The sequence below is a fragment of the Telopea speciosissima genome, chromosome 8, assembly GCF_018873765.1.
Source record: "Telopea speciosissima isolate NSW1024214 ecotype Mountain lineage chromosome 8, Tspe_v1, whole genome shotgun sequence".
In the NCBI taxonomy this organism is placed as follows: Eukaryota; Viridiplantae; Streptophyta; class Magnoliopsida; order Proteales; family Proteaceae; genus Telopea; species Telopea speciosissima.
The window spans coordinates 59,096,618-59,150,308 of NC_057923.1; the positions used below are offsets into that span (position 1 = coordinate 59,096,618).

General features: G+C 38.0%; 3 protein-coding genes and 1 pseudogene across 3 annotated transcripts; 3 read left to right on the forward strand and 1 right to left on the reverse strand.

The window, feature by feature from the left end:
- Positions 1 to 4,561: 4,561 nt before the first annotated feature.
- On the reverse strand, positions 4,562 to 8,222 carry LOC122672496. The gene is made up of 5 exons (XM_043869958.1): positions 7,628 to 8,222; positions 7,142 to 7,507; positions 6,558 to 7,007; positions 5,298 to 6,206; positions 4,562 to 5,082 (listed from the first exon to the last, which is right to left on the reverse strand). Exons 1-5 carry the CDS (start codon positions 8,220 to 8,222, stop codon positions 4,562 to 4,564), a joined length of 2,841 nt encoding a protein of 946 aa, XP_043725893.1.
- A 2,572-nt stretch (positions 8,223 to 10,794) lies between these two features.
- LOC122672497 (disease resistance protein At4g27190-like) lies at positions 10,795 to 16,793 on the forward strand. Its single transcript, XM_043869959.1, has 2 exons — positions 10,795 to 10,824; positions 13,530 to 16,793. Exon 2 carries the CDS (start codon positions 13,548 to 13,550, stop codon positions 16,791 to 16,793), a length of 3,246 nt encoding a protein of 1,081 aa, XP_043725894.1. The 5' UTR covers positions 10,795 to 10,824; positions 13,530 to 13,547.
- A 15,177-nt stretch (positions 16,794 to 31,970) lies between these two features.
- Positions 31,971 to 45,075, forward strand: LOC122672671 (annotated as a pseudogene).
- Positions 41,770 to 45,024, forward strand: LOC122672498 (disease resistance protein At4g27190-like). Its single transcript, XM_043869960.1, has one exon. The coding sequence runs from the start codon at positions 41,797 to 41,799 to the stop codon at positions 45,022 to 45,024; it is 3,228 nt and encodes a 1,075-aa protein (XP_043725895.1). The 5' UTR covers positions 41,770 to 41,796.
- Positions 45,076 to 53,691: the final 8,616 nt, after the last annotated feature.

Here is a 53,691-nt window from a genome sequence, read left to right on the forward strand (position 1 = left end):
TGTAACCACCTCTATCATGTCTTCTTCTGTCCCTGTGATTTCCGTGGTTCCTGGAATGATCTTTGGGGTCTCTATGACTTCTGGAATGATCTCTGTGACGTCGATTCCTTCCCAGAGTTCCATGAACTTCAGAGTGAACTTGAAATCTGTCCTCTATATAAAGAGGGTTGTCTCTAAGTGGCACAGTCTGCCTTTGTTGCATATTCAGTAATCGATCACCAAGTGTCTTCTGATCTGCCGACAGCTTCTGGAGCATCTCCATGATGGCAGCCATGAGATCAAGTTGGGGTGGCAGATTTGTGTCCACCACTGGGTTGCCATGTTCGTCCATGGCTCTGATACCAATTTAATGTAGTCCTAAATAAGATAGGATCCTACTAGGAACCAGGTAAATCAGGAATTTTAACTATGCTGGCCAATTGGGACAGAATAGGTAAACTAGGCAGAATTAGGGTTAGGGTTAGGGTTTTGAGCTAGGGTTTTATTTGGTAATGATGTGCAGGTTTTTAGGAGTCTATTAATGTAAGTTTGGTTTGATTTGGATGAAGTTGAAAATCTAGGGTTTAGGGTTAGGGGCCTTGTAAAAATTGGTGTTTTTAGAATCTAGGGTTTAGAGATGGAATCTAGGGAAAGTGAGCTGGTCGAGTGTTAATGGCAGTATGGGGAGTGAGATGAAAATAAAAAGATCAGATTTTGATGGGTGGTTAGGCCTTGGTTAAAGTAGGGTTTTTTAGAGTTTCACAGAGACAATGTCAGTTAGGGTTTAGGGTGCTAGGATGGGGCAGCAGGCTAGGTCGAGTGGAAGAGGAGATGAGAAGGTGCTGTGGTTGAAGTTTGAATGGATTTGAATGGATGGATAAGGCTGGACAGAATTTAGAACAATTAGGGTTTATGGGGATTGATTGGAAGAGTGTAGGTCTAGGTTAGAAGATGAGAAACAGCAGGGTAGTTGCAGGAAAAATAAATGGCTTACTTGTTTTGCAGGGATCTGAAAACTGCAAGTGGAATCAGCTTGTAGAAGAACCTCCCGATCTGGACAGATGCAAGGAGTCACCGGAGTCTACCAGCCTTTCACCTTGATATGACTCACAAGGCTTCCTTGATATGACCCACAAGGATTACTCTCAAAGAGCAAACAGCAGCAGCAGTCATGGCAGCAGCAATATCAAACGAAATTTTCAAATCTGAATGGTGTGGGGGAGCCTCCCACGTTTTATTATAAATAATAGACCAAGGGCCTCATTCTTAGATCTATTACAACTCTATTCTCTCTTCCAAAATCGTGGAGAGGTATACTTAAATAACTTAAAACAATTAAAAGACATAAAAAGACCTAATTGTCCGTAGTAACTTAAAACAACTTTAAAACACTTGAAACAACAGATTCCCTAAGAACCAATAAGATTAAACAATCCCAGCCAATAGGATTAAGTCCCTAAGGCTGCTAAAAAAAGCTAAGTATAGAACTGAAATAAATTATACTAAGGCTCCTACTAAAATTCTATGATAAGGGGGATTCTTCAGCCCATAGAGGCTTGGATCTGCATCAAGTGGTGGCTGGGAGTCCCAGTCCTTTGGAGGACTATTTTCACACATGTACAATGATCTTGTCAGTGTGAAACATACATGCCCACCATGTGTTGCAGTCTTCTATCTTCTTTTCTTTTTCAGGGATAAGTAACTAGATTTCATTGTAAAAGATGTGAGAGAAATGTTTTACAAAGCAACCAGCAAAAGAACAAAGAAAGAATCAGAAACAACAACTTGAAAACTGAACTAGACGCAGCAAAAAATAAATCCATGTTGGAATAGGGTAGTCTCCCATGTAAATATCATCTCTCTTGCGCCAACCTTTGCAAGTTGATCAGCTGTAGAGTTAGATGATCTTGGACACCAGTTGAACAAGGTGTCCAAGTGATGCAGTAGGAAGTATGGGGACTAGATCTCGTTCAAGCACTCACGGCTCTCGAATCCTCAAAGTAAAGAAAACTCTAATTCCAATGGGGAAAAAGAGCAAACAAAACAATTGCGTTCATAAACTTCAAGATACCTTATTTTATCCAAAATGACCCTTATATAAAGAGGTTGGATTACAAAGGAAAAGGAAACCTAAACAAAATAGGAAATGAACTAATAAAGTAAAAATAAAACAGGAAACTAAGATTTCTATATCGTGCGCAATGCTTCAAAGGCCTAGTACAACCCTTAAACAATGGAATTTGCACTAGCTGACGTTTCTAAAAAAGTATTATGGCTCCCGTAATTCCACCCAAGTCAAAAGTTACAGCTCTTGGAAGTTGTGCTGATAAATTAGCACTTTCGGCCTGATTGGGTGGACTTCTGCTGGTCCAACCGATCCAGAAATTCTGCAGAAATCTTCTCTACATCATCAAGGCTACTATCCTTACTGTTACACATCATATTAGATTCGAAAGTTTCTATGGACCTCTCATCTAAGCACCTGCTGCATCAATCTATTGCCAAGTTTTGAATCTTCCTCCCCACTAATGATTCAGCCAGCAAGCTCTTGGGTAGATCCAACCCCAATAAAAGGGATCTTAGCTCAGTTTTTGTTGTTTGCATGCCTTTCATCACCCCATGCTCATTTTGGCTTGACCATTCAACTTAAATTTCACCATTTAACCCTTACATGATAATTTCGGAAAGAATCCTTCGTTCATGATATTTTTCACTCAAGTTTGCTTTCAAAAAGCATGAAAAGACTTCTACAATGAAGGCTTGTAAATCATACTTGGGATTTGATGTTATATGCCCTATTCAAAGCATGTATAAAACTTAACCAGGATGTTTTATGAGAATATGATCTTTTTTCTTGCCTAGCCCACAAGCTTAAAAGTAGGGCTGTAAATGGATCGGATTCGGCTCGGATAGTGCTATATCCGCATCCGCATCCGATTAGCTATCGGACGGATTCGGATAGTGCTAAACGGATACAGACACGGGTACGGATCGGATATTTTATCCGTTTACATGTAAATATAGCTTTTCGGATAGCTATAGCCTATCCGTATCCGCATCTGTTTGGCTTTCGGACGGATTCGGATTGTGCTAAACGAATACGGACACGGATACGGAAACGGATTTCGGCTATTCATTTACACCCCTACTTAAAAGTCCGGCCATGCCCTGAAATTTTTGGAATTTTTCTACTTTCTTTTACTCCTAGGAGTACTTTCCTCATTTTTATCTTACTTATTCATGTACAAATTTTTATTATATTTTATGGTATGTGGCATATGTTAGAGATGGTTTTTTTCTCGTTTCATTTGATTCTCTAACATTTTTAGGGTTTGTTTTGATGTGTTCGTATCTTCATGTGCATTTGTTTAGGTTTTTGCATTATAGTGGCATGTATAGTAACTATGTTTCATATTCTTATGCATCCATGTTTCATTTTACTTTTCAGTATACTAACCTTTGTTTTATAGCCAAACACATCAGGTATGTGTTCTAAGCTTAGTCTTGTTCTTAATTTATTTATTTTTCTTGTATTTTATTTATTTATTTATTTTGATGTTATGTTCTTTTTATTTATTGTGTTTATTTTGTTTTTGACTAAGCAATAGGAAGACTGGTTTAACCGAGTGAACCAAGATGCCTAATAGCTTTCTTGGACCACAACTTGACTTGTACCCTAGTTTTTTTGTTTGACTTGTTCCCATTGAAATTGTCATGAAGTAATATTTGTTTTCGAGGGTCTTAGATCCTAATCTAGGTGGTGACTCTCTATTCTCTCTCTCTTCCCAAAGAGATATTTGTACGTTTGAAAACAAGGATTTCTCCTGTTATCACAATGACGAGTCCACTAGGGATATTTTTTTGTCATACTTCAAATTGGTGCATTAGATTTGAATTTTTGTTCATTTGGTATATTTTATTTTCGTGTAATGTTTGTTCTGCTAACTATTCATCATTACATTGCATCACCACTTGCACACATCACAACAAAGATCGACCCAAGAAACCACGTGGCGTAGTTACATGCTCGGTGCAAAGGCACATGACTTACCTATCATGAAACTACAACCTTTAGCCTCATTCCTTCGGATGTATCAAAAAGGTTGTGTTGTCGTACCATTTGATCACTTTTTTGAAGACATGGTGAGAGGAATATTAAGGCACACATTGTTAAAGGTGAACCTCATGTCCCAATCCATCATCATGCATCATATAATGATATAGAACTATTATGTCTAGGATACGTCATACTAATAGTAAAATTGTGCAAAACCTATTGGCCAGTTCTTTTTCAGCTCTAGATATTGTTTACCACATCATGGACCGACCCGGTTTGACTATGTGGTCCTCAATATTCAAACCAACTGTAGAACTAGTTCAACTTTGTATCCGCACTCACTAACTCTTACTCTTTTTTTTTAACCCAAATATTACCTGGGACCCGGGCCAGCCCCTGGAATTTTATTAAGAAAACAATAAAAATAGAGAAAATTACAAGGGGGGACATAACCCGCCTTGCCCCAACCCAAAGAGCCTCGCTCTCTCACACACCAAAGGAAGAAACCCTGCCCGACAAAATTAATTACATTCTAAAAACTGGTAAACCAGTTTTATCCTCCCTAACAATCCGCCGTAAATCCTGCGGGATACTTTGAGTATCGTGGAAAGAAGAATCGACCAAAGAGTCACAAGCGAAATTCGTCAAGAAATCCGCAGCATGATTGCTATCACGATAAGCGAAGTGAATGCAAACACCAAGAGAGTCACAAAGAGTGAGGACCTCCTGGAACCAAAACCAACAGCTCCACAGATTGCATTTCCTTTGTGTGACGAAGCGCACAATCGAAGCCGTATCCGGGCTGACAAAAAAACCATGTAAACCCAAACTAGCGTAAAGCTGCAACCCATCTAGAAGGGCTCTCATTTCAGCCACTGAGTTAGAACAGATACCACAAAAATTAGAGAAAGCAGCAATCAAGGAGCCTTCGCAATCACGAATAATACCCCCACCACCACTTACTCCTGGATTTCCCCTACTCGCACCATCAACATTTAATTTCAGCATATTAAAGGGGGACACCAATATATAGGCACAGGGCGTTTCTGCTTAGGAACCGGGGGTCTTAAATTGAAAACCCTCAAAATCAGATCATCCTTTAGAGATAAATTCCTTTTCGAAAATTCTTTAGGTAAAGGAATTTCGTGAATCCATGCAATAACCTTCTTAATGATTGTAGAGTCTATCCTTATTCCTTCGTTATGCCTGCGATTGTTTCTCTCTCTCCATAGTTCCCAAATGATAAAAGAGGGAATGATACCTTTTATGAAATTGCAAATTCCACTAGAAGTCGCTTGAGCATGCCAAAATAGGAGTCGACTCCTAATGTCCTGAGTAGGGATCAAAACTATGTCAAACAAGCCATTAAAGAAATTCCACACTTTGGTAGCCATGCCTCCATGAATAAAGATGTAATTAGTAGTTTCCCTCCAAGGCTCTTTGCAGCAAACACATTTAGAAGCCAACGGAACGCCCAAACTCATTAGTGTATTATCACTTGGGACATTCCCATTGAGAATTTGCCAGGAAAAGAACCCAATCTTTGTTGGAACCGAAGCATTCCAAAGCCACTTAAAGTAAGAGATTGTAGGATGCTGGATACGAACCACATTCCAAGTTGATTTAACCGAAAAAATTCCATCGGAGGCAGGAGTCCAGACAATCTTATCCAACCTGGAAGAGAAAAAAGTATTGCTATTCCTGATTTGATCACGAATATCCAGGTTATCGATAAGATTCAGGGATTCTTGATCCCACAACCCATCTTTTGAGAGCACATCTCTTACAGGGGCATTCAATGGAACATTGATAGCTCCATCCACAAAGTCCAGTAAAGGCCTAACCCCTAGCCAGTTATCCAGCCAGAACAAAACCTCACCTTGCTCCACCAACCACCTTGAGTTAGAAAGCATAAAATCTTTGTGTTCAAGGGCCTTACGCCAGGATATCGAATCCATTGTATTGGAGTTAGCAAAAGTAATATGGTTTCCCTTCAAAAAATTTGCCTTAAAGAAAGAACTCCATAGAGAATTTTCTGAGAGAGTACGCCAAATACCCTTGATTCTCATGGAGAGACTAAGGTCTCCGAGGGTTCTTAAGGCCAAGCCCCCCTCCTTAATCGGTCTACAGGCTTTCGTCCAATTCTCCCAATGATGTCGATTACCAAATTCTGAGGAACCCCATAAAAGTTCAAGCATATAGAGGAAAATCTTTTTGACACCGAAATGAGAATTTTCAAGCAAGATAAAATATGAATGGGCATCGAAGCTAAAACATGCTTGATGAGGGTAAGCCTTCCCCCAACCGAAAGAAGCCTTCCTTTCTACCCTGCCACCTTATTTTTTATCTTGGCCAGCAAATCATGAAAGAAAGAAATTTTCAATCTGCCGTTGTATAAAGGGGTGCCCAAATAAGTGATGGGAAGGGATTTCCTAGAGAAACCAGTAATGGAGCCAATCAACCTGTTGCGGGCTTCTAAAGCCGTAGAATTGCTAACAAAACAGCTCTTTTGCTGATTTACCAGCTGCCCTGAAAATTCCTCGTACTTGTTGCTTGAGGGATGATTTGAGCCCCTTAGTAAAGATAATTATGTCATCTGCAAAGAGGCTATGAGATATACCAGGACAATCCCTAGAAAGCTGATAAAATTTAGCATGGCCTTCAGCAAATAAGCTTCTTAAACCCCTCAGGACTTCTTCCGCTAAAATAAAGAGCGTCGGAGAAAGCGGGTCACCCTGATGGAGACCCCTTGAAGATTTAAAAAAACCAAAAGGGCTCGCATCCATAACCACGGAGAACCAATAATTGACCATGGTTTTTTGGATAAGAGTAATCCAATCCTTGCTGAAACCAAATTTGGCTAAGACCTCTACCAAAAAACTCCACTCCATGCGATCATAAGCTTTTGCCATATCAAGCTTAAGCAAAACATTGCCTCCCCTTGTTTTCCTCTTAAGATCTTGAACCACATCTTGTATCAAAGCAATGTTATCATGAATACTTCAACCTTGGACAAACACCCCTTGCTCCTCCAAAATTAACAAAGGAAGAAGAGGGGCAAGCCTAGAGGATATGATTTTTGCAATGATTTATAGGAAAAATTACAAAGGCTAATTGGGCGACAATCAGACGTCACATCCAGGTTCTCCATTTTTGGAATGAGGATCAGATGGGAAGAAGTAAAGCTCCTATGAAGAATGCCCCCTTTAAAAAAATCCTCCATTGCAGCCCAGACATCCGCTTTCACAATCTCCCAAGAAGAAGTGAAAAAATGACCTGTAAACCCATCCAGCCCTGGAGCACTATCCTTTGAAAGAGAGAAAACCGCTTCTTCAACCTCCTTCAGAGATGGAGATGCAATTAAACGGGTGTTATCTTCCTCGGTAATAACCGAAGGAATCACATCAAGCAGCTCCGCATGTCGAGAACAACTTCCCGAAGAGAAAAGATTTGCAAAACAATTCACAGCCTCTACATGTACCCCCTCACTGCCCACAACTCAATCACCTTCACAATTTTTTATTTTTTCCATACTATTTCTTTTTCCTTTTACATTAACCATAGTATGGAAGAATTTCGTATTTCTTTCACCTTCCAAAAGCCACTTCACCTGGGATTTCTCTTTCCAGAAAATTTCTTCTTGTAAAAGGACCTTTTGAAGACGATCTCGGGCATCATATAATTGAAGGAGAGAGTCATTACAACGATTAAGATCATGAGCAACTTCTGCCTGGGAGACGTCATCCGCACAATTCTTTACATTTTGATGGATGTTACCAAAAATCTCCTTGTTCCAAACCTTTAGTTTATCCCGCAAAAACTTTAGTTTCAAAAAAAGAATCTGCAAAGGAGAACCTTCATACACAGTAGACCAGCAGTCCTTCACGAAATGATTAAATCCTGGGTGAGAAAGCCACATTTGCTGGAATTTAAACGAAGAAGGCCTTTTGATGCTAGAAACCTCAACCTCTAACCTTAACGGCGCATGATCGGAACATGTTCGGCTAAGTTGATGGACTCTGCTTATTTGAAAGTAAGACGACCATACTGAATTATACAAGACCCTGTCCAGTCTGGCTTTAACCATGCATCGACCCGACTGACCATTGGTCCAAGTGAAAGTGCTTCCTTCAAAACCACCGTCAATAAGGCCAGCACCATTCACAAAATCGCCAAAATCCTCCATGGAGCGAGAGCAGGGCAGCCTCTCCCCAATTTTCTCAGAGTGATCTAACACCGTGTTAAAATCACCACAAACCGCCCATGCCTGACTAATTGATTGAGAGAAAACACACAATTTCTCCCAAAGGCTTCTTCTTTCCTGGACAGTGCAAGAGGCATGCACAAAAGTAATAAAGAAAGAACTTGACGACCCATTAGCCACACAAGCTACAGTAACAAACTGAGGATGAGCATCCACCACATTCACCTATAAACCTTCCTTCCAAAAAAACTCAAATACGATCCCCGTTCTCAGTGCCATTAGACATGCACTGGGACATCCCAAGTCTTTTCATGATAGCCGGAGCCTTGGAAAAGGAGGTTTTAGGTTCGGCGATTACAAATAAATCCACTAACTCTTACTTGAAGTGTATGTTGTATGATATTGTCTGTTGCATCATATGCATACATATTCCATGTCTGAAATGCGAAATTCTGGGGTACTGAACCACCTAGGTTATAAGGGATAATGATGAAAGTTGGCCCTAACAAATGTTTCATTTAATAGGCACCATTCCACCAAGGCAGAAGAAGATTGGTTGCTTCCCTCTTGGGTTAGGTCTGAGAGCAGATTGACCCACAGTACTTGCTCCCCCCAAGCTAATACGTATCCAAAACTGGAAATGAGTGACCACGAGAATCCAGAATCGGTCATGGAATAGATGCAAGCCTAGATAAAAAACTTCACCAACTTAGTCAGTAGGCTACGTCAAAACCAGAATAAGCCTAACTGCAATGAGACACTGTGAGCATATCCACATGTGCAACTTGCGTAGATGTCTACATGAGAATCCAAACATGGTCCCTGGTGATGACACTAGGGTTTTATTGCTCTTTCTTGCCATAATTTGTTAAGTATCATGCATCTTTTTGAAAATTTGAGGGGCTCTTACTTCATCTTTTACTGGTTAACATACTAGGTGTATTTTGCCTATTTTCTCAATTTGCCCAAAAGGGTAGGAAATGTCACCCAAACTATAAGTTGAGCCTCCCACATCGTTCAAGGACATCTGATCAACATTGTTGTGCACGTTTCCAAGGTGATAAAATTATGTGTCTACAATCATATTTATCATTCTCAAATTTTCTTTATTAGCATCTTCTAGAAGCAAGTGTTTTTTGGGTTTCACCGGTTCTTCCCATAATTAAGTGTATACATGCATTCTTAAAACTTAGGGGTCATGGCTTCTTCCTCCATTTCTTATGGTTTTTTGTTTGTATGTATTTCGTATTCACTACTTTTTATTTATTATTGTCAAATTTTTCTCATTTGATTGTTCAGAGGAAGGATAATGTCTTAGGAGCAAGTCTTTTTTTTTTGGTTTTATTGCTCCTTCTCATAATCAGGTAACTATCATGCATCTATTCTTAAAGGTTAGGGAGACCTAGCTTCTTCTTGTTGTTCTTCTATTTTTTTTTTTTTCAATCTTAATTTCATTTTTACTGCTTCCTATTTATCATTCTTAATTTTTCATTATTAGATTATTGAGAGGAAGGACAACATCTCAGAAACAAGTGTATTTTGGGAATTGTTGCTTATTTTCCCCATAATTAGGTAAGTATCATGCACATATTCTTAAAGCTTAGGGGCTTTGGCTTCCTCCAATTTTTTTTTCCTTCTTCTCTATTTCATGTTCATTTATCATTCTTAATTTTTCTCTATTAGAGTATTGAGAAGAAGCACAACATCTGAGGAGGAAATCTTTTTCGGTTTTATTTCTCCTTCTTCCCATAATCAGGTCAGTATCATGCATCTATTCTTTAAGCTACTTAAGGGCTTTGGCTTCTTTCATTTGTTCTTCTAGTTTTTATTTCTAATCCCTATTTCATATTCACTGCTTCATATTTATCATTCTCAAATTTTCTTTATTAAAGTGTTGAGAGGAAGGACATCATCTCAGGAGCAAGTCTATTTTTCTGCTTTATTGCCCCTCATAATCAAGTAAGAATCATGCACGCATTCTTAAAGTTTAGGGGCCCTGATTTCTTCTTGTTGTCTTCCTAATTTTTCCTTTTATGCTCTATTTCATGTTCACTGCTTCATTTATCAGTCTCAATTTTTTTTTATTAGAGTGTTGAGACGAAGGACGATATCTCAGAAATAAGTGTGTTTTGGGTTTTATAGCTCCTTCTTCCCCATAATCAAGTAAGTATCATATATCTATTCTTATGGCTTATGTGTCCTAAATTCTTTCTCTTGATCTTATGGTTTTCTCTTTTAAGCTCTATTTCACATTCATTGCTTCATCATATTTAACATTATCAATTTTCTTTAATTAGAATGTTGAGAGGAAGGAAGACATCTTAGAAGCAAGTGTTTTTGGACTTAATTGCTCCTGCTTCCCTTAACAGGTAAGTGTCATGTATCAATTCTATAAACATAGGGGTTCTGGCTTCTTCCCATGCAATGTTGTTCTTTTTTTTTTTCTTTCTTTTATTCTCTCTTTCATGTTTAATGTTTCGAATTTATCATTCTCAAATTTTCTTTATTACAGTGTTGAGGGGGAAGATAGCATCTCAGAAGCAAGTGTTTTTTGGGTTTCGTTGCACCTCCTTCCTCTAATCAAGTAAGTACCATGCGTCTATTTCTTAAAGCTTAGCGGCCTTGGCTTCTTCCTCTTATTCTTTTGGGAGTAAATAGCTTTCATGGTAAAAAAAAGTAAAAGAGAAATTTTTAACATAGCAGCTAGCTAAGAAAAATGAAAGAAGTGGAAGCGGCAAATTGAAAACGTACTATAAAATAATTCAATTTTATAGAAAGAAGTGGAAACGGCCCTTACTTCCCATATATGGGGAACCATCCTGAGGTTATGCTCGCCGTCCAGGATACCTGGGAGGAGTGTGGAGTTGGAAGCTCAGTGGGTAGGGACCTCATTCCAGGGAGATCTAATAGGTTGCATTGCCAAGCTAGCATTCTGTTGCACTATTGCTCACATTTGGAATGAAAAGAATTTTCGTATATTTCAGAACAAGACTCGCACCAGTTCAATCATCTTCAGGGACATTCGCTTTAATGTGGAGGAACGGTGTCATGCTATTGTTCCCAAGGATCCCAAATCCAATAGGAATCAATACCTTGTGGAGAGTTGGGGAATTCACCCCATTTGGTCTTCTGGTAGTTCATTGGTTTTGGTGGGGCTTTGGGCCATGGGCTTTTTCTGAAGCTGTCTAGTTCATTGTTTCTCATTGTAGCTTCATTGGTTTCCTTTGATTCAGGGGCCCCCTTGCTCTCATAGTCTTTGATTTGCTGGGTGGCTACCTTATAGTTGTTTGTATAGTTGTTCTTTTCCTCACAATAAATTTGATATTACCTATAAAAAAAATAAAATTGAAAACTATAAAATCAGCAAAAATCAAATTATGTTGGAAATGGGATGGTATCCGATGTGAGAATCATTACTCTAGCTTCTACATTTACAAGTTCGTCAGCTCAGCTGTGTTGTTAAATGATCTTGGACACCAGTAGAACATGGTGTTCAATGCTGCCATCCTCACTCTCACACATTGTATTAGATTCAAAATTCTCTATTGTCTTCTCATCTTGACCTCCATCCATCTAATGCCAACTTTAGAATTTTCCTCCACCAATAGTGCTTCAGTCATAAAGCTCTTGTGCAAATCCAGCCCTCATTAAAAGGTTTCGTAGCTCAGCTCCTGCATGCAGAGTGCATTTTTTCATCCCACCATCTGCTCACTTTTAGTTCTGTTCCATATAAATACATAATAGCCTTGAACTACAACATGGAAAAGAAAGACTATTCTGGTAGAGGGCTCATTTTGGGTTTCGCATCTTTCAAGTGATGATTTTCAGAAGAATCCTTTGTTCATGCTTGGAAAGCATGAAAAACCTTGTATATGATCTTCTCCTTAGTTAGGGGCTCTAAAAAATTTTATGTTGCATGGGTGTTGGTGTTTATCAGCCGAATATAGCATCGCCACTCGCCAGCTCTACTTGGCAATCTATATTCGGTTCTCTTGGTGAATCTTCCATTTTTGGAGTTTCCTTTGGTGGTACGTTTGATACGTGCAAAATAATCTGAAAGAAAACATAAAATAAAAGAGAAATTATAGGGAGAGGAAGAGAGAGAAATTTGGGAGGCTGCCAATCCTCTTCTCACGATAACTCTCAAGAGATAATTTAGGGGATAATAATCTGATCACTTTTTCATTCACAATCACTATTAAATAGGGTTGTATAGCTGTTACATAACTTACCACTCATGACTCCCTCCATATCTAAATAACTAACCCACTAACATTGATAGTTATCCTAACTAACTCACGCACAACAAAACATAATAATTAATATATATAAATAACCGTATAATTAGGTATGTAACAACTCCTTTCCCCTTGAAATTGTCCTTGTCCTCAAGGACGATAAGGGAAAAATAAAATTAAAATAATCCACTAGGATCCCAAATCTTGATAGAGCAATTTCCGAAGATGATCATACATAACTTGTGGTTTTGGATGGAGAGTCTCTTCTTCATCTTGCACGATTGGAAGGTCACATTGTTTTTGTCTCCATATAGACCCGGGACGGTCGATTTCCTCCGCCGTACCTGGCTCTGATGCCATTTGATATGTGCAAAATAATCTGAAAGAGAAAATAAAATAAAAGAGAAATTATAGGGAGAGGAAGAGAGATAAATTTGGGGCTTTACAGACGAATCCGCCGAACGTCCTGGCACAATTGGGAGGCTGTCAATCCTCTTCTCAAGCTAACTCTTAAGAGATAATTTAGGGGATAATAATCTGATCACTTTTTCATTCACAATCACTATTAAATCGGGTTGTATAGCTGTTACATAACTTACCACTCATGACTCCTTCCATATCTAAATAACTAACCAACTAACATTGGTAGTTATCCTAACTAACTCACGCATAACACAACATAATAATTAATATATATATATATATATATATATATAAATAACTGTATAATTAGGTATTTAACAGCGTCACAATGGCGGCAACTCAATCTTCAGCTTTGGTTTCCTTATATTTTATGTACAGTGTATAGCAAGTCACCTTATATTCTATGTGCTTTGTATAGCAAGTTAGGTGTTGAGAATCCAATCTAAGGTTCTCAACCTTTGGTGTATTTATACACCTTGTAACCACATGTAACCGTCAAGAATATCAATAATATTTTTACAGAATTCCGTCACAAAGTCCATTAGTGTTGTTCACAGCTTCACAATCCCTTCCCCTTTCATCTTTTTAATTGTTAAATTCACTAGAATTGGTGTTGAAATCGTGGCAGGTGTCCCAAAATTCATTAATGGCTTCAATTGGACAAATACTAGCAGCCATCGGACAACCAATAGCAGCCATTGGACAATGTTTATGGGTCCCGCTCAGACGTCAAATCAGCTACATCAAAAATCTTGAAAAAAATTTTGAGAAGCTGGAAGGAAAAGCGAAAGATCTCTATAGCAAAAGGGAGGATGTAAACAGAGAGGTAAACAGAGATACCATATCAACAATGCCAACAGATGGATGTCAAGATTGGCTTGAGAAGGTGGGAGAGATGGAAAATAAAATCAATACCATAGAAGCAGAGTTCCAAGAAAGTAAGCGTTGCATTGGTGGATTGTGCCCCGACATTTGGTGGCGAAAGAAACTGGGTAAAAAAATTGTGAAAATGATAGATGATGAGATTGTTGATCTCTTCAAGGACCACTCAATGTTTTCAGGAAGATATGTGGTTGAGGTACCTCCACAGTCAGTTGAGCCAATTCCTGCACTAGCTATGGAAGGCAATACATCAATTAATCGTACTATCCAGAAGATATTAAGATGCATAAGGGATGATGATAAGCATAAAATTGGCATATGGGGTATGGGTGGAGTTGGGAAGACAACTACAATGAAGGTCCTAAACAATTCTCCCGAAATAACAGGTATGTTCCAAATGGTTATTTGGGTAACTGTGTCCAAAGATGGAGGAGGAGATATAAGAAAGGTACAAAAGGATATTCTAAAGCGTCTGTCATTGCAGTTTGATGATGATGAGTCTGTTGAAAGAACCGCAAGAAGAATTTTTCAAAGATTGAGAAATATGAAGTATTTGCTGCTTCTAGATGACTTGTGGGAAAGAATGGATTTGGAAATTATAGGAATCCCCAACCCAAGCAGAGAAAATGGATGCAAAATGATAATAACTACTCGGTCCATGGTTGTCTGTAACAAAATGGAGATTGATGAAGCAATTAAAGTTGAAGTCTTATCTGAAGAAGAGGCCTGGAACTTGTTTCGGAAAAAGGTTGGCAATGTCGTGGATTTATCAGAGGATATAGGAGAAATAGCTACACAGGTCGTTCGAAAATGTCAAGGTTTGCCACTTGCCATTATTGTCATAGGAGGGTCCTTGAGAAATAAGAATGACCCAAGGGAATGGAGAAATGCATGGAAGGAATTGAGCTCGAATAAGTATGAAATTATTGATGATATGGAAGAATCTGTGTTTAAGATATTGAAGTTCAGTTACGATCGAATAAAAAGCAGCAATATCAAGAAGTGTTTTCTATACTGTGCTTTATATCCAGAGGACAATGAGATTCTAGAAAAAGAACTTGTCCAACGTTGGTTGGCAGAGGGTTTTATTGATGATGATGGTCGTTTTTTTCTAAGGTTGGATGAGGCATATGATAAAGGGCATGCTATATTAAATTACCTAAAAGATGTTTCACTGTTGGAAGGAGTACTAGTAGACATAGTTGATGATCATTTTGGGAAGAAGCTAGCAGCAGTCAAGATGCATGATGTGATTAGAGATTTGGCATTAATAATCACATCATCATCATCATTAATGTCTGCCAAATTATTAATGGTACCTGCTGCAGTAGAGGAGGAGGATGGTAATCATGATCAGTTCTTGGTTCGAACCAATATGGGAGGAGGAATACAGGACGAGCTCTCAATCTCAAATGAGGAAAATTTGGGACAGTTCCAAAGGATCTCATTGATGGGTAATAATAAATGTCGCATTATTAATCTACCTGAGAACCCCAGATCCCTCTCGCTTGTGACGTTATTTTTGCAGCATAATAGAAGAAGCTTGACTAGAATTCCAGAATCATTCTTCGAGCATATGCACAAGCTTCGAGTTTTGGACCTATCAGACACTGATATCAGGGAGTTACCATCTTCTGTTTCCAATTTAGTAAGCCTTCGAGGATTATTTCTTCTCGATTGTCTCTCTTTGGTTACTCTGCCATCCCAAATAGGGAATCTTAAAAAACTTCAAGTGCTTCATTTAGGAGGCAGGTATGGCATGTTTGAGTACTTGCCTATTGAAATTCAGCAGCTTACACTCTTTAGAAGTCTGCGAGTGTCATTTTATAGCATACCAAGTGGGAATCGACTGATGGTTCCTAATGGGATTATATCAAGGCTCTCTCTGCTTGAAAACTTGAGCATATGTGTAGCGGATCCATCTCCAAAGTTTGGAGAAAGCATTGCTGAAGAGGTGGGTACCTTAAAGCAACTAACTCAACTTGAGTTTAAGTTTACAACATTGGAAAGTTTTGAGCATTTTCTACGTGAAAGTTATCCATGGAAAAATCAAAGCTTGAAGTCATTTCAGTTAACTGTGCATTGCAGAACTGAGTCTGGATACAGTTTGTTTGATTATGAAGGAGAAGAAGAAGAAGCATCATCTAATAACCGATATTTACAAGTGGTAGGAGGTAATTACACACCCACTGCAATTGCAGAGGTACTCCATCGGGCCAATGGTTTCCATTTAGGAACAAATCACACTTGTCAAGGGCTGTTGGATTTTGGCTTGAAGAACTTAACTCAGCTGAAACGATGTTATGTTGATCGATGCAAGATAATGGAGATCATCATCAAAATCAATGGAAATCATAATGATTTAACTACTACTACTTCAACAACAACAACAACAACAACACCATGTGCAGTTTTACCAAACTTGGAATACTTGGATATTAGAGATATGCCAACTACAAGAGCCATTTGGGAAGGGCCAATGCCACCAGGAAGCTTCAGCCGTTTAGCAACTTTGAATATCATTTCTTGTCCAAACCTGAGAGAGGTTTTCACAAGGGGCATACTACAACAACTTTCAAACCTTGAACAACTTTATGTCTGTGACTGTGATACCGTCCAAGTAATAATAGTGAATGAAGAAGTAGAGGAAGCAGAAGAAGAAAAAGGTCATGACAATGATGATGATGTTGCTCTTTTCCCAAAATTGAAGACTCTCTATCTTAGTGACCTACCCAGACTAGAAAGGATTTGGAAAACAGTTTCTTTTCATCCCATGGCACCATCCTTAGAAACGATAACAGTTATTCAATGTCCAAATCTGAAGAGTCTGCACCCTTTGAGTTTGGGTTTGATTCAGCAGCAGCAAAATGGATCATTAATTTCTACTACTCTGATAAGGAAGATTGAGGGCTCAACCCGATGGTGGGAATCATTGGAATGGGATCATGATGAGATCAAACAACTACTCCCCCAACCTTTTTTTGTGCACCTACCGTTGCTGGAAGGTTGAACTGTTGAGAAGTGCACGATCAGCTTCGTCAGTAGGAAGCACAGGAGAGTGAGTGTTGGGGGTTGTTGGGGGGAGGGAGGAAAGAGGTTGTGAGAGAGATTTTTTCACACTGGAATCTCAAGGAAACTTTTCTCCTTCATTTATTCTAATTTTATTCATCCAAGGCAAATGTTATTTGAAAATTTTTTTGGGGGGGTGTTTGTAATTAACTCTTTTTCCTTTATGGTATTCATCTCTTGCAAACGCTTATGTACACTGATCAAAAGATACATGTCTTGGGGAATGATGTAAAGGCCATTTGATTTCAATTAAATTACAAGTATCCCTGATGTGCTGGCATTGGTTGTTTATTATTGTTAGTGAATTTTTATATCAAAGTTGAAGAAATTTAATTAGAGAAATTGCATGAGGTCATCAGATTCGGATCACATGTAGAAATGTTGAATCAGTTTCCAATCGGATCCAAATAGAACCTAACTTTTCTTCCATTTTGTTTTGATCAAAGAAGGTTGGGAAACGCCTCCACCAAGCGATTTGTTAAAAGAATCTAAAGAAATCTTTCCTGCTGAAGGTGGCTGTACCCACCAGACTTTTAGACACACGGACCAAAGAAGTCCCTTTGACTAATACATGGGTTTCCCCATTCAAAGTAGAGGAACAATACGGAAATAGACACTAGCAAAGCTGTGGCGGGAGCTGCACATGTGCAGCACCGCTAAATGACAGCAAAATCAGGGGTAAGGTAGTCATTTTACAGATGGATCCCACCTGGGCCCCACATGTGAAATGACCACCTCCCCCTGTATTTGGAATGGTTTTGGCATGGCTGCACAAGAGCCGAGTCCCAAAGTCATTACACAGACACAAAATGTCATCAACTAGACCATTAATCTCCTAATCGGGAGCCGACACCGACCTATTTAAACAAGCAACAAGATCTAAAACAAGAAGCTTAACTGTCCTAATATACATGTATAATTAAGTTCCAGTCGACCTATTCTTTTACCATTTATACTAGAACACAGAATGTTCTGTACTTCCTACTGAACTCTTAATGTATAGCCAATTTAAGCACCATGTGACATCATAGGTCCTTTTGGTCTACTACCCAAATAAGCCTTGTACGTACTGACCTTAACTAAATTCTACTCCCTCCCTCCCTCCCTCGCTCCCATAAATGTTACTATATTATTTCCCTCTATTTCTTACATACCATTAAACTAATAGTAATTTTTTTTTTTGGGGTTGAAAAACTAATAGTGATAATGTCGTTGGGAAACAAGGTTTGAATTAGTGGGTAATTAATGCATTAATAGCAACCTTATGAAAATGTGGATTTTTAAATCACGTACCAATCCATTTAGATACACGTCAACCCTGATTGAACAACAGCAACAGCATAAAAAATAAAAATTAAAAAAAAAAAAAAAAAAAAAAAAAAAACAGAAATCAAGTGAAGGTAAAACTAGATGCCTTTTGGTTGGTTTTATTGGGAAACAGGCTATCAAAGTGTTAACTGTGCTTTCAACTTTCACCCCTTAATTAGGTCTGGTTTTCGAAATTATGAATTTGAAACAACTATAGATTATTGAACATTTAACTATGAATAGACTTTTATATATATCATCATCAACTCCCATTCCTATTATACAAGGTCAAAACTGCCCTCCCAATGCCAGTCCGACAGTTCAGATGTCTATGGTGAAGGAATTCCTCATTCACCATGGATGGAAGAAAACTCGATCCAATAAGTACTATGTCAATTCGTAGATTTAAGTATGAGTATTGAATAATATATTAATGTTTTTTTCTTTTTTTCTGGTAACAAATAATATATTAATGCTTAACAACAGATAAAAGGTGGAGGGGTCAAATAATTCAACCCTAACCTCTTGCCTGTAAATAGTCTTATTTTTGTTGTAAAAGTCCATTTTGTCCCTCTGGTCTGGGGCGGGAAGTACAAGGGGAAAAACAAAAAAAGCCAACTTGGTCGGGGAATCCGAATTCAAAACTGGCCCAGCACCATTTATATGTAGAACTAAGGTTCATTTTGGATCCTGAGAGTCCAAAATATATAATTAGGAATTCATTAGTATTTGCATTACATCTGTTTTAATGATTTAGTAGTTTAGACTTTAGATGGCAACTTAAGAAATTCACATCTAAGAAACTAAATCCACCAACTCAATAGAAATTGAACTTCTCAGCTTTAGGTGGAGGCCTTAATTCTTGTTGTTCACAAGGATTGAGTAGCAAAAAAAATGGAGGTTAGGACTTAGGATTCATGATTATTTGAATTCTTTAATAACCAAATGGGTAAATTACATGTCACCCCCTGATTTTTTAAAATAACTCAAATCACCTCCTCTACAGTTACGGTGTTAGTCTATTGTTAGTTATTGGTGTGAAAAAGACTATTTTACCCTTGCACTAAAACGTTAGAATTAAATTTATAGTACTACCCTTCCTTCATCTTCAACATTGGTCAAGGGTAGTTTAGGGATTTAAATTTATTTAACTGACTGACATCATCACTTAACAGCATAAAACTAACGGTAGAGACTAATTTGTCATATTGGGGTCTAAACTAGGGGATGATTTGAGTTTTTTCAAAAATCAGGGGGTGACGTGTAATTTACCCTAACCAAATTGAGGCCGAACCATGCAATTTTCAATTGTTTGGATCCTCGCTCTCTTAATTAGTCATAATTCCAAACGGTTTTCATCAAAATATATGATAACAAACTTGGCACTTATTTTTGTATATTATTTAAGTAAATATATATTTTTAAACACAAACATATACATTCATATAAAAAAAACACAAACATATACAAATTCGATCAACCGAGTCTTGTGAGGCCGTGATCAGTAACAGGGGAATTGGACCATCAAGTATAACCCCATGAAAGTAACAGGGATTACTGATACAAAATGCCTTGTTACCTAGCTTGCTAGGTTTTAAATAGTAAATTTTTCTAGGTATTGTACAAAAAACAGTGAAACCATTTTTATTATTAGGGGTTTCTGTGATTAGTTGAAATCCATTCATGTTTTACAACTGTTAGTGCACGATCCGAGCTGAGCTGGCCTGCAAAACAAAGTATCGGTCAACCCTTGCCGGTCTGAGCCGGCTGATCGAGCTCCGATGCTTAAATTAGGTCGTGCACCCACAGATAATTCAAGGATTTGAAAAAAAAAAGAGACACTTAAACCTATGGCATACCTGGCTATTTATAGGTTTCAAATCACAAATCATCATAGGTTTTTGTTGATAGCAGATCTTTATCTTGATCTAGTAAATGCTGAGGTGGTTACGGGAAGAGTCCTTGTAAGGAAAGAGTCTGATTTAGGTAGGAGATCTTGTGTCGGGGTCTTATATGAAAGTGGGTTCTTCTCATGGTAAGAGTCCTTAATTGAGTAGGATACGATTCCGTCGATTGATAACAGTTAATTCCTGGTGACTCAGCATATCCCATGATCTTTGGGATGAGGTGACGTGGCCCTACGACTTGCTCGGATTACGGTTGTTGTTTCGATTTAGGATTCTATTGGGAGATCCGATTCTTCGCACTGGGTTGACCTTACATCAGACCGACCCCTGGTTTGAGGTCGACTCTGTGCGAGGGCCAAGTGTGAAGCCTCGGTCCGAGTGTATTTTGGTAATTATGCCCTAGCAAGGGCATTTTAGTAATTAGGCTGGGTTAGGTTCTTAAGAACAAACAGTGGGGGTAAAAGGGTCTTATCAAATTAGGTTAGGGCAAAAAGGTCTTTTCATATTATGAACAAATAGGTTAGGGCAATTAGGTCTTTTCAAATTTATAAACATATAAGTAAGGGTAAAATGGTCAAGTTTTTAACACTTAACGGCTAAACTTAACAGTTTGGACTTATCTGGAATTAGGGGGGTAAAGTAGGGGTGGTACGTGGAATTTGCAGGGGTGGACGTTGACTTTTCAGAACCTTAGGGGGTACGAGGAATATTGGGTGCATTATAGGGGGGTACGTGTACTTTACCCTTTTTTTAATTTCTTTTTTTCTTTCTTCTCAAGCTCGGCACTGTTGGATGTCACATCTCTCAAGTATCGAGCTCCCAAACCCGAACTGCGGTGCACCACAAGATCGGTGCATTATAGAGGATTTTTTTTTCCGATACAAAATGACAATTGCCCGACCAAGCCTGATTGTTTAGGATCTGTTGATTGGTTTATTTATATCGATTTTAATGATAGTATTTTAATTAATAATTTTTTAATATTTTTATTCTCCCTCTTAGTCTTAGCAAGTGGTGTTTTTTCTATTATAAATTTGTATCGATTTTAATCATAATAATTGAAGAGAGAAAGAAGTCTACTTGGTTGCGTGGGTAGTGTATATTCCATGTAATCAATCTCTTAATCTTTGGATTGGAATCATGTAATGATGACCATTGGTTTCACTTAGGTAATAAAAATTACTTCCTATAATTAAATAAGATGTTTATTATTTAATTTTTACTGATGTTGCAGTTACTGGTTTACTCATTTAAGGTTTTCAAAAAAAAAAAATTCTTAACATTTAAGTCAAAATTCTTTGGCTTACGTTTCTTGCTTCTTTTAAGGAATTTTTTGCAAGATTCTCTCCCATGTCTCTCTCTCTCTCTCTCATACCCATCCGCCTGGTTCTTTTGATTGAATATATCTTCTGTCTACTCGTGCACATATGCTTTTGCAGGATAGATTTCGTTGCTCTCTCATTTTTTTTGTGGGATATATTCATAACGGTATTGATGGAGACCAACACTGATTCCGGTTGATCCATATTGGTGGACCGGTATGGAAAATGGTAAAAATTGCTTTAAAAAATCTAGTTTTTTGAAAAAAAGAAAAACAGGGGGTAAATCTAACCGATCTGGATTGATATCTGATCAGTATCGGCTGAGACCGATACCAATTCCTGGCCAATCCCATATCGCCATATCGGTGGATCAATACAAAAATGGGTTAAAAAAAAAAAACTCAAATTTTTTTTTTTTTTTGTAGAAAATAAGGGTAAACCTAACCAAATAGACCGGCACAAATCGGTATATACTAAGAGCAATACCGATTTCTGGCCTATCCCGTGTTGGTGGATCGGTACAAAGAAGGGTAAAAATGCAAATGTTTTTTTGACAGAAAACATGGGTAAACCTAACCGATCTGGACCGGTCCGAATCGATATCGAATGAGACCGATACTGATTTGTATCAGTCTCGATCTCGGTCTCAACTGCTACCGATTCCTAGCTGATCCTGTATCGATGGATCGGTACAAACAAGGGTAAAAATGTAAAAAAAAATCCAGTTTTTTTTTTTAAAAGAAAATAGGGGTAAACCTAATAGATCCATATTGATACAGATCGATATCTATTGAGACCGATATCAATTCCTAGCCGATCCTGTATCGGTGGATTGGTACGGACAAAGGTAAAAATGTGAAAAAAAATCGAATTTTTGAACAAAAAAAGGGCAAACGTAACGGATTCAGATCCACCAACATGGGATCTGTCAGGTATCGATATTGGTCTCAGTAGATACCGATCCATGTCGGTCTGTTCAGTTAGGTTTACCCCTGTTTTCTTCAAAAAAATAGTTTTATTAATATATATTTATATTTTTACCCCTTTTTGTATCGATCTACCGGTACGGGATCAACTAGGAGAGACCGATACTAATTAGATACCAATCCGGATCAATTAGTTTTACCCTTGTTTTTTTTTTAAATATTTTTTTTATCAATCTCCGATCCACTAATATAGATCAATCGGAATCAATGTTGATCTCCATCGATACCATTACGAATTAATCCGCAAAAAATATGAAAGAGACCAAATCTATCTCACAAAAGCATATCTGCAGAGCAGATAGAAGATGTATAAAATTTCAATCAAAAGAGACAGGCGGATAGGCAAAAGAGAGAGAGAGAGAGAGATGGGAGAGATTCTTGAAAAAAAAATCCTCAAAAGAAACAAGAAATGTAAAACTTTGAGAAAGAAAGAGAGAGATGGGGGAGAATCTTGCAAAAAACACTCCTCAAAAAAAACAAGAAACGTAAGACTTTGGCTTAAATGTGTAGAATTTTTTTGGAAAACCTTAAATGCTACAAACCCGAAACCTGCAACATCAATAAGACAAGTCTGTTTTATAATATTCATATAATTGATAGTAGTTTAAGCCTAACTCCATTTATAACCCGTTTAAATATTGTTAAGTTCAATAAAGACAACTCCGTTTGATCTCGATAATGAACCGATCGAATATTATCGTGTTCCGTGCCTGTCTCAGGAAGGCCCCATTAACATAACCGGTCAATAATGATATAATTAAGATACTCCTATTCTGTCTCTATTTCATGGGACGAGTCAACGGTTTTCGTTACATTGACCAAAATCCGAATCCATCTCCACTTCCCCTCCCACTCTTAACGCATTAAATTAAATTTTTTTTTTTTTTTGAACAATGAGACAAAAGCAGCAGCCATGGCCCACCATGGAAAGGAATCCTCATCATCGGAAATGATAATCGTTTATTAATTTGTTCAATTTTAATTTTTTTTTTAAAAAAATTATTTATTAAATGATTCATTAACGATTGATTTTTAATCTATTAAAGATATCCGTAAAAGGATTGCTCGATGGTTATACAAATTAATCGATGATTTAGAGCAAGAGGTGGATTTGGAAGAGGAAGATTCGTTCAAGGAAAATCAAACGTTTAATCATTTTTACTAAGAATGATGTGAATACCAACGATACATTATTATGATGGACTACACTATTAAAGTTAAGAATTTTTTGAAAGATGATCAATAAACCTTCTTTTTTTTTTATTTTATTTTAGCAAAATAGATATTTTAAATCAAAATAACTAAATTGTTTGAAACTAATTAAGATCTATATTTTAATAGAATATTTCTAAAATTTCCTGAATCATTATTGTACACATATTAAACTGACGAAAAGACTAATTATTCTTGACATTCTATACAACTATATGCACTTATAGTGTTTTGTAGTTGATTCATACCATTAAATTTTATTTAATCTATTTTTATTTCTTAAATTGTAATTAGAGACTCAGAGACCAAATGTCGTGGCTCAAGCCCAACAAAAATGGGGTCATTATCAATTGGCCCAAACTTGGTAGCCTAAAATTGACAATGACTCACGTTCCAAGGCTTTTGGACTTCGAGCTGCCAGGTGTGTCAACATATTCACCCCCAAACTGTAGCATTGCACAGTTTTAGGGAATTGAAGAGGATTAAAATCCATAACACATGCATTTTGGATTAGAAATTGAAAATAAATGGTCAATGAGTTAAAAGCAACGGCCATATGGCCGCCCATCAGAAACATAAATATATGTCATATCTTTATAAAAACCTGCCACCCATCTACATGAAGTTTCGTACGTTCTAAAGTTTTTTTAATTTTTAAAATTTTTTATAGGTAAGATATTGATTTGGGATCATTGCTAGTGGCCTGTGTTTTGGGATATATTAATTGCTCTTTCTTCTTGTTATCAGGTTAATTATTTCATGCATCCATTATTACAAAACTTGGAGCCTCTTCTTGGTCTTCTTCTATGTTTTTTCTTAAAATCTCTATTCCATGTTCTCTGCTTCAGATTTATCATTCTCAAAATTTCTTTATTAGTGTGTTGAAAGAAGAACAGAATCTCAAGAGCAAGTGTTTTTGAGTGGGTTTTATTGCTCATTTCCATAGTAATCAGGTAAATGTAAATTATTCATCTATCCTTCCTTAAAGTCCAGCATCTTTCTTTTTGTTCTTTTGATTTCTTTGAATTAATTTCATTTTCATTGCTTCATTTTCACGTGTGTTAGGTGTTGGGAGAAGAAAGCCCACCTTTGGAACAAGTAGTTAACCCAAACCATTCCTTGGAAATTCAATCGCGAAAATTGTCAAATCATCCATGGACATGGCATAACTAGATGTGCAATTAATACCTATTTTTTTTGGTAAATTAATCCCCATAGTCAAAGAAAAAACCTTTACCTTGTTATCATTATATTTTAAAGGTTATGAGTTGAGATAGCTAATCACAGTTTGAAACAATGATCTAATTCACATATAAACAGAAACCAGCTAGCCCATATCACTTGTAGATCGTTTCACATAAGATATGTTCATGAAAGTCATTTTAGTTTATGATATAGTTGGAAAATCGGGTTCTGATTGAGGCGAGTCGTCCGAGTCGAGTCAAAATTTTGGAAAACCTGGTCAAGAGTCGTGTAGACTAGGTCATGATAAAAAATGACAAGACTGGGTCATAAATCGTCCGAGTCAAATAAGACTCTGTATTTTTACCTAAATCATGACAAATTCGACGAGTTTAGTCATTTTTTAAAGCCGATTCACTTAGAAACTGAGTTGAGTAAAATACTAAATCTATATTTTAAAATAGTAATAAACCCTCAACTATTTGACTCCCTTCTCTTGTTCGATGGTATAAACTCAAAGCATTGATATATGATTCTTTATTTACATATTTTTTCTGTATTTTTTTATTTTTTATTTTTACTAATTTATACAGATTTATTGTATTAAAAATTCAAAAACGTGACTCGCCTTGCCCGGTTTTGCAAAGACCGAGTCACTAGATTTTTCTGAAAGATGAACCGAGTGAGAAAACCTGGTTTTCCAACTATTACTTTATTATCATTATCTCTTTTTTTTTTTTTTTTTTTGTGGGTAAGAATAATTAATAGCTATATCAGAAAGAAGAAATAAAGAAGAATCAATCCAGAGCAGAGTAGAGAAGGGCATTCGAAGTCCTAAAGCCTTTGGGACGTGAATCATCAGACACTTTGATGGCAAATTATTGAGGGGCCCAAAACTACCTAAGTAAGTTTGATACCTCAGGTGAAGTTACTTTTGTGAATTTTTGTTTTATTTATTTATTTATTTATTTATTTTTTTTTGTAGAAGTTACTTTGTGAATTGAATTCTCTATTTGGGTGTAATTGGAGGGATCTGCTCTCCTCTAGCCGTGGCGGTAGCTAGAGGATCCAACCCAGCAAAAGGGGGTTGGTCATGGCCGCCTATGAAATGACCCAATTACTCTTGTTTTTGTTAGGCTGAATCCTCCCACTCCTGCCACGGCTGGAGGAGAGCCAAACATTAATTGCAGTTTGTATGTTTCCCTTTTTGGCCTATTGACCCTTTTGTCTAGTAAAAGCTCTTGTCAAGGGCCAAGGCTAATGGGTGTTTTGTTCTCTTTTCTCCTTTGTCTTTGGTTTGGGCGGTATCCAAAGGAGGTTTTGGAATCGACCGGATCCGTTGTCATGGAGGATCTTGATTCGAATCGGTTCACAAGCTTAAATGCCCAGCCCATGCCCTGAAATTATAGGGGGGACTCCGGCCAAACTTGCAACTCCAGAAGAGATGACATCTCTTTACACAAAAAAAAAAAAGAAAAAAAGAAAAAAAAGGAAAAGAAAAGAAAAAAAAAAGACATCTCTTTATAAAACGTCATTATCCTATCCGTCTATATGAAGTTTCATTCTGTAATTGAGAAGAAGAGGAGCATCTTAGAAGCCAGTGTTTTTGGGCTTTATTATAGGGTTGTCAAAAAAACATGGCCATCTTGGCCCAGCCCTAACCCGTCATGAGCCCAGACAGGGCTAGGCCGGGCCTGAGGATAAGGAAGGGTCGGGCTGGGTTTCACAATTGCTAGGCCTTGGCAAGGCTGGGCTGGGCCTGGGTTGAGACCTCGGCCTTTGCAGGGTCAACCCGACCCTGTATTAATGGATTATAAACTATATAATATATACTATATAAATATAATACATTAATATATTATATACATTATATAATACATCAAAAAGTGGGCTGTGATATATACTATATATTCTACCCAAAAAAAAGAAGATATATACTATATAATTATTACATTAATATATTATATACATTATATAATACATCAAAAAGTGGGCTGGAGCTTTGTTAAGTGGGCTGTGATGCCATGATGGGTTTTGTTAATTTCACTATTGAATGGGCCATCAGGGCCAATCAGGGTTGGGCCGGGCTTGGGAAAATCCTGCCAGGATTGGGCTGGGTTAAGGGTATACTTGGCCTGGCGACGGGCTGGGCTTGGGCTTAGGTTAAGGCTTCTAGGGTTGGGCTAGGGTTAAGGCCAAGCTCGGCCCAAAATGGTCCATTGACACCCTTACTTTATTGCTCTTTCTTCCGATTTATTAGGTGTACAACTTAAACCTTCTTCCTAAAAGTCGGTTAACCTTTTGGGATTGGTGTGTGGTTTGTGTGATTACACTTTCATCGAGAAAAAAAATAAAAAAACTTAGACTTTTTCGTTTTCTTCTGGTTTCTAATCTTTATTTCATATTCGCTACTTGATATGTATTATTTTCACCTTTTTTTTTTTTTGTTAGAGTGTTGAGAGGAAGGACAACATCACAAAAGAAAGTGTATTTTTTTAATTACTCCTTCCCACGTACAAGCTTTAAGTGTATTCTTACAGCTTAGGGCCTCTAGTTTCTTATTGGTGTCTTTTTAATTTCTTTCGACAATTTTATTTGCACATCTTTATATTTATTATTCTCAATATTTCATTATTAGAGATTTTTGGATTGCAATTAATGTTTGTGTCGTGCCAAGAAAACCCATTATGGACAACACAGTTGTGGTATGTGGAACGTGGCATGTTGGATGGGGTTTTTTCTCTTTTTTTTTTTTGTTTTGGACAGATGAACCACGGATTTTTATCCCCTCAATTTCCTCGATTCCATCTAATAGGAGGACAGAAATGACCACCTTATCCCTTGCCTGAACACACTGCCCGGGATGGGATCCACATCCCTCTATTAAAGGGAATTGAGAAAATTGACGGGCAGACAAATTGAGGTGATATTTTTCCAATGAACCACAGTCCCCGCATCCTTTGTAAAAGTTTCGATCCAACTAGAGTTGGTTAAGTGAGAAAATAAAGCGTTAAAAAAAAAAAATCCAAAACTACTATGAGGATGCAAGAGGTTCCTCTCCTACATACATGTGTAGTGTATTATCAAATTGAGATATTTTCGTTGCCCACATGTATTGATTTCCTATGTGTATTGTATAAAATAACAATAATAATTAGCCTAGCAAATGTAGGTGCCACGGATTTTAGTGATCCTCCCCGTGGACCTCTTTATCTGCTTCATTTCTTGGACAAGTCCATTTTCCCAAGTTCCTCTAATAGAGGGGGGTTAGAACCACCCTACCCTTGCCTGAACACACTGCTCGAGTGAAGTCCACCCCCTCTTTTAGATGAACTTGAAGAAATGGAGCGGGTAGAAAATGAAGCAGATAAAAATACGCTTCCCCGCACCTTCATCTCTAGATGTGGAGTAAAAGGAATACCGTTGGATCTTCTTCTCTGTAGACAAGGAAGAAGTAAGTTGCTTACTAATGCAACAATTTTTTTTTTTTTTTGGTAAAGGCTTACTAATGCAATTCGATCCTTATAAAAAATGGATTATTGGAGGGATCTGATCCTTAAGGTTAAAAAATAACAGCAAGGTTAAAATAATACAGTTTTTCTTTTTTTTGGTAAAAAAATATAATACAGTTCGATCCTTATATCGCCCGATCATTGAAATGATACTCTTTTGTATCAGGGTTTAGGGTAAAGCATAAATGAACAAATAAATGAATAAATGAAATAATGGAAATAAGAAATAAAGAAAACACCTTATACTTGACTCTAGTATGGGTCAAGGAGCTGTTCCTAACTAGCTCAATTGTATGGTTTACACTTCTGCAAAGCGTCCCACAATGTCTAGGAATTGCCTACACTCTTATGAGTATTCCAAACTCTCTCGAGTCTTCCAGGGTATTCTGGGGTTTGTCATGGTCACTGTGAGTATGTTAGGGTTTCCAAAGTAATTTGGGATTTTCTAGTTTTTCGATTTTCTAGGTTTCTCAGGGGTTTGGCAAAGCTTCAGCATATAATTCTACGTTAGAAAATAAGGGGTAAGGCCTTCTATTTATAGATTCTCTGTCTCTGTCTCTCTTATCTTTTCCCTAGAATGTAGGAAAGACATTGCTTTCTATCTAAGGAGGCTTCCTTTTAAAAAAAAAATAATAATAATAATAGTAATTCTTCATACATAAATATCGGTTTAAATGAAATTCAAGGTCTTTTATAGATTAGGTCGAAAATAGGAGTGTAGTGATTCAGAGAATAATGATTCAGAAAATTTTACAAATATTTTATTAAGATATAGATCTTAATTAGCTTCAAATGATTCAGTTATTTTGATTAAAAATATCTATTTTGCTATAGAAAAAAAGGTTTGCAACCTTCTTTAGACTTATTGATCATCTTCCAAAAAACTCTTAAAACTTAAATAGTGTAGTCCATCTTAGTGATGTATAACTAGTGCGGCAAGAAAACATTTTTAAAATAAAAGAAAAAGTTTTCTTATTCTTATTTTTTTTATTATATTCTATTTTTTTCATATTATTATTGTGTGTTATTGTTGTGTTGTGTTTTTTAATTCGATAGATTTCGGAGAAGTTATTTTTTTGGTAAGAAGAAAGGCTATTCATTCATGTGCACTCAACGACAATCAAAGGAAAACAAGATACATAAACCAGATAGAGGACATGATAAACGCAAAGTATGGAAATTGACCCGGTCTCACATTCCATTGACTAGGTCATCCAAACTAGGGGTTGGTTCACAACCACTTCCCGAGATAAAAGGTTGTAGACACAACCAAAATGAAAGCGCATGCACATACGTGCCAATAGAGAGGGCTCCATACGTGCCGAACAGTCCAACGCCACACTGCCCATGCGTGCTGACACGCTGCCACAGTCTACTTTCAAATAGACTTGTTGGGTTGGCAAAAGTATGTTGGATTGACGAGTGGAGCTTTGATTGACGGCAAGAAGACCACCAGAAACATTGCCACAGCTTACTTTCGAACAGATTTGCAATGATCTGTTGGATCGACGAGTGGAGCTTCGTCTGGTGACAGGAGAGGGTTGTTGAGGATTGAACGGCGACTGGAGCAACGAAGCCGACGATAACCGTGGTACCACTAACACCATAGACGGTAACACGTGCAAACATATAAACAAAGAAAACAGAAAAACCTTCCTTGTTTTGCCGACTATTGCTAAAGATGGGAATCAAACTTGATAAATTTGAGTCTAATCTCAGATTTAAAATTTGCCAAAATGGGTACGATACTAAGTAATAACACTTCTGGCTTGTTTGGACCGAGTCAGGCCGGTTGGCATGGTCAAACCTAGGGTCAAAATTGCGCTTTTGTTGAATTATGTCATCCTTGCGCAAGTTCATTATCATTATTTTTTAAGGGAATTGTTCTCTGCTTGGGAGCATAGGTTGTGCCCAAACACATGAGGTGGTCATTTCGGGCATTCAGGGGAGTGGGGCGGTCATTTCACCCACCCCCATGTGTCTGGGCGTAGGAGCAGAGAACATTTGACCTACCTTTCCCGTAGCTCCCCTAAGGTTTATTTTAAGGGAGATTTACGAAACACCCCTTGAAAATGGGCCGATACTCAGATCACCCCCTCATATTTGAAAATACTTAGATCACCCCTTCTACACTAACAGTGTTAGTCGGCTATTAGTTATTGGTGTAAAAGGACTATTTTACCCTTGTACTAAATCATTAGAATTAAATTTACAATACTACCCTTTCCTATTGTTCTCATCTTGTGTTTCTTCGAACCCTAGCCGAAGCCCGACGATGATACCCCTGCCCCATTGCTCAACGCCATCTCCGTCTCCATTTACGGTGGCAGCCACCGGATGGCCAGGGGGTGATTGCAGGTCCAAACCCTCGCCCTTCACGGCTTCACCCCTACCCTAACTGCTGCGTCTGCCGCCCCTTCTTCTTCTCGGCTGTAGATTTTTGTTTGTTTTTGGGTAGATGGACGGGAAGAGAAGAAACTAATAAGACGTCAAATAAGGCAGCAAATTGTTGTAAGAAATATCATCGTTGGCCATTACTAGAAACGAATTAAAGATTCAAAAGCTAAGTTTAACCCTTCAACTTGGAATTCATCGATATCTACACAGTCTTCATCACATCAAACAGAAGTCATGAAAAAAAGGAGAAAAACAAAAAGGAATAAAAATGTTGCAATTTTGATACCTGCAGAAGTATAAGATTTCTCACCCTCTCTGATTTTTCTCACTCTCTCTCCTTGATTTTTCTCTTCTGAAATCCCTCCCCCGAAATCTCTCTTTTTGTTTGGGGTTCTCGGTTAGAGGAATCGAACCCCTGAAGCTAACTTTTAGAAACTCTTCGACGTGTACTGTTCCGATTGCAAGAAAAACACAGAGGTGGTGTTCGACCACTCTGCCGGCGACTCTCTCTAGCCCTAAATCGAATTCGAGTTCGTCTTTTCAAAATTTGAGATTATTAATCTGGAAAGTAAATGAATTTTAATCTGGAAAGTAATTGCGGTTTAACGGCGGCCAACGACTCTCCATTCTACCTGCAACTTGAACCAGTCAAAGTTGCAGGTTTCGATTCTTACAATAGTGATCTTCTTTGAAGCTGAAACCTAAAGGGTAAATATGCCCACAGATGGAGAACGTATACCCAGAAAATGAGGCGGAAAGAAGAGGAGATGAGAGAGAAGGCCTTGAACTCATACACTATTTGGAACATGAATTGCAGAGGTGGGGATTGAATCAGGGTAGTTCAAACCCTAACTCCATTCGGTTTAGCAATTTGGGGAAGAAGGAGAGGGATAAGGGTAAAATAATAATTATACTCTTCTCAAGGGTAGTTTAGGGTTTTCAAAAAATTTAACTCGCTGATTTCATCAATTAACTAATGGTAGAGTCTAATTTGAGTATAGGGCTCTAATGCAGGGGTGATCTAAGTATTTTCAAATATAACGGGATGATCTGAGTATCGGCCCATTTTCAAAGGGTGTTTCATAAATTTCCCTTATTTTAATTACACTTTCATCCGTGAGGTTCGGAAAATTTCACGTAATTGGTGACCGAAAACGTTAAAATTATGTTTTAGTTGACCAAATTACCCTCATCTCCCCCGAAATCGTTTAAGGTTTGAAGGAAAAAAAAAAACAGAACGAATGGATCTTACCATTAAAGCCACCAAAATCCGCTTCATTTGGATAAGCCTTCTTCAAAGAGTTCAAAGAAGAAGCCAATGATCGCTAACAGAAGAAAGCAAATCGAACAACAACGCCATGGAATCTTACCCATTACAATGCATCAAATGCTTCCTATCTCTCTCTCCACCCTTCGCCCGAACAAAACCCATCTCCCAATTCCTTCCGATCATCCGTACCAGATCCTTTCAAACCCAAATTCCTTCCTCCCGTCCGCCGGCGACAAGGTACTCAGCAGCTCTAAAGAACTCGAGAGGCTTTGGGGCGGCGTCACCGAAGAAGAGCAAGACAAAGCAGCCAAAGAGAGTCGACGAAGACGATGAAGATGTCGATGTCGAAGAAGAACCTGACGATGACAGGATACCTGAGATAGTTACGAACCGGTTGACGAGCAGGATGGGATTCTGAGTTGGGATTCCATTCTCCTGTGGGTTGTTGTTCTTCCCATTCTTCTATTACCTGAAGGTAGTGATGAAAATTGATGTACCCACATGGATTCCTTTCGGAGTATCGTTCATCTTCTTTGGATTGGCTCTGTTGGGGTTAGGATCGTGTCGTCGAGTTGGGATCCGATGAGGGAAGGTTCTTTCTTGGGATGGAATGAAGCTCGGAGGAATTGGCCTGTGTTCTGGCAATCTCTGAGGGGAAGATTAGGAAAGAAGTAAAGAGAGTTTTTTGTTTGACGAGGGATTTCCATATCCTCCTTGTGTATGGATCTGAAAGAACAGAGTGTATTTCTGTATTGATGCAAATGGGAAGTAGTGGTCTATGAACAAATTATAAATGTGGAACTGCGTATTGCGGAATCTGATTCAAGTAGGAACCATTCAAGTAGCCAAGTTACTCAACGAGTTCTGTCTTCGACTTCATCGGGTTGCAGTTCTTCTGTGATGGAATGGACCAGTACAGAGGAGAGCGAGTTGCAGAGCCTTTCTAGGTTTTCATTGCTGGTTTATGCTTGTAAGAACTGAAGGGCCTGGTTGCAACTGATTCTTTGTTTTCATGGAAGGTTCTCTTCTGGGACTGGTAATACTTCGATTTTTAGATTCATTACTACTAATCCATTTATTCATGAACATAACTGAATAAATTGTTCTTTCACTGAAGTGGATTTTGATGGGTTTAATGGGAAGATCCATTTGATTTTTTTTTTCAAACCCTAAACGATTTGGGGATGATGAGGGCAATTTGGTCAACTAAATACAATTTTAAGGTTTTCAGTCACCAATTAACGGTCTGGGTGTTTTTGTTACTTAGTTTAGAAAGCAGGGGTGGTACGTGAAATTTTCCCTTTTTTATTTTGCTTTATTTTTTACCTTGGATACTTCAAAAGTCCTAACTTCTTAATCATAACTGCTCAAATTGAGTGATTCTAATTTTTTTGAAAGAAGACAACAGCTTGCTCAGTTGGTTGGTGCCTTGTCGGTATAGTGCAGGCTCTCAAGAGGTCAAAAAAAATTTGTGTTGTAAAGATTATTTTGAGTTCTATCCAATGGTATGAAAATAGAAACCATTTTAGCCAAAAATAAATTAGAAATTCATTTTAAACAAATTTTTAATACAATGAGTATGATGATGAAATATACCTAATCACAAAGTTTGGAGTGATTTCATAGCAGCTTGAACATTCTTTGATACGGTCAATATCACCAGTGGTATTTGATCTTTTCTACCAATTTTTTAATGGACCGAGTTTCCCTCCACCCACGGTGAATGAGATTCCTCCACCCACGGTGAATGGGATCTCATTCACCGAGGGGCGGGAGAGGTTGGGAATGGGTATCGGGAGGGTATTTTGGAACTTACTAAACCCTAAGAGGGGTTTGTGAACCCTAGGATGGTGGGGGAACCGTCCTTTATGGGTGGAGGAAAACTTTGTCCTTTTTTAAATCTTTCCAAAAGGGTAGAAAACGTAATCCAAACTATAAGTTGAGTCTCACATGTCGTTCAAGGATCCAATCATCATTGTTGTACACACTTCCTAGTTGACAAATTCAGGGTGTCTACAATCATATTTGTCATCCTCAAATTTTCTTTATTAACAACTCAAAAGCAACTGTTTTTTTTGGGTTTCATTGGTCCTTCCCATAATCAAGTATCATACATCTATTCTTAAAATTTAGGGGCTGTGACTTCTTCATCCATTTCTCATGGTTTTTTCTGTCTCTATTTCTTTTTCACTGTTTCTATTCTTAAAGGTTAGGGGGACCTAGATTCTTCTTCTTGTTCAAGTTATTTTTTTTATTTTTTAAATCTCTGTTTCATGTTTCCCACTGCTTCATATTTATCATTCTCAAATTTTCTTTATTAGATTGTTGAGAGGAAGGACAACATCGCAGAAGCAAGTGTTTTTTGGGATTTACTACTTCTTCCCATAATTAGGTAAGTATCATGTATATATTCTTAAAAATCTTAGGGGCCTTGGATTCTTCTCATTGTTCTTATGATTGTTTTTTTCCCCTCTTTTCATCTCTATTTCATGTTCATTGCTTCATATATATCATTTTCAATTTTTCTTCATTGAAGTGTTGAGAGGAAGGCCAACATCTCAGTGGCAGGTGTTCTTTGGGATTGATTTCTCCTTCTTTCCATAATCAAGTAAGTATCATGCATCTATTCTTAAAGCTACTTAAGTACCTTGGTTTATTCCTCTTTTTCTTCTGGTTTTTCCTTTTAATCTCTATTTCATGTTCACTACTTCATATTCATCATTCTCAAATATTCTTTATTAGATTGTTGAGAGAAAGGACACCATCTTAGGAGCAAGTCTTTATTTTGCATGTGTGTATGTGTTTTAGTACTCTTTCCCATAATCAAGTATGTATCATGCTTATATTCTTGAGGCTTAGGGGCCCTGGTTTCGTCTTGTTGTTTTCTTGGTTTTTTCTTTTAAGCTCTATTTCATGTCCACTGCTTCATATTTATCATTCTCAAATTTTTTGTTAGAGTGCTGAGAGGAAGGACAACATCTTAGAAGCAATTTTTGGATTTTAGAGCTCCTTCTTCCCATAACCAAGTAAGTATCATGCATCTATTCTTACAGCTTTGAGGCCCTAACTTCATGTTCAATGCATCATATCTATCATAATCAAATTTTTTTTTTAATTAGAGTATTGATATGAAGGACAACGTCTTAGAAGCAATTGTATTTTGAACTTAATTAGTTGCTCCTTCCCCTAAATTTAAGTGTCGTTCATCAATTCTTAAAGCTTAAAGGTTCTGGTTTCTAACTTTTTCCCCCTTTTATTCTCTCTTTCGTGTTTACTATTTTATATTTATGGATCTCAAATTTTCTTTATTAGAGTGGGAAGAAAGACTACATCTCAGAATAAGCAAGTGTTTCTTGGGTTTCGTTGTTCCTTTTTCCTCTAATCAGGTACGAATCATGCATCTATTTCTTAAAGCTTACCTGCATTGGCTTCTTCATTGTCTTGTTCAAGGGATAAGTAACTAGCTTTCATTGTAAATGATGTAGAACAGAACGAAGTGGGCTCGATATCGTTCAAGAAGGATGAAATAACAAACTAAAATAGGGAGAACAACTGCAAAATTTTTTATTCTTCAATGCCTTCATGTTATTGCTTTCTACTCCTATTTATCAACTTTAATCAATCCAACATACTTGAAAACAAATGCTTAAAATAAGAAAATAAAATAAACTCGAACCAATCCAACATTCTTGGAAATAAATGCTTAAAATAAGAAAATAAAATAAACACCTAGACACGTTACTATTAGTAGAGGCTAAATATTCAGTTTGACATGGTTTCTAACTATAACCACACGGTTTCTAATAGTAACCAGATTCTATGTTGACCACGATTTCCATCACCATCCTATCTTCTGCATCATTCCATCCCACCAGATGAAGACTCGTCCTCGAGGCAGCATCTAGACACAGTGGATCTATTGCAGCATGGTAGTCATACAAATCGGCGACATTGAACGTTCGGGAGATCGTTCAATCCTTCTAAAGATCCATGACGTAGGCATTGTCATTGATCTTGTGCACTATCCAAAAGAGTCCGTATTTCTTTGGCTTCAATTTATGATACGTACCAGTGGGAATCCTCTCCTTGCGCAAGAAAATCATCACCATAACCCCAACCGCAAATACCTTGGCACGTCAAGGTTTGTCGGCAGCTTCCTTATCCCGGGCACTAGACTCCTCTAGGCGATGCTTGACTGCAGACTTGATTGATTTCACTTATTCAGCCATATTTTCAACAGCCGCGCTTGTGGTTGGCAGTTTTGGAAGTGAAAGTAGGTCCAATGCGTTGGAAAGATTGATACACGATCGAAAAGGGTGATTGACCAATCAAATGGTGTACAACACTGTTGTAGGCAAACTCTGCTTGTGCCAATGCATTATCCTATTGCTTGTGTTTGTCTTCATAGATATTGTGAATGATATTCGCCAAAGTGCGGTTGACGACCTCCGTTTGCCCATCTGTTTGCGGATGAGCTGTGCTAGTATATTCAGACTAGTTCAAACCGTTTTCACCAGTAATCCAAAAGTGAGCAAGGAATTTTGAATCTCGATCAAGATGTAATGGATTTGGGTACTCCATGGAGACGCACAATCTCTTGGAAAAACAGTTTAGCCACAAGCGATGCGTCCGATGTTTCCCCACAAGGCACAAAATAAGCCATCTTCGAGAATCTGTCCACAACTACAAGAACAATATCTTGATCCCTTTGTGTATGGGTAAGTCCGAGTACGAAATCCATCGACAAGTCCTGCCAAATAGTTTTGGGTACGGGAAGTGGCATGTAGAGCCCTGTATTATGAGTCAGCCCCTTCGCTACACGGCAAATTGCACATTTGCAAACCATGTTTCTAATGTCATGCTTCAGCTGGGGCCAATAATAATGTCCCTCCATACTAGCAATGGACTTATCGCGTCCCAAGTGAACTCCGTGGAATGCATAAACAATTTCTCTTGAACAAATAGCCATCATGAATATGGAAATTTTTTATCGGCTGCCGCAATATACATATTTCCCAAGTGTCACTGAAATCTTCATCATCTGCGTACATTCTTTGAGACAATAAAAAAATCCACAACTTAATGATGCAGGCCCAACCCCATCAAATCCTTAAAGCCCAGGACCAAGTCAATACCAAGAACCAACCATGGCCGGTCCTCCAACCTGCTCCAAATATCTAGCCTAAACAAACCTAGGCAGCTACTATGTGGGTGGATTTCTTCAATGTTTTCACTTCCCCATTCCTTGCACCTTCTCCCATGTTTTCCTTGTGTGGAGCATTTTTTTTTCGTTGGAGATTGCATCAAAGTCCTGGAGATTGCATCTAGGCATTGAGATTTGTAACAAGAAGCCTATTTTTTGTTGTCTCTTTTGTTGCTTTATTACTTCTTGTTGTCATTAGTCCACCACATACTTTGGAGACTATATTTGGGATTAATTGTAACCACTATAATTACTTTATGGGGGATATTAGAGTCATTTTTTTATCATGTCAAAGGCATATGAAAGGGCTGGGCAATTTCACTTGTAACCTCATTAAGTATCAATTTTAATCCAAGTTGCTACAAGCACTTTCTCATAGAACCAAGTTGAGTTCTTCCTATGAAATCAAGCTGTGTTTCAATCTTCACTCTAGAAGAATTGAAGAATCTCCGGTGACCTGGAAGTGTTGCCACCATCAACCTTGAAGAGTTGGCAAGTCTACCTCCACCAAAGGACCAAAAAGAATACTTTCTTGGAGTTTTTATCATCCGCGTCTATCTTCTATCATTCCCTCTTAATTTTTATATTTTTTATATCCATATCAGCCATTCCAACCCAAATTCGAGTTCACATCATCCCTTTTTCATTTTTATATTGCACACCAAGTTTGGGAAATTCATTCTTTATTTTTTCAGATTCGAACTTGTGCAGGAACATTCTCTTGACGACCCATTTTGACCCTCTTCTGTGTGGAATTGAAGAAAATCCAATTTCTCAAAAGTTATAGCCCCGTATCTTAGCTTCAAAACCCAATTTAAATCACTTCAATCTGATATTTGAGTAGAGAGATATCTCCAATTTACTGACTGACTTTCATTCTATTAGTAATATATGTTACTTCTAGAAAGTACGAGTACTCTCCCGTTTCGAGTTTAAGCAATCCCATAAGGGTGATTGCATCATTTGCTATCAAAGCTTTGGGGGAGAGGATGGAAAAGATTTCAGCCAATAGTTTCACCCCATTCATTGATTGGAACACACCCTCAGTGTTCGATGAATATCTAGATGATGAACCTGCATCACATGGTGCTTCCAAATTGCTTGAACCAGCTCTTACGGTATATTCAATTCCAATTTCTTTTGGAAGTTTTTATATTGCTTTTGCAGGATACAAAGTTAAGAAGGATTTCTGTTCTTTTGATGCTCCATTTCTCGCCAAAGATGGCATGACTACAATGCTTGTTAGCATCAAAGGACAGGTTGCCATTAGCAACATGGATGAGGACATGAGGGTGCTACACCATAGCATTAGTTCCATTTCGATTACTCTTCCTGTCTTTTAAAGAAATTTTACAAATGACAAAATCCTTATGTTTCTATTCGATCCTAGTGGACGACGAGTTTTATTGATCGGAAGAAGAGTTCGAGGACGAACTCCTTTTCAAAATGGGAGTATGATGCAGGCTCATCCCGCATTATAAAATAATTGAAGCCCAAACAAGGCCAAACAAGGCTGGCCTTTAGCTAAGACCAACTCAACTTCATGACCACCTGACCAAAAGAGAACTAACCCAAGATTAATGAGAGCCTTGCTAGTGGAGACTCTCTACAATGCCTTTTGAGCTACCCTAGTGGATTGATGATGTGGAAAGCTTCTTAGTGGATGATGATGTGGCAGCCCTTCTCTCAAAGATTCCATTGGTCTAAGCTCCTTTAACTACCTCTCTTGGTCAACTCAATTCTCCTCCTAGATACTAGACTCAATGCATTGATGCAAGAACCAACACGGTACCTTGAAACAAGAATCAAGATATTGTTCTTATTGCTTAGAGAAACAAACAAGAAAGTGAAGAAGAAGCTTTAGAGTTTTCCTAAATCAAGATATAATCTCAACCATTGGAATCTCATTTGAAATCGATGGCTGAGATATTGTAGGAATTTTTAAGGTTTTCTTTATTTGCCTATAAAAGGCCTACTTATGTTCCATGCAAAATAATAATGTATTTTGATTTTGAATGAAATGCAAGTTGCATCTTCTTAAACCAAGATTAAGTTTAACCTTTGAAAATCTAGAAGAGTTTTCCATCGACCAAGCTAAGTTGATTTTTTTTCCATTGAAAATGTTGAAGAGTTGTAGCTTTTCTCTATGCCTCGGCATCCTAAAAGAGTTTCCCACACAACCTTGAAGAGTCGTGAAAATTCCCCCGTCTTACTACCGATTTTTGTGGCTATACTTGTTGGCATTTCTTACATCATGAGAGTGTGTAATTTACCTCTCTTGGTCTCACGCATTCACTGCCTTTCCTCTTATTTATCAACTCTAACCAATCCAACATACTTGGAAACAAATGCTTAAAATAAGAAAACAAAATAAACTCCTAGATACGTTACTAATAGTAGAGGCTAAATATTCAGCTTGACATGTTTCAAACTATAACCACATGGTTTCTAATAATATCCAGATTCTATGCTGATCACGATTCCCATTACCATCCTACGCTCCACATCATAAAAGATGTAAAAAAGAAATTATAACAACGCATCTAGCTAAGAACAAAAAAGAATCAGAAATAGAAAATCGAAAACTATACAAACAACTTTAAAAAAAATAAAATTTATATTGGGATGGGGATAGTGTCCCATGTGAGGATCATTACTCTAGCACCTACCTTTGCAAGTCCATCACTTGTGGAGTCAAACGATCTTGTACACCAGTAGAACATGGTGTTCAATGTTGCTATCCTTGTTCTCACACAGTCACACATCATATTAGTGATGCAGATTTATCACCAAACTGGGTTTCTTTTATTAGGAATAAGTCTAGGGTTGGGTTCTATATGTGTTGGGCCTTTGATCCCAAGGGTTTTCTATGTGATAGGCCACTTTAATGGGCTTGAAATAGGGGTATATAGGTTGCATACGGGATTAGCCCAATATTTAGTCTTATTTTTATGTTTTTAATTGAACCGGTTTAAAATTGGTTGCATCCAATTGGTTCAATTGGATCAATTTAAGTTATTTAGCTAAGTGCCTTTTAATTTAAGTTATTAGGGGTAGATAGGTCAATTTACTGTTTTAAGTTATTAGTTTTAGTTTTAATTCCTTCCCTTCCACGATTTATCAAGGAAGAGGTTAAATTGTACTAGGTTTTGGCTATTAGCCTATTATTATAAATAAAGCTAAATCGTGGGAGGCTCCCCCACAAGTTTTAAAGTTTAAAAAAAAGAATTCGTTGGCTGCCATTGCTGCTGCTCCTTGCTCCCTTGTGAGTGTGTGCATCCTTGTGGATCTCAAGGTGGAAAGGGACTGGTGGAATTTGGTTGACTCCTTACGCAGTGATGGCTGGGAGGATCTTCTTCAGCCGGAAGGTGGGTTTATCCTTCTACCACATAGCTGCTGCCTCCATTGAAGAACTCCTTCAACAAGTAAGTTACTTATTTAATTACAGTCATTCCCTTCTTCTCCTAGCCCTCTACAGTCCATCCCCATCATTCGCCTTTTATTTTATTGGATCCTTTAAACCCTAACCAGCAACTTCCCCCCAGTCGATCCTTTTATTTTTAACTTGAATTCCCATAAACCCTAGTTAGTCTTAATTCTGTCCAGACCTGTTCCCTCATCAGAATCCTCTTATTTTTTTACCACAACTTCTCCTTAATACCACCTACACTCGACCTAGCCTGCTGCCCCATCCTAGCACCATAAACCCTAACTGACATTGTCTCTGTGAAACCCAAAAACACCCTAAATCCTGTAAAACCCAATTCAGCCATCAGAAAACCTTCATATTACAGTCGAACATCCCCCTCCCTGTTTAGAAAACTCGAACTCAGCCCCAGCCCTTAGATCCCACTCAAAACCCTAAATTTGACCTAAATTTTAAAACTCAAAACCCGAAACCCTAACCCTAGAATTTTAGAATTTTAATTTTTTGTTTAAACCTATTTAAAACCTATACCATTAGCTTCCTTAAGACCTGCCCGTCATATTCATATATCACATTCACTCATTCCCCTTACCTAACCCTAGTTTTGAGTCAGATCAGCCCATTTTGCCCCAATCGGCTGACTAATTTCAGAACCATTGCTCCCCTGGCCTCTAGTAGGACTGCCTCCTATTCTAGAGCTACATTAATTAGACTCTGAAAGTCTCCATTGTCCTCTCATCTCAGCCTCCATCCATCTAATGCCAACTTTTGAATCTTCCTCCCCCAATAGTGCTTCAGCCATAAAGACTTTGGGCACATCCAGCATTAATAAAAGGGTTCTTAACTCAGCTCCTGTGGAGTGCATTCACCATCTGATCACTTTTTGTTCTGTTCCATATAAATACATAATAGCCTTGAACTACAATGACATGGAAAAGAAAGACTCTTCTGGTAGAGAGCTCAATTTTTGGACTTTCTCATTCAACTTTTATGTGTACAAAATTGCACCATTTAGGGCTTAAGTGATTATTTTCAGAAAGGAATCTATGTTCATGCTTTTCTAAGACATAATTCAGCATGTGTGAAACTTATGCAGAATGTGGCATGCTCATATGGTCGTTTCCCTAGTTAGGGGTACCCAAATTTTTTTTGTTGCATGTGTGTTGGTGTTGTTCACAGCTTCAAAATTGTTAATTTACTAGAATTGCTTTTGAAATCATGGCAGGTGAAAATTCTTTAATGGCTCTCGTTGGAGTAATAGTAGCTGCCATTGAGCAACCAATAATAGCCATTGGGCAATGTTTATGGGTCCCACTCGGACGTCAATTCAGCTACGTAAAAAATCTTGAAAAAAATTTTGGGAAGCTGAAAGAGAAAGAGATAGATCTCTACAACAAAAGAGAGGATGTAAACAGAGAGATTAACAGAGATATCATATCAAAAATGCCGACAGCTGACTGTCAAGCTTGGCTTCAGAAGGTGGGAGAAATTTTGGAAAATAAAGTCAAAGCCATAGAACCAGAGTTTCAAGAAAATAAGCGTTGCATTGGTACACTTTGCCCCAACATTTGGTGGAAAAAGAGACTGGGTAAGAAAATTGTGAAAATGATTGATGACATTGTTAATCTCATGGACGACTACTCAAAGTTTTCAGGAAGATATGTGGTTGAGGCACCTCCACAGTCAGTTGAGCCAATTCCTGCACTAGCTATGGAAGGCAATAATAGTACATCAATTGATCGTACTGTCCAGAAGATATTAAGATGCATAAGGGATGATGATAATCATAAAATTGGCATATGGGGTATGGGTGGAGTTGGGAAGACAACTTCAATGAAGGTCCTAAACAATTCACCCGAAATAACAGGTATGTTCCAAATGGTTATTTGGGTAACTGTGTCCAAAGATGGAGGGGGAGATATAACAAGAAAGGTACGAAAGGATATTCTAAAGCGTCTGTCATTGCAGTTTGACGATGATGAGTCTGTTGAAAGAACCGCCAGTAGAATTTTTCAAGGATTGAGAAATACCAAGTATTTGCTGCTTCTAGATGACTTATGGCAACGAATGGAATTGGATATTATAGGAATCCCCAACCCAAGCAAAGAAAATGCGTGCAAATTGATAATAACAACTCGGTCAAAGGATGTCTGTAATAGAATGGAGATTGATAAGGCAATTAAAGTTGAAGTCTTATCTAAAGAAGAGGCATGGAACTTGTTTCGTGAAAAGGTTGGCGGCAACATTGTGGATTCATCATCAGAGGATATAAGAGAAATAGCTACAAAGGTCGTTCGAGAATGTCGAGGTTTACCACTTGCCATTATTGTAATTGGAGGGTCGTTGAGAAATAAGAATGACCCAAGTGAATGGAGAAATGCGTTGAAGGAGTTGAGGTCGAATAAGTACGAAATGATTGATGATGTGGAAGAATCTGTGTTTAAGAAATTGAAGTTCAGTTACGACCAATTAAAAAGCAACAATATCAAGAAGTGTTTTCTATACTGTGCTTTATACCCAGAGGACTATCAGATTGAAGTAACAGAACTTGTAGAACATTGGTGGTCAGAGGGTTTCATTGATGATGATGGTGGTGATTTTTTAAGGTTGGATGAGGCATATGATAAAGGGCATGCTATATTAAATTACCTAAAAGATGTTTCATTGTTGGAAGGAGTATTTGATCCTTTTGGGAGGCTGGAAGTCAAGATGCAAGATGTGATTAGAGATTTGGCATTAATAATCACATCATCAGCGTCATCATCATCATTAATGTCTGCTAAATTATTAATGGTACCTGCTGCAGAGGAGGAGGAGGATGGTAATCATCAGTTCTTGGTTCGAACCAATATGGGAGGAGGAATACAAGAGGAGCTCTCAATCACAAATGAGGAAAATTGGGGACAGTTCCAAAGGATCTCATTGATGTGTAATAATAAATGTCACATTAATCTACCTGAGAACCCCACATCTCTCTCACTTGTGACATTATTTTTGCAGCATAATAGAAGCTTGACTAGAATTCCAGAATTATTCTTCGAGCATATGCACAATCTTCGAGTTTTGGATCTATCAGACACTGATATCAGGGAGTTCCCATCTTCTGTTTCCAATTTAGTAAGCCTTCGAGGATTATTTCTTCTCAATTGTTCCTCTTTGGTTACTTTGCCATCCCAAATAGGGAATCTTAAAAAACTTCAAGTGCTTCATTTAGGAGGCAGTTATGGCAAGTTTGAGTACTTACCTATTGAAATTCAGCAGCTTACACTCCTTAGAAGTCTGCAAGTGTCATTTTATCGAATACCAGGTGGGAATCGACTGATGGTTCCAAATGGGATTATATCAAGGCTCTCTCTACTTGAAAACTTGAGCATCCATGTACATCATCATTCTCCCAAGTTTGGAGAAAGTATTGGGGAAGAGGTGGGTAGCTTAAAGCAACTAACTCAACTACTGAAGTTTCATTTTACATCATTGGAAAGTTTTGAGCATTTTCTACGTGGAAGTTGTCCATGGAAAAATCAAACCCTCAAGTCATTTCGATTCATTGTGCACTTTGAAAAGGAGGCTCGATTCTACGACACTACTATACCTGTTTTTAAAGAAGTATCAAATATGCGAAATTTACATCTGTTAGGAGGTAATTACACACCCAGCAGCAGCACTGTATTTGAAGAGGTACTCCATCAGGTCAATGGTTTCCATTTACTAGGCCATCAGACTTGTCAAGGGCTATTGGATTTTGGGTTGGACAACTTAAATCACCTGAAACTATGCGTTGTTAGCGGATGCGAGATGATGGAAAACTTCATCAATGGAAATGATTTAACTACTACTTCAACAACAACCACACCTTGTGCAGTTTTACCAAACTTGGAATACTTGCAAGTTGAAGAAATGCCAACTATGAGGGCCATTTGGGAAGGACCAATGCCACCAGGAAGCTTCAGCCGTTTAGCAACTTTGCAAATCAGTTATTGTGCAAACCTGAGAGAGATTTTCACAAGGGGCATATTCCAACAACTTCCAAATCTTGAAGTACTTGATGTCAGTTACTGTGATACCGTCCAAGTAATAGTAGTGAACGAAGAAGAGGAAGCAGAAGAAGAAGATCATGATGATGATGATGATGTTGCTCTTTTCCCAAAATTGAAAAATCTCACTCTTGAGAGACTACCCAGACTAGAAAGGATTTGGAAAACAGTTTCTTTTCATCCCATGGCGCCATCCTTTGAAACGATAACAGTTATCAAATGTCCAAATCTGAAGAGTCTGCACCCTTTGAGTTTGGGGATGATTCAGCAGCAAAATGGATCATTATCTACATCCAGCAGTACTACTCTAATAAGGAGGATTGAGGGATCAACCCAATGGTGGGAAGCATTGGAATGGGAACATGATGAGATCAAACAACTACTCCAACCTCTTTTCAATAGGTTGTACTAATGAGAAGCGCACGATCAGCTTAGTCAGTAGGGACCAGAGGAGAGAGAGTGTCAGTGGTTGTTGGGGGAGGGCCGGAGGAAAGAGGCTGTGAGAAAGAGTTTCCCACTCAGCTGGCATCACAGGGAAACTTTTCCCTTCATTTCTTCTAATTTTATTCAAATGTTACTTGAAAGATTTGTTTTTTTTTTTGGGGTAGTGTAGTAATTAACACATTTTTCCTTGATGGTATTCATCTTTTGCAAACGTTTGTTGTACACACTCACAAGATACATATGTCTAGAAGTCTACTTGGTGTGCTAGCTAGCATTGGTTTGGTTGTTTATTATTATTAGGGAAATTTGCAAGAGGTCATCAGATTCATATCACCCGGATCCAAACAGAGCCAATATTTTCTTCAATTGCTCCTTTATCTAAGAGCTTCTCCTAATTTACATGAATAATTAAATTCGAGTTATCCTATTGCTTTATCATTTATACGAGAACACAGAATGTTCTGTACTTCCACTGAACTTCTAGGCTGTGTTTGGTATGCATTCTTGGAACGCATTCTAGGTTGATTGCATATTCTTAGACGGTAAAAACAACTATTTTTATCATTCGAGAATGTGAAATCAACTTAGAATGCATTCCAAATGCTGCCCTTCCCATGCCAATCCGACGACGGTTCCAATGTCTATGGTGAGGGGATTCCTCATTCACCATGGATGGAAGAAAACTCGATCGAATAAATACTATGCCAATTGATAGATTAAGTATGAATATTGAATGGTTAATGCTTAACACTGATAAAAGGTGGAGAGCTCAACCCTCACCTCTGTCCTGGAAATAGTCTAAGTTTTTTTAATAAAAGTCCATTTTGTCCCTCTGGTCTGGGGCGGGAAGTACAAGGGAAAAAAAAACCAACTTGGGCTGGGCATTCGCATTCCAACCTGGCCCAGCACCATTTTCAGCCAGATGGGGTTGGGCTTTGGAAACCCCTAGGCCTTTACCACTGCCATTGGTCCCCTTTGATTGGATTAGGAAGGGATATTTTTTATCATGTACAATAGGTGTTGACAGTTTATCCAATCACAAGATCAAATCACCAACACTGAAGGGATTCTTTCTTTTTTGCGTTGAAGGAAACCTTTGTCAAGAATCAGTATAAGCTAAAACATTTGGTGATATCCAAAGCATGGTTTGAGGTATCAGATAGCCCGATGCAGCTGATACTGTACGGTTTTAAAGGTGAGCAATGCCAATACTTGGCCAATATTGTATCAGTGGAACGGTACGGATAAAGGATAAAATAGTCAAGAAATCACATTTTTAAAGAAACCCAGAGGTAAACTTGTCTGATATGGCCGATCCATGCCGATACTGTATAGGCATCGTATCGATTTTGAAGATGATCAATACCCGATCTGATACTATGCACTAAAACCATGATCCAAAGAGCGAGGTGGAGTTGTCAGATATATATAAGTTCTTTTTTTAATCATAAAGAGGTCTCATATAAGGAGGAGGATAAGAAGAACAAATTCCCTTATCATAGCAGGAGCTTGAGCCGCGATCAACTCCCTTTTCTATAGCTTTGGTTGTGTGTGAGCTTAGCTTTCCTTGGTGAGTAATGTTTTTGAGTTTGAGGGAAAAGTCTGAGTGCTTGTGTGTCTTGAATGGATTGAATCAGTGTTAGTGTTGACTTCAGGAGGTCTTAACAGGTGAACCGGAAGCTGAAACTGTTGAAAAAAAGATTTTTAATTAAAGTCCATAAGATTTTTAATTAGAGTCCATTGACTCACCTTCCTCTCATTGCCACCTCGGAATTAGCCATCTTTGACTCCATCCTTCTTGGAGAGGCTCTGTCAATCAGATCCGGTCTTCTTTGCATTGGTGATTGTATTGACAAAATTGAAGTGGAAATCGATAATTTAGATTACTCAAATTTGCTATCAAATCCTCTAAAATCAGCACCTTTGGCAGTCGCCTCTATTGTTTTTTTTGTTTTTTTTTTTTTTGAAAAAGAAGAATTTTAATAGTAAGATAACAAATACAAAGAATTTACATTATGAAGAACTTCTTCCTATTGACACCATCCCATATGAGTGCGGAAAGATTCTCTGAGAGACTACTATCTATATTCAAATGGATCTCTTATTGTTGCTGATATTAGATTTTAGTGTCAAGTAGGGATGTAAACGGGTATTTGAAAATCTGAATTCGATTCGCATCCGTATTCATTTAGGGGTATTCGTATCCGTTAGGGGTATCCAAATTTTTATTTAAATTATCCGAAAAAAAAATTATCCCATCCAAATAGATATCCAGCGGGTTTTTGAAGATTCAACAGGTTCTAAAAAAAGAGGAAATGTGAATTATGAGAGTAAAACATGGATTGAGATTGAATCATATCCATTGGGGGAAGGAAGGTATGGGTTACACAAGTCAGGAATGTAAACAAATAGTCAAAAATCCGAATTCAATTTCCATCCATATTCGTTTAGAGATACCTGCATCCAAGTAGAGAATATCCGGATCCGATCACTTTTGATCTGCATCCCATCTGTTTACATCCCTAGTGTCCAGTTTGGAAGAATCAAATATCTAGAGATTTTTTTTTTTGGGTGGATCCATCGTTCATGAAATATGTAATTTGGATTTCTTGGTTTTTACACGTCATTTTTTTTATGATATTTACACGTCATTTTGAATAAAGATCCTTTACACCCAAATAAAAAAAAAAAATTCTGATATGAATAATGATAAAAACGTGGGGCCTTGTGGATTACACCACTCTATTGCCTCACATTATGAAATGATATTACAAATATACCAAAAGAAGTGTTTTCCGATGATGATCAGATTTAATATATGAGGGGGACATTATAGGAATTTCAGAACGGCTAAATGCAACGCGGAAACGATCTTGACCTATCGAAAGCTAGCAGGAAATGAGGACCACCGATCACTGCTCTGAGTCACGTGTTCCTTTGTTTCTTTTCTTCGTACCCTGCACTGGCAGTCCTGCTGATCATAAAAGCATCGGAGTAGCTGTGAGGAGGAGGAAGACCCACGCGGTTAGCGGCTGACACATTTCTACTCACCATGTCCATGTTGGTTGCATTGAAAGGACAAGACCCCACACGACCCAAAACCGTATTGGATTCTTTTTCTCTTTTCTTCTCATTTTTTTAAGAAGTAAAATCGGTGTTGGAATCGGTCTTTAACGATTTCGATCCCATTCCGATTCAAATTGAGTATAAATTACTTAATTCTGAACAAATGATCCAAAAGGGGTTCCTTATTTGCCTGAAACTACACTTGGACAGTGTAGCCGTGTAGGGAAGGAATCGTTTCCCATTAGTTAAATAAATAAAATAATTCAAAAAAAAAAAAAAAAAAAAAAAAAACCTACAACTTTTTCTCCCACCCCTCTCTCTCACATGGTTTTAAGAATAAGTATTTGATCGGGTGTATTGGCCTATTTGTACCGATATTAGGCATGCCCAATTCCAATTCTGATACAAATTGGTGATCTTGGGACAATTAGACATATTTGAGGGCAAAATCATCCAATTCAGCCAATGTTGGTATTGGTCTAGCATAACATTATTGGAATTACATTTTTTTTTTAGGACATATCCCTAAGAGTGAAATGCCCTTGCATTTTTGAAAAAAAAAACAAAAAACCTGAAAACAAAAATGGACAAATGGATCAAAAAGTGCTCCAATGGTTCACCATGAAAAGGAATCCACATCTTTGTAGGAAAATTTCTCACTCCTTTCTAACATTAACCATAGAAATGTAGAAGAAATGGTCTCAATAAAATATTACTATGAAATTAAGGGTGTCAATTGTACATAAAAAATGTTTATCGAATCCAAAAACATACTTCCATTTTGGGGGATTTTAAAAAAACAAAAAAATAAAAGGGTCAATATAAGTCAGAACTCAAAAGCAGTCAGGCCAGGTAGGCCCATCATAAAAAAGCAATTCACATCTTCTTTCACATTTATTTCTCACATGTTGTTACCACTGGAATCCTGCTTGATGACGTGGAGATCTGCAAAAGGTAGAAGGGCAATGAAGAGACCCGGAGTGGACTCCGAGGGAAGATTTTTCGATGCCAAAGTCAATTCGGCAGAACAGTAAGTAGAGGAAGTACGAAAGAGCTACAGTCAGTAATGGTGAGATGCCTTACCTGGATCCATTCGCTTACTGTTTATAGGAGGGGAGTCCTCCAAGGCGGTTGTACTTCCGTAGTTTACTGTCACTGGGAGTCTCCTGAGGTTGCGTCGGAGTGGGACTGTTCCTCCTCCTTTGTGAGCAATCTTCAACAGATAGGGGTTATCTGTCGGTTACTTGGATAGGGATTAGAGTCCCTTTACCTTATACGGCAAGATAGTGACATCATCGTCGTTATCTGCTTTGTCATTAATGGCGTCGTTATCCACGTGTCTTTATGTCATTGGTCGGGATCCGTTTGCCCCTATCACATGTCATCTCTCATTTACAAAACATCACCTGCAAACCATCTTCTACTTGGAGTTTCTTTCTACAATTGAAGAAAGAGGAGGACAAACATCTCAGCAGAAGCCATTGGTTTTGGACTTTATTGCTCTTTCTTACGGTTATCAGGTTAAGTATTTCATGCAACCATTCTTACAACTTGGGGTTTTTTCTTCTTGTTCGATCTTCTGTTTTTTTTTGTTTTTTTGTTTTTTTTAATAATCTCTGTTCCATATTTATTGCTTTATATTTATCATTCTCAATTTTTCTTTATTAGAGTGGAGTGTCAAAGGAAGGACAACATCTCAGAAGCAAGTGTTTTTATTTTTTATTTTTTGGAGGGTTTTATTGCTCCTTTCCTTAGCCAGGTAAATCATCCATATATCCTTAAAGCTTAGAGCCTCTAGCTTCTTTTTCTTGTGCTTCTAATTTTTCAAACTATTTTTTTTTTTTATTATTCATAATATTTCAGTATTAGAGATTTCTGAATTACAAGTAATGTAAGTGTTGGGAGAAAACCTTTACCTTTAGATAGCTAAGATATCTTATTTATCATTATATTTTGGAGGTTTATGCGTTGAGATAGCTAATCACAGTTTGAAACAATGATCTAATTCACATATGGACCAGGGTTTTAAGAATCAGGAATCGATCGTGATCAATCTCAATTTCCATCAATCCGATACGTTGGATTCACACCCAAAACCCCTAGAAATTTCCTGGTTTTTTTTTATGTGAAGATCGATTCTAAGGTTCTTGAGCACCTATTCAAACCGATTCTGATTCGAGTCAAATCCAAATCATCCAATGACCGATTTCATTCCCGATTCTGTGTTTTAAAACCTTGATATGGAAGTCATTCTACTTAACTTTCATTTTTCCACCTAAGAAAAATTGTGTTAGGTGGGAGTGGGAGAGGAAGACGAAAGAAAAATCAATTCAGAGCAGAGGAGAGATCAGAACAATGCAAGCTGAAAAGTCCAAAAGCCTTGGGACGTTGAGTCATCAGACACGTGATGACGAATTATTGAGGGCCCCAAACTACAAAAGTAAATTTTTTTTTCGGTAAACAAAAGTAAAGTTTGATAAATTACACTTCCCTCTTTTGAGTCTAGTGATTGGGGTTATGGGGTCCGGTCACTTTCCTTGTATAAGGCCTTTTGACCCTTTGGTCTGGTAAAAGAGTTCACAGGTGTTTTGTTGTATCCGATTCCTCTACTTCCGCCTGCTCCTACTGTCTTGTGCTCCCAACACACAAGCAAGGTGGAATGTACCGCTTTACCCTTGCCTGAGTGTCTTGTCCGAGCGAGGGTAAGGCCGTACTTTCCGCCTTGCTTGTGTGTGTGGGCGCACGACAGTACCAGGGAGGCGGAAGGAGAGGAGTCGGATCCTGTTTTGTTCTCTGTCCTCCTTTGTCATTGGATTGGGCGGTTGCACCACTAACTAAGGTCTACTGTCATGAATTGATCGATCCTGAGTCCCGACCATGGTTCGTAATCTCGGATTGGATAAACAGATCCGATACACTTATACGGACAAGGGTATAAAGTGAAAACATAAAACAGGGGCAAATGCATCATATTTGGCCTGATTTTGGGGCGATACACCGAGTCCGGATCCTCTCCAATGACATTTAACCACCAGAGTCGATCTCCCATCATCCATGGGGTGTGGGGACCACCTCTGGGATGTGGGGACCACACCCCATGGATGGTGGGAGATCGACTCTAGTGGTTAAATGTCATTGGAGAGGATCTGACCAATCCAACCCCGATATTGAGATTACAAATCATAATCCTAACATAATCAATATTCATCCAAAGAGGTTTTGGAATCGCCCGATCGGTCATGGCAGATTTTGATTTCCTAATTTTAAAATAGGAGAAAGAATGTCACTTGATTGTGTATTGTGGCCTGTCCCGCACCCAGACACGGCCAGGTACAAAATGACCAGCACACCCCCATGTTTGCACCCGACTGTGTCGAAAAGAAAGCCCTGTTTATGATATTTTTCACTCATATTTTGGCTTTTGAAAAGCATGATAATAAATATAAATTTAAAGTTGTAAATAATTCTTGGGATTTTATGTTATAAGTATACGCCCTATTCAACGCATATGTAAAACTCAACCAGAAGGTAGCACGAGCATATGATTTTTTTTGTTTTTTTTGGACTAGCCCACAAGCTTAAAAGCCCAGTCTATGCTTTGAAATTTTCAAGTGGAAAATTTCAGCACAGCAACCTAGGTTATTGATAGACCGTTCCACATGATCTAGGTTCATGGAAGTCATTCTAGTTTATAGTTTTGATGAACATGCAAGGCAGGTACCAATTACAAAAGGGACTAGTTTTGGTTCACCTAGGGCAACTCAACCTTTATTCGCCAAGCTAGTTTGGAAACCACAAAACATGGATTAGTTGCCATTGTAGGTGCACGGATTTTAGGTTCAACCTTGCACCTTCCTCTCTCGCTATGGAGTGAGGGATCGTTGAGTCTTCTTCCTCAGCTCGTAGAGGACGATGAAATGAGTCATCACATAGATCCGGATCTAGAACCTAGAAATTTCTCTCATTTTCAAAAAAGAGGTTGACTTCAAAATGGCAATGGTCTGATTAAAGATTTGGGTGTCTCAAGTTATGGAGACGGTAAGGGTTTAGGCATGCGATCCGCCCGGTAAAACTAGTCTTTCCTATGATAATAAGCATTCAATAGAAGATGGTATAAAATAACAATTATAGAAAAGGGAGAAACTCACCGGCCTGAAACCAACACGCTACACATCAAAATAGACATTAAGGAATATATAACAAGATATAGGGGAATAAAACCCTAAACTAAGCATGACTATTCAATAAAGAAATATAGATACACGATATTTGCACAAAAAAGGGGTAGCATTACAGTATAAAAAATGGATTTATCTAAATGAACACGAAGGAGTCGATAAATGACGCCAATATCTACAAAACGGCAAAACATGTAACATAGACAACAAATTGCTTGTATTGAGTGGTAGAGGTAAATAAATAACCACAACTATAGATATGGGAAAAAGAACTCTGCCCTCCACACTCCCATAAGTCAATCTCTCTCTTCCCCATATGAAAAGACACATCTTTCCCTTTGCTTAGAGGAGTAGAGAGATAGACACATGGTACTGCTGACATAGGCTACACTCTCGGATAGAAAACTATTTTCCAATAAATATAAAAGATAAAGAACGCTAATCGGTCGTGCCCAAAACGTGGCGACCATGCCCAAACACAAAATGCACATTGCATGCCTGAAAATTATCGTCTTACCGTCATGTAAAAGTTGAATTTCCAAGCACCCAAAGCACTTTTTTTTTGTCTTGGCATGATCGCCACGCCTTACACATGACCTGGAAGCGTTCTATTACCCTAATATAAATATTCTGAAAATGACCAAAAAATGTACAAATAATACCATCTGAAAAGGATCAAATGTATAGAATGCCAACAAATGGGAATCGGTGAATACTTCTGGTAATAACCAAAAAGTACAATAAGTGACAAAAAGCAGTAGCAGTTGGGATATTAGAACTGGCAGTGGGAGCAGTTTATAAACAAACATGGAAACCGGTAGCAACCGGCTTACTAGCTATGGATACTAGAATTGGCTGTTAGGGAAGTTTAAATGGAAAGTAGTAGCAACCGTTTTACTAGCTCTGGACACCAAAAATGGCGTAAATGGTCCTTTGCAGTGCCGCCATGACACCTCCTTTGCGGTGTCCAGAGATGCATTTGCAATGCTGCAGGCCTGCAGCAACATCCTTTCCTATGCCTCATTGGACTTTGAGGCATCATAGGGGGCGACATGTGGCAGCCTCTTGTTGGTAATTTTGTAATTTCATATATTTTATGTGAAAAAGCTTTGAAAAATCTTATCCCCCTATTCAATGGTCCAAGGTTTTATAAGCTCCTAGGGGAGGGTACACTAGGACCTTTCTCTCTATGTCATTCCTCCTCACATGGAATGCCCTGCTGCCCTCCCATGTACAAAACTGTTTCCTTGCACCTCATTGGGGCATTCCTCTATACTGCTTGCTTAGACAACCCTCTCCCCGAAACATATAAGAGTCACATGTATTTATAAAACGTTATCATGCAACCCATCCACTTGAAGTTTCATTCTGCAGTTGAGAGAAAAGACATC

What these genes read in the sequence shown, in the direction of transcription:
- LOC122672497 (XM_043869959.1), top strand. Translation starts at nt 13,548, where the DNA reads ATGGCTTCAATTGGACAAATACTAGCAGCCATCGGACAACCAATAGCA.
- LOC122672496 (XM_043869958.1), bottom strand. Translation starts at nt 8,222, where the DNA reads ATGGAGGATTTTGGCGATTTTGTGAATGGTGCTGGCCTTATTGACGGT. An exon ending in GGTGAAGTGGCTTTTGGAAG is followed by an intron (nt 7,508 to 7,627) that starts GTGAAAGAAATA and finishes GGGTACATGTAG; the next exon opens with AGGCTGTGAATTGTTTTGCA. An exon ending in AGGAATTTTCAGGGCAGCTG is followed by an intron (nt 6,207 to 6,557) that starts GTAAATCAGCAA and finishes GGGGTTCCTCAG; the next exon opens with AATTTGGTAATCGACATCAT.
- LOC122672498 (XM_043869960.1), top strand. Translation starts at nt 41,797, where the DNA reads ATGGCAGGTGAAAATTCTTTAATGGCTCTCGTTGGAGTAATAGTAGCT.